Source organism: Pteronotus mesoamericanus, unplaced genomic scaffold, assembly GCF_021234165.1.
Source record: "Pteronotus mesoamericanus isolate MK-2021 breed Mesoamerican mustached bat unplaced genomic scaffold, CSHL_Meso_final contig_32, whole genome shotgun sequence".
NCBI lineage: Eukaryota > Metazoa > Chordata > Mammalia > Chiroptera > Mormoopidae > Pteronotus > Pteronotus mesoamericanus.
The window spans coordinates 9,270,105-9,342,193 of NW_026555134.1; the positions used below are offsets into that span (position 1 = coordinate 9,270,105).

At 36.2% G+C, this 72,089-nt stretch overlaps 1 protein-coding gene across 1 annotated transcript; it reads right to left on the reverse strand.

Annotated features, from left to right (window-relative positions):
• Positions 1-15,200: 15,200 nt before the first annotated feature.
• On the reverse strand, positions 15,201-41,169 carry MAP9 (microtubule associated protein 9). Its single transcript, XM_054575941.1, has 14 exons — positions 41,085-41,169; positions 40,123-40,281; positions 39,313-39,397; positions 38,063-38,383; positions 32,079-32,308; positions 28,223-28,316; positions 26,121-26,359; positions 24,491-24,561; positions 23,257-23,425; positions 22,457-22,546; positions 20,732-20,893; positions 20,459-20,604; positions 20,147-20,279; positions 15,201-15,689 (listed from the first exon to the last, which is right to left on the reverse strand). The coding sequence occupies exons 2-14, from the start codon at positions 40,195-40,197 to the stop codon at positions 15,567-15,569; spliced, it is 1,938 nt and encodes a 645-aa protein (XP_054431916.1). The 5' UTR covers positions 40,198-40,281; positions 41,085-41,169; the 3' UTR covers positions 15,201-15,566.
• Between the last annotated feature and the right edge of the window lie 30,920 nt (positions 41,170-72,089).

Below are 72,089 nucleotides of genomic sequence, written 5' to 3' on the forward strand. Positions count from 1 at the left end.
GAAGATCAGTAGGAATTGTATTTTAGTTATGAATCTTTTTTGTTGTTGTTGTTATAGCCAAAGGAACAAACTTTGCTTTCTAGAATGACAATATTCACATGACTGAATAATGTCTTCTGTCCACTAACTTAACTTCTGTACACTTATAACTGGAGTAGGATCTAGGAAGAAGCATTCATGTGCATAGGTGGATCTGTCATGGTAAATATAGATGTAGCCTTAAAAAAATGAGAAAAAATGTGAGAGAAGTGAAATTTCATGCAAAAGCCAATGAGTGTTGCTAGATGTTTGCTTTAAAATACACGGTCTATCTGGTAATGTGTTGCCTTTTACTTAAAATAATCACTTTTTACAAGGTGAGGGAGGTTGCTCCTGAAGTCTAGTCTGGAACAATAGGAGATGATCTTATCAGCACACTATGATATAGATAACAGCATACTAGAGAGGCACCCGGGGTATAAAACTTCTAATAACTCCAGAGAAACTGAAGCTTTACATAAAGGGCCTCCTGGAGAGTCATACGCCCCATGCCCAATAGCTCGATATTTACTGTGGAGGCAATGGGGATGGCCAAAGGAACTTAATCCAGAGTGGCATGGCCAGGTTCTTGTTTAAGATCAGGCCCTTCAGTGGCTCTGAGGGGTGTGGAGCCTACCACCACAGTCCTAGCGCAGGGGCTTCAGTTAGGGGACTATTGCAGTAATCCAACCAAGGAGGCTGAGAGTCCAGATAGAGACTGAATGAGGAAGGGTGAAAAGCTAGAGACCAATTCAAAAACTGTTCATGGGGTCAAACAGTACATGGTGATTTGATTAAACATGGAATACGAGAAAAGTAAAAATCAAAAGGAACTCCCAGGTTCGCAGCACGGTGACTGGGCAGATGAAATGAGATGATCTGGGTTAGAGCACAGAAGAAACATGGGATTCAGCAGGAAGATGCCAACGAAACAGCTTTTTGTGAAAACAAAAAACAAAAAACAAACCCCAAAACTTTAATGAGATATGAAGCATCAATTCAAAACTGAAAGCCATAATTTCTATAATTTGAAAATGGTTTGCCTGTAAGTTAAAAGTCCATGTTTCAATGACAGAGTACAAATTAGTTCTATTGTCCTTGAGTTGTTTAGAGAAACATAAGACAAAGGAGCCCAATAAGCCACGCACCCAAACTCAAAGTAGTTTTTATTTTAAAGATTTTATTTATTTTTAGAGAGGGGAAGGGAGAGAGAAAAAGAGGGAGAAAAATATCGATGTGCCAGAGATACGTTGATCAGTTTTCTCTCATACACTTTCCAAATGGGGACCTGGCCTGCAACCCAGGCTTGTGCGCTGACTGGGAATCCAGCTGGTGACCTTTGGGTTCACGGCCGGCACTCAGTCCACTGAGCCACACCAGCAAGAGCCAAAGTAGTTCTTAAATTAAATAATAATATAAGCAAACAAACTGTTTTGTATTGCTTTGTTTTTCACTGAGGATTTTGCTGAGTACAAGGGATGTAACTGAGTAAAATCTCATGCCAATACAATTCCATGCTCTCCTTTTCAATAAATGTCAGATCTTAAAACTAGTTTTGTGTATAACAGATGTTATAACTTTAGGCTTTTTATAGGTTGAAAGAATCCTTCTATTACTAAATGATTGTTAGCATATCAAGAAAGCCAGTGGGCAGCGGTAAATCTAATTCGTGTCTCATCACTTTTCAGTGTTCCCAGTACTGGCTGGTGGCCTCAAGCCCTCAGGAGTTCTGGTAGCGTGAGAACAAAGTGGGAGGAGGGAGCAAACCCAAGAAGGCAACAGGGGAAATAATCTAAATGTTGCCTCTAGTAATCGATAACTCTAACATAATGTAACATTTTTCCTGATCTCATTTAACTGTAAAGAGCTTGAAACATCTCATGTCTTCTACCTGATAGGACCAGAAGGGCACAGATGATCACTGTCTAAAGCATTTCACACAGTAGCTTCCCTGTTCCCACACAGTTTGCACATTCTTCTACTATGTGTTCATATATTTTATAAGGAATACAACACTGAATATTAAGAGTTGCTTCAGGGAAAGGTCATTCATTCTCTCTGCTTCTGATTTTATGAGTGTTAATAATATCATGAAGCCCCCAGGGCCCATTTCCTGTGCTCTTCAGAATAAATGAATGTTCCGTTGTTATACTATTGAGGGTATGCTTGGATAACTTTGATTTTTTTCTCCATTTATTTTAATTCAAGCCTGCAAAGTCATACCAACCAATAATGTTTAAATAAACATCCTTATTTTCCTTATAAATAAGTACAGTGCACTTCCAATTTGGTTGTTTAAATCAAGTGTAGCATTTTATCAATTCTTGGAAGTTAATTTTTGTGACTTTTAATATTTTCTCCAAAAATTTTTCGTAGCCAACTTTAATTTTTTTTTTTTTTTACTTTCATGTATTTTAATAGAGAATAGTGCAGAGTGTTTTTACAGACAGGATCCCTGACAGCAGACTCCGAATCTCTGTCTTAGAAGGAATTCTGCCCTCAAACACAACTTCCAGCAAAAAGATTTCAGTTAATTATATCCCTAATGTAGAGAAGGTGGTGTTCTCTTTACTCCTTGAGCTTACAATTACTAATTGTCACAAAAATCCCCAAATAAAATATAGATTTGATTTTTTTACTTGCCCATTAGTTTTATTTGGCTCAGCAAGGAAGGAAGGAAAGGAGGGAGGGAGGGAGGGAGGGAGGGAGGGAAGGAGGAAAAACGGAAGAGGGAGGAAGTCATGAGTCCAAGACAAAACATGGGCTGTTTTTCTGAATTGTCATGTCTGCCCATCCCATTTACCTATCTCAGAGCTCAACAAGGTTTCGTCTGTTCTGCCTTGTCTCATGAATTAACAAGACTTCTTTAGTCAAATTAACCAAATGCTTAGCAAGATACTTTCTTCTCCATCTACCAGGCTTTTGGTTTTTATTACCTGTAATTTCCACTATAAAACATTAAACTACCCAATGAACCACGGAGCATCCTATCAAGTATTTGTATCTTTACTTTGAGACATATGTGCACCTGAAAGAAATGTCACCTGCAAGGGAATCAAGAAGTACCCAGGAAATGATGTGTTGTAAGGTGACTCATGTTGATTTCCTTCCAAGGGGTCCAGTTATATAATTGCTGAAAACAGTGCTTTGCAAGATGGTCTGATCCGTGGTGGATCTTAATATTTTTTAATAACTCCTCTAAGGCACTTTTTAAAAGAGCTGTAGGTGGCCAAGCACCTTATGAGTATGTGTAAGCTTATTGAGGACTTAGACGACGGCGGATAGAGTGCGCTCTAACAGTGCAAGTCTCCTCCTCTTCGGGAGCGGGGCAAAGGGAGAGTCAAATAAAGTCTACAGAACCTCTCTCATAACAGTCCCTGGCATCTTTCTCATACGGTTTGCTTTGTTTGGGAGAAACTGCACTGAGTGGTGACTACTCACCAGGTTCCTTCTTGAGTCTTACAAACTATTACTAATAGAAAACATCCTAGCAATTTCTCACCCCACTAGCTACACGAGGAATAAAGTGGACGTGCTGCAAAGCTCTGCTGCACCACTAATTATTTTTTATAAAACTCTTCTGTTGATAAATGGTTGTTTTTTCTGGTTATTTGACCCTCAAGTGGAACTTTGCATCTACAAATAATTAAATAAACTACATTAATTTACTTAGTACTTGACCATGTGATGCATCTGTGCCTTGCTTACTACTGAAATCTGCCAGCGTGCTTAACTTCATATTAGAGAATGGGTCCTGCCCTGGATTAAAACCACGTCTCCGATCCTCAGGCAAGAAATATATACCAAATTCATTTTAAAAATACATGCACTATAACGCTGAATTGGATTTGTAATAATTTTTCACATAGCTTTATGAGCCAGCTAACAGATGGGAATAGTATTTCAAAACTTTATTCAGTTTCACATATTAATACAGTAGCAAACAAATATGTAAAATGTACTATGCTTTGTGAAGCAGCGACTTCAAAATTGTTTTTAAAAATTTGAATCCTGAACAATATTAATGTTAACATGTCCTTTTTGAAATTTTACTTGTAGCTCTGTGCCAATTTAATCCTCTCAAGTAGAGTGGGAGAGAAATGCCCAGCCTGGCCCTGCCTGCCATCTGCTGTCTCAGAGAACCCTTCCAGCCACACAATTCTCTGGTTCCCTTAATGTCTTTCTCCACTGTCTTCGTTTGAAATACAGCTCAGCATTTAACTCCAGCACTTTGGATCACAATGGTTTCATCCTGTGTGACTCTAGAACACTTGTGCCCAATCATGAAGCTCTATGCAAAATTTACAATGTTGTTTTCATTGAGTTAACAATTAATGGTAAAGTTTACAAAATCATTTAGGAGCTAAGATTGACACAGAGTGCACCTATATTAGATTATGCGCTTTTATTTTTGCTGCTTAATGTACTTCCGTGCAATTAAAACAATTCTACTTTTACCTACATCTTACAAAGTGAAATGGAATGTGATAATGCAATGTTGCACTTTTAAAATTACTCTTTAGTGTAGTCATTATGGCTTTGCTTTGGTCAAAAACACATTTTAGTGAAGCTTGATTTTCATCTGTTCCTATGGAATTATATATTAACAGTTGTTCACAAATAGAGAAGCAGGAAAAGTAACTGAGTGGCACATTAAGTATGGATGAAAAAAGTAAGTACTAAATTTTAGACTTTTGTTAAGTAAATATAAAAGAAGAATCTGTAGGAGAGATGGACCACATACATTCATACATAGTCTGCATTAGTTTTATCCTGCATAAAGTCCGTATAAACTAAGTCACTCTTCCCCTATCTAGAACAGAAAAAGATAAATGTGATGTTGAGCTTTCTCACTTGAAGTTTAAGGAACTCACTTTTTTTTAATAAAAGAAACATGTTGAAACCTATTCAAGTTTAATTTTATAAGTAACAATTGCTATAACAATAGCAATCATTACATTTTCATTTGAAAAGACATTTGTTTATTTCCTGGTGAAGTGTTACTTTCCAGGAGAGGTCCTGTAATTTGACCTAGAAGTGATTTTAATGAACATTTTAATGTAATAGAATTAGATCAAAATAATTTCCTTTCTAAGGAGCTTAATAATATATATCATTTGCTTTTTAAATGGCACTGACAAATGGTGTGATGACTTGTGCTACATATAAGTCCTACCAGACAATGTCAGGTTTTAAAATATCACTTTTTCTCCACATTTCCATTTTTTTTCTGTGTTATAGCTGTGTCCTCTGAGCCAATACACATGATTTTTTTTTAGCGGAAATATTTCTTTCCTTAATTATTTAAAACTGTAACATTACCATTCACTCTCTGATTAAAATAAATTTGGGCCTACAAGAAATTGGATCTACTGTCAGAGAAAAACAAGATTCTCTGATAAAGTTCATTTTCTATGGATTTGAACAGGTATTGCTTGAGAAAAAAGTAGCCATAGGATATATTAAAGCGTATTTATAATCACCTGATTTCAAAATTCATAATGTTAGAACCTTTTCTTGTGGATGAAATTAAAATTGTGTGCAGAATATAAATTTAGTGACACAAATGAAAACGTACACTTCAGGGCCCATTGATAATAGCTACATGAATTCTAGAAGGCAGAAAATAATGCATAAGTGGTTTATAAATGTAGCCAAAAAAGTGGACAGATGTGGTAGCGGACTTGGCTGTCTTGTTAGGAAAACTTGCCTGAAAATCAGTTTAATTTATCAAACTGTAAGCTGTCCATAGAAAAGAATTCCTTCTATTTTCCTATAAACCCCCTTAAATTCCTAACTCCCTCATAAATTACTAACACCTTACAGTGTCTATCCAAAGCTTGTGCTAAATAAATAGGTGATGAAAAACTATGGAATAAAAACTTAATGAAAGGAAAGCTTTGGGTAGAAATAATATATAGTAGGCAGCACATTAAGAATGTTTCACAAGATAAAGCTACTAGAAAGTAACAGTATAAAATAAATCAACCCAGAAAATTCCAAGAAAGCTGGTTAAGGGAGGGCAAAAATATATATATGAAGAAAAAAAGAACACAAACGAACAGAAAATTTTGACAAGATCAAATGGGAAAAATTTGGGAATCCAGGACTCTTATTCCAACTGCTATTTTCTTTTTATGTGGTGGTCATCTAAGTTTTAGTCTCAGAATCCTCATTTCTGAAAGCATAGTGCTGGATCAGACAATATCCAAGGCACATACTACTTAACAAAATGAGATTGTTGTTCACCTGGGCATTGGAATGGATGCCCAGGGAAATAAAGTGAGATTGATCAGTTAGATATTTTGGACAGAGAATGTGTTTAAAACTTTCACATGGAAGCATTCAGTCTCTACCTGTTGCTTCAAATAATGAAAAATACATAAATTTTGGAGACAAAATTAGGAAAAAAATCCAGGCTCTGATATAATCTTAGAAATTTTGCAAATTAATAACTCCTCCAGATTTTCAATTTTTTTTGTGAAAAATAAAAATATTATCTGTATCATATAGCTCTTTTTAGCATTCAATATTTATAAAATATATAGAAAGTATATGTTAAAAGGTCTGTCCGGAAAAAGTCCGGCCATTGTTACTATAATGAGAAAGGTTTGCATGACATCTATGTAACCTGGCAGCCGAGGAGAGGAGACTGGAATGCGCATGTGTGAACAATGACCACGTCATTGTACAAGTCGGTGGGGGCGTCTTCCTTGCTCCATCATGTCTGGTGCAGAGTTTTTTGGTGAAACATCAAATCACCTGGCTGACTCAGCTCCCCTACAGCCCAGATTTGGTGCTCTGAGACTTCTGGACTTTCCCAAGCCTAAAATCATCTTTGAAAGGGAAGAGATTTCCGACCATTGATTAGATTCAGGAAAATAGGACAGGGCAGCTGATGGCAATTCCATCAAAGGATTTTGCTGAGTGTTTTGAACAGTGAAACAGACACTGGGATAACTGTGTGAGGTCCCAAGGTACCTACTTTGAAGGGAACTGAGGCCTCATTGTCTGGTGTACAGTGTTACTTGTATCTTGTATCTGCTTCAGTAAATGTCTCTATTTTTCATATTACACGACTGAATACCTTCCAGACAGACCTCGGTATGTATGTGCCTAAAATGGTGCATACTAGATTTATTGGAAATATCATTTCATAAGTTATAGAACTATCTGTAACATTATGCTATATCCTTGAAATTAATATATTAAATATCAACTTTATAAAAAATAAAAATATAGAATTAGATCCTACCAATGGATTCTTAATGGTAATATAAACACTGAAAATAGGCTCCACAAACAGATGCCAGGCAAATTAAGGAGTCATGGAGTTCTATGGCTGTAAGAAACCATGGAATTATTATTTTACAGATGAGGAAACTGAGATCCAAAGAAATTATCTTTTCCCAAGTTCCCAGGCAGGTAATGACATAGTTCGACCAAAACCCCAGAGGTACCTATGCAAGGGAACATAGTATAATCTTTATCTTCCATTCACAAAGAGTAAAAAAAGTTTTCCCTGTTAAAGAAAGTTTTTATCAAACTACAAAAGGGGAATTTATACATAATTAAAAAATTTTCCCACTCCTTCAACACACGACAAGTTATCAGAAAACAGTTAAAGAGTAAATGTCAAATGTATGGAAAATCTTTCATTAGTGTGAAATTTATAGTACATGAAACATTTTTCTCAAACTAAAGTATATTAATCACAAAAAATTACTGATTTTTGAAAATTTTTGATTTTCTGATCATTACTAATATAAATCAGATAAACATCTGGACAATTAATATCCACATTCTCACAGCCTTCAATGTACATTAACACCCAAAATAAAATGTACTAGAGTGAAAAAATAATATTGAACAATAAAATAATTAAAATTCTGATTTCTAAGACAAAATGAAACAAAAAGAAAAGCAATCAGCATGAAACCGTGACAAAAATTACTGCACTAAAATTGTTGCATTGATGAATACTCAGACTATTTATTTGTATACTGTTCTTACCCATGAGAGATTTCTCCTGTCTCAATAGTTCACACATAGGTAATGCCACTAGATGTCACTGCAAGTCAAATGATTTTGGTAAACATCCGCAATGAACTGATTAAAAAAAAAATTTAAAAGGACATTTCCTAGACACTTACAGGATGTATTGTGAAATTGGCTCCAAGTTATAAAAGTGTCATTCCGAATTTTTGCCTAAAATGTTTCATATTTTTCTAAATTATATTTTATTTCTTAAAGCTGTTAAGAAGTCTTTATTTTATTCTGCAGGAGTCATTTTGGGGATTAGGTTTACAGGACTCCTGTGTGCATGCCAGTAAAAGGGGGAGATGAGGCTCTGTGAGACACAGATGAATCTCAGACTTGATTTACAAAAATGTTAATACAAAAACTAGCTGAGTAGGGTGTTAGGGAACACACACTTTTTGAATACCAAACTATAGGTTTCTGTTAAATATGACATATAAATTGAACTATTACAGTTAATATGAAATACATTATAGAAATATTTAGAAATATTCTACTTGATCATACTGCATTTGAATATGAATCAGATCATACTATTGGGTGTCTTCCTAAACGTTCATCGACTACAAAGCTATGGAGGTCAGATGCTATGTGGTTCTCAAATGCTTCACGCAGTGTTTCCGTGAGATTTCTTCTGGTGGGCCTGGAGATCCATTTATGATCCTGTTATAATCCACTGCTTTCACAGGAAGAAAAACCTGGATCTTAGTCAGAAAATAGAAGCAGAACTCTAATTTGCTGACCTATAGAATGTGTAGTTTGAAAGCCTTTTCTTTCTCATGGGATATGGAAGAACCTAAATGGATGGTCGGCTGAATGTCTAGATAAGTCTGTCCATTCATTTGCCAACCCACCCATCCCATGTTTATGGCCAAACCCTTGAGTGGAAATGCTTTTGAAGTGGCAAACCAGAACTGCTCATTTTCTGCCTCTCATGAGAGAGCACTCGTCAGCTTCTCTGATCCCTGTGTCTGCAGTCTTAATATCAGTTTGTAACTGTTCAGAAAACAGTAAGAGAAAATTGGCTTAACTGCACCCAGAGACCTTTATAAAATATGAAATCAAGCTTCCAAATTGTAAAATCAATATTATTTTAAGAGGAAATAATATCTGAAAGCCATGTCAACTAATTGTCTCTTTTGAATGTGATTTAGAGTAATTCATCTATAAATATAAAGAACAGAGAAAGCAACTGTGTAGAAAACTGTAAGAATGGTGAGGGTAATGGCATTCTAAAGCATGTATTCTAAGTAAAAGTTAAACATGGGATCAGAAGTAAAAGACCACACACGTTCAGTCCATTGATCGGTCCATTGAAAGCTAAGTGAATGAGATAACTGAGTGACTATTCCCTCCCTAATGAGATGCAAGGTGTCTGGGGTAAACCATAACATCTGTTTTACAGAACACAGCAACACGGCACAAAGTGGCACTGAGCCGGGGCGCAGGGGGCATACTGACACCTGGTCTGGGGCCAACTGGCTCCAGCTTTTTATCAAGTTACTAATGGAATCAGACTGACTCTATAGGAATCAAATTAGGCAAAGGTTTTGTAGTGACATCTTCTCAAGCAATGCAAACAACTCTCACTCATTAAGCTAGTAATGAATTTTCCTCTTGGAATGGGTAGCAGCGTGTTAGGTTGACAAGCAAAGACCGGGTGGTCCTTTTCCAGCAGTGAGCCGAACCCAAACGCTCTGCCACACACAGGCAAAAGCGTGACTAGCTCACACGCTGAGATCTCATGAATCTGGTCCTTAATATCATCAAGACACCCACGTATAGGGACCTCCATGCAGGGTGACTTTTCCTTAATACCAAATATTTCTAGGTCATAGAAATGTATTCTGGGAGCCCATGAGAAATTAGAAATATTTAAAAATACATTTTAAAGTTTCCAAAGATAAAAAGAGATACATAACTTACTACTTTATTCTTTGACACGCATCATGAACCTCTGTATCTATTTAATGTAGAATGTGAACATTTCCAGCCACCAGAGACCCGTGCTACAGCAGTGCCCCACAAGGATGCTTAGATACCCCAAAGCTCCTTCAACTTCACCATGAAGACAGGACAGCCAGCGAAGCTGATGTATGGAGCTGTACAGAACTCTTTTTTTGGGATTTCTAAATATTTTTACTAAGCACTTACACTGATACCTTATAGACATTTCAGTATTCAAACTTAGACCTTACTCCATTATTATATTTCTATGATTTTTAATTTTCTTCTATATTTTATCTCTATTTTCATTGTTGACACTATTACAGACGTCCCCATTTCCCCACCCAGCCCTCACCCCCTGCCCTCTGGCCATCACCACACTGTTGTCTGCATCTGTGAGTCATGCATATGTGTTCTTTGGCTACTCCCTTCACCTTCTTTCATCCAGTTTCCCCCTCCCCCTGAGAGCTGTCAGTCTGTTCCATGTGTCCTTGCCTATGTTTCATGTGTGTGTGTGTGTGTTAGATTCCACATCTAAATGAGATCATATGGTATTTGTCTTTCTCTGAATGGTTTATTTCACTTAGCATGATAATCTCCAGGTTCATCCATGCTGTTGCAAAAGTTAAAATTTCCTTTTTTCTTTCATGACTGTGTAATAGTCCCTTGTGTAAATGTACCACAGCTTTTGTATCCACTCATCTGCTAATGGGCAATTGGGTTGTTTCCAGATCTTAGCGATTGTAAATAATGCTGCTCTGAAAATAGGGGTGTATATAGTCTTTTGAATTGGTGTTTCAGGTTTCTTAGGATATTCCCAGAAGTGGGGTCACTGAGTCAAAAGGCAGTTCCATTTTTAATTTTTTGAGGAAACTCCATACTGTTTTCCACAGTGGCGGCACCAGTCTGCATTCCCACCGGCAGTGCACAAAGGCTTCCTTTTCTCCAAATTCCCACCAGCACTTGTTTTTTGTGGATTTATTGATGATAGATTCTAGGAGGTATAAGGTGATATCTTATTCTGGTTTTAATTTACATCTCTTTGATGATTAGTGGTGTTGAGCACTTTTTTATATGTCTATTGCCCATCTCTATGTCCTCTTTGGAGAAGTGTCTAGTCAGGTCCTTTGCCTATTTTTAGCAAAAAAGTTTTATACCCAAATATTCGGTCATTTCTAATAAACGGTACATCCACATATCATTATTTCATCTTTAGTCTGCAAATAAAATTCACTCATACCATACATTTCCTAACATTGTGAAATTATGTTTTGGCACAGTCAATAAATAATATCACTCAATAAGATAAATCTTGAATGCTTCATTTTAATTAAGCATCACATGAAAATACACTAGTAGAAAGCAGACATTAAATATATTTCCTCAAATAATTCTTAAACATCCAAGTTCAACACCAAAAATTTGGTTTATCCAAGTTAACATTATACAATTACTTGTAAAATATATGCTTCAAAATAATCAAATTACATAAAAATTTAAAGTAAAAGAATCCACAGGTTTCCAGTTAAGCATTTACATAGCATTATTTTGTCAGCCAATGTACTTAGGAGGCAGAGAAATTGATAATATTTTTGCTTTGAGTAAAATGGAAGCTTATGGGTTTAAATATGTTTTAATATATCATTATAGAAATCAGCCAAGATTAAATCAGGAAAATGTTTCCTGTACTAGTTTACTCTTAGAAATTTTGATTAACATGCATTTTTTCCCATTTTGTGAAATTCTTTTTCTCTATTGTATCTTAGCCCATGACTCAGGACCTAGGAAACTTTAGTATTTTCCCACACATTAAGTGGTAGGGTTGGTGCCCAGACAGGTCTGATCTGGTGGATGGTTATGGAGAAGGCAATGGAAAAAATTAGGGAACATCCAAGAGGATAAAAATCAACCAATGAGCACAGTTACAAAAACAAATGTAAAAGTTTTATCAGATAATCAGAATTGTAGAATGGCTGGCAGGGCACAGTTAGGAAACCTGATATTTGAGTTCTAATTCCAGGTTTCTTAGAGCTGTTGTATGAGTTCAGGCAAGTCCACGCTGTTGGGAATTAGTTTCGTTAATTTAGAAAAAGAGTTTGGCCAGGTTTATTTAATTATTAAAATACATTTTGGATGATGAGTTATATCATTCTAAGGTTCATATAATTGTAGACACCTAACTATTATCAGGTACTGCTTTGGCCACAGTGAAGAAACATCAGCTTCAATGCTATTTAAACCAGTAAGTGCACTAACATTTTCAAAGTGTGATGCATTACAAAGCAATGGAATACTGTTATCTTTGAACGGTTGTTTTCTTTCATTTAAAAATCTTTAACCTCCTGATCTAAAATAATACATTGTTTATTTATGTAACACTATTATTTTCTTGGTTATTATGGAACTTAAAGTCTGCGTAAAGATTTTTAGTACTATATTTAAATTCCTAGAGAAATGTTTTCAAAATATTCATTAAATTTCTACTTACTTTGGATTGACCACATTCCTCAAATGATAATACAATTTGTAAAACTAGAAGTTACCTAAGACCTTAATTTGAACTAAAATTCCCCTATAAATTAATAAACACTTAATAAGAAAATATCTACATCAGTGATTTTCAACCTTTTTCATCTCATGGCACAGATAAACTAATTACTAAAATTCTGTGGCACACCAAAAAATATATATTTTTTGCCCACCTAACAAAAAAAATCAGTATAATTTTGATCCATTTTCACTGGATGGCTATTGTTGTGTTGGTTGTCATCATTTTTTTATTTGACAATCTAAAGGAAAAGAAGTCAGTTCCCTTGACTAAATAATCAGGTATTAATATGTTTTAAAATTCTTGCGGCACACCGGTTGAAAATTGCTGATGTACATTGATATTTGACATTTTTAAAGGAAATATAGGGCGACTATACCTCTTACACAGGTAAGTATATTAAAGAGATTATTACCAGGCTTGATTCTCCCCTTGGGGTTTCAAATGGTAAAGATAGTACTGTACTTTCACCCAGATCCCAAAGGCAGCTTTACTTCCACTACACGAAAACAGTTTTCATTCAGTTAGATAATTGAATCACCACTGGTTGCGTAAACAGAAAATAATATATATACACATTTGTTTTTGTTTGTTTGTTTTTTTAATCAAAGTGAGACAAAAATCCCCTTATGAAGGAAATGACTTGTTTGGTCTTTGCAAACATCTCAATTTTCCTTTTCATTCTACCTCAAGAGCAGTGCTAAGAAATTTGTATTTAGATTTCTTTTTAGGAGGCCTCTAATACAAATCATCTCCATATTCTCTTCTGAATGCTAGGGCCTAGATTGACCGGCAAAGCAGAGATTTCTTCTTGTATGCTGAAAATGTGTAATGTCAAATAACCACTATCAACCACATCTATGTTAACCTACACAAAGTGGGGAAATTGTAGGGCTCAAGGTAGTAAATATTTAAAAACAATGAACATATTGTCATTCTGTTCCAAATGCTTTACATTAATTAATTTCATTCAATTCTGACAACAACTAACAGGTGACAATGGCAACCCACTAAATATGATAATGTAGATGAAAATGATCAGGAAGTTTAAGTAGATATGTAATGCGAAACCTATGACACACATTTATGATCTTACAGTCTAGTAAACATAGCTATACTTTTTTCTGTTTTTCCTTTTACTTCCTTAGAATTTGCAAATATCATTTTAGCTACAAACAGCTAATTCAATCCAATAAGCACTTAACAATCTATTCTTGTAGGCACTGAATTTAGTACTATGCCAGGGGATCCCATGGATGAATAAGAGAGGCCCTAAATCCCATGCTGACAACACAGGTTGCTGGCAATAATGTCAATTTCATGAAGTATTCTCTAGTTCGGGCAGTATAAAAAGGCTTCTAGTTGTATTTATAAAATGTCCTTTATTTATCTATAGCACTGATGTCACCCTACAAAGGGATTCATGACATTTTTCTAATCTTCCACATGCATTGCAGCAAGGTTAGCTCTCAGAGTGTGAGCCTCCTGAGTGACTGTCTCAAAACCTACAGTCCATAACATGCTGGGTTTTCTAACATTCTAATACTAGATACAAGGCATTGACTAACTCCTTAATAGTGTGAATCCTTTTTCCATTTTAGAGCTCTAATGAGGTCTACCATCTCTACTAACAAACAGCTATTTCGTAAGGAAAAGATAATCCCCAGATAATAATACCTGGTTGTAGGATCTGAGAGGTAAAATGTCTGTTTAAGATTGATATAATACAGAGGCCCTGACAGACAATTCTCTGAGGCCACATGAGAGCATGAAATAAGCCTGTGGTTTCTAGGGGGAGGCCAACATAATCAGTTCTACCTAATCCCAGCTCAGTCACGTGCTAAATGTGTGGCAAGTTATTTGATTTCTCTGAGTCTCAGTATTTTTATCTGCAAAATGAGGCTAATAATACCTACGCTGAATAGTTGTTGTAAAGATGAGAAATAATATTGGTAAAGGCCCAGCAGAGAGGATACAACAGGTGCTTAATAAATAGAAACTGCTTATTCTCATCCACCATTGCATTGCACATTGGCTAAAGTAGCACTTCAACTTTGAGAGCATTCACTTGGTCTGTGATAAACTAGCTGACCACTTCAAGTATGAGTCCAATTAACACAAGGATAAGTTAAAAAAAATGTATAGATGTTTTCTACAAATTTCTTCCCATACAGCTGTCTTCCAAATACAAGCTATAAGACTCTGGATTAGTTGAGAGAACAAAAATTGCCTTTATCACCTTTGTGGGGTTAATCTAGAAAATAATAATAGTGATAATGAACTTGAACTCTTGTGGAATTTCCATAACTAATGTGTAAGTATATCACTACCATGGAATGTATATCTTTTTGGTATCACTGAAATAATAAAGTGCCCATGATTGTCATGTAAGCCTAGAACAGATAAAGATCATTCATATTAAAACACAAGGCAGAATTCTTAAATAAAATGCCGCAATGGTTAGCATCCTTCTCCCTCAACTGACCAAAATGTTAGCATGCACAGTGCAAATGCAACGGCTTTTAGCTAGAGATCAATTTTAGAATACTAATAATACATGCCTACTCCCCAGCAACTGTTCATTTAAAAGCCTGAATCTAGATGCACAATCATATATACATTTAATTATTTCTATAATTATTGTACTTAGGTACAGGAAACCTAAACTTAGGTTTCCTTTTTATTATTGGGAATAAACATAACACACACAGCATAGAAAGTGATCGCTGATCCTCTGACTGTAAGAACCACCAGGACATGATAAAGGTTTATGTATTTTCAAGGTAAGAGCAATCTGATGATTTGCCTTCACTTCAGGCAGTTGATCTGCAGTTCAAAATATGCTTTCAGTGCTTTCGCTGACTAAGCTCCGAAGTATCTTTTCCATGATCAGCAGAAGTGACTGGCATTTAATTAAAATAGACTATTCAAACTATAAATAACAGAATAAATAGTTTTGAACCTTGGCTAACATTGTTGAATTAATAACTAAATAATTTAAGAAGCAAAATTATCAAAACACTTTTGAGAACACAGTTCTGCTTGGAGGGTTCCATGGAGGAAGTGCCTCATTTTCAAGAAAGGAATGACGTTTTTTTCCTTTTCGTTCAATTCTTTCCTGCCTTTCTTTCTTTTCCTAAAGAGAAGACAGAAAACTATAAATTTGTATACATGTTAAACAGAACAAAACAATCCATTATAAGACATTTAAATGTCATTTCCTACTTTAATTGGTTATAAATGACTAGCAGCTAGGGAATACTACTACTTTATAGGTAAATTACCAATAGGTATTAATGTACCACCTGATTTTTTAAACATTAAAAGTGATATTTAGAAGAATTATGTAAAACAGGGAAAAGACCTATAATTCCATAATTCCAAGACAATAGTTATTATCAGTTAAAGATTGTTTTCTGAGAACAGGTTCAGAAAGAGTGCAAAGGTTGAACAAGCCATGGCAGCAGGGATACTTGAGACCTTTTACAAATGTTTGGAAATTGGGCCTCATGTTCTTTTGCTTATTACTGAGGTTGAGCACATTTTTATTTCTTTAGCCCTTTTGTGAAATCTTTGCTCAACCATTTGGCTCATCTAACTGTATGGGTATCAGAGCTTTTAATTTGTAGCCAATTACATATTTCCATATATTAAATGTTAGCTTTGCAGCAAACATTTTATCTACATTATTTTTAGTCCTTGATTTTTATATAAAAAAATAAGATCTCTCAGCCATAGACAACAATTTAAAGAGTAATATAAGCAAAACCTGTGTAGCCACTGTGCCTTAGGAAGTACAACATGACCAACACTTTTTCCCACTCCCCCATCACACCTTCCTTCCTCTCCACCCCAGTGAGGTCCCATTATTCCGAACTTGAGGCCTATCATCACATCTCTTAATACTTTTATTACACATGTATTCATCCCTGAACAACACAATTTTGTTTTGAAGGTTTTACAATTTATCATAAAGGCTATTGTGCAATATTTTCTATTGCAACTTTTTAAAATCATATTTCTAAGATTCATCTACATGGAGCCGTAGATTTAGTCCCTTGATGTACAGAATTCCAGTATTTCAACATGTCACAATTTATGAATCAATTTTTTTTTGTTGAATTCATGTTTTTTTTCCCCCCACATAGACAATGCTGCTATGTTCCTTGGACTTATAAGCCAAGATTTTCTCTCCATTTATATGTACAGGAGTGAAATTGCTCATTTGTAGGGTAAGAATATGTTCAACTCTGCTGGAAAGTTTATTCTCTGAAGTAGTTGTAGGAATTTACCCTCCAACCAGCACCTATGCTCACTTTTTTATTTCAATATATGAATTATTTTAAATTCAATATGTTTTCTTGTTATTATAGTACTTTGAGATTTTAAAAAGCATCTCATTGCTCTGTGATTTAAAAGATACTACATTTTATTTTCTTTTGGTTTTATTGTTTGGTATTTTTTATATTTAAAACCTTAATTGTTTTGGATTTTCTATTGCTATAATTCTGCCAAGTGATTTCTGTCCAAATGTCACACAAATAATCCCAAATGTTATTTCCTTGTATCCATTAATTGGTGTTACTTTATTATACTTATAGGAGCATATCCTTACTCAGAATAGGTTCTGAGGTGTCTTGTGGTACTCTACTGCTTCGACTTGTTTTTATTCACTTGTATTTATTAAACAGTATTTATTCACTGAACTGTTAAGCACTGAGATCCTACTCGGGGTCCTTCCATATGCTGGGTACCACGCATAAAGTGAGTGTAAAATCCAAACACATAGATAGGATCCCCCTCCCTCAGGCAACTTGCAAAACAGAAAATTAATACACAAATAACAGGCCATCCAAATTATGTGAATTTTTATAAAATATATAAACAAACTGTTGTGCTTGCAAAAGAAGAAAAGGGCATACTTTCAACAACAAGATGATTCAGGAAAAGTCATTTCAAAGTGAGACACGATGGGTACGAGAAGCCGCTCATGATAAGCATGGAGGAGAGCACTTCACGCAGAGAACAGCAGGTGAGGGGCTCTGTCGGGGAAGAAAGCTGGGTACGGGTGTAAACCAGAGACCTAGTGTGAATAAAAATGGGTAGAAAATGGGAGAGGGCTACCCGATGAGACTAAAAGGAAGATGAAGATTATGAGGCCTTGAAGACCATGGTAACAGGTAAGACAGAGAGAGAGAGAGAGAGAGAGAGAGAGAGAGAGAGAGGTCAACAAGTGGCACTGGGAAGAAAGGCAGAGAAGTGAGGGAAAACGAGGGGACAAGCCAGCCTGGGAGGAGACAGTGGCAGGAAGGGAACATCAGCTGTGCAGACCGCTGAGGGGTCTAGGAAAGGAGGCATGAAAGAATGCAGTCGACTGGCTGGGTGGTCTGGCAGAACTGCCACTTTCCAAGCGCAGCTTCGGTACAGTACTGAGAAAGGGACCAGGGGAGTACTGGTGTGTTGAGGTGGAAAGGATATGGAGAACTACGGAGGTGTGAACAAAACGTTTTAGAAATTTAACTATAAAAAGAGCAGTGAAATGTGGAACCACATTGGAGAGAAGTGAAGGATTATGAGAGTTTCAACACTGAATATCCTGTAATGTGATGGGAATGATCTAGGAGACAGATATGTTCGTTCAAAGGAGAGTGGAGTAGTTTATATTTTATCGCTTGAGAAGAACAGTCCTGCCTTATATTACTTCAGAAATATTGTCTTCCATGTTCTCACTTTTTTATTTTATCAGAAGAATTTTAGAACCATTGTTTCCCTACTCATAATCCTTTCAGAGAAATGACTATTTGAACATGAAAATGAAATCTAAACATTCATCTAGGGATACCTGGAAGATTAATAGCATTTGGTCAGTTTATCCTACAGCTCAGAGAGAGAATTTTTCCAAGTCTCTAATAAAGCTGTAGGAAGTATGATGGTTTCTCATATTGGTAATTTCTTCAAAGAATAGCAGTATCAGGGCATTTTGGACAGCCCTGCTGCTGCAGACTGGATGGCTCAGGAAGGGTGGCAGTTTGGTAAATTATTAGGCATTTATGATTCTTTTATCTATATATATATGGAATGTATAAATGTCACAAGGTGAGTATGATAATGCAAGGTTTCTATTACCATACAATTGTTCACATAAAACAGGAGTAAAGAGAGGTGAGGAAACTGGGAATCATATAATTAAGGCAGTATCACAAATCAGTAAAAGGTGGAGTTCTTTTTAAAAATAAAAGATGCATTTAGGAAAAACAAAGTTGGCATCATATTTCCCACCATAAATCAAGATAATTTCCAAGTAGATAAAATGTTAAAATGTTGAGATATTATAATTATAGTTATTATAATTAAAATAGGAAACCTTTGTTTAATCTCAAGTTATAGACAAGGTCTTTTCAACTATGCCTGAAAATTAAAACCCAAAAGAAAAGACTGATACATTTGACATCAGAAAATAAAATAAAATTCTTCATGGCTTAAAATACTATATGTAAAGTTGAAAGACCAACAAAACAATGGTAAAAATATAAGTCATATAAAAATGGTACACTAGTTCTCCTAGTGCATAAAAAAGTTTCTTGAAATCAATAAGAAAAAAATAGAAAAAGGTGGAAAGCCTATGACTTTACAGTTTGTAGAAAAATATAGAAATGATCTTTATAAAAACAAAAATGCTCAAGCTCAATCCTACCAGAGAAATAAAGCTACAAAATACCCTGGGTGATATCTCTAAACTAGCTGGTTAACATGACTTCAAAAAAGTTTGGCAAGAAACCCCAATGGAAAGAAACCCTATTGAATCCTAACCCCTGTGGAGAAATTTTTGCACTTTTTGAAACAAGTGATGCATTAACTACCCATACGAATGTGTCAGCTACTCATGTAAATACCTATTCATATGAATGTATTACTTATTCAAAGATTAATAAAAATGCCTATTTATATTGATATTTTAAGATAGAAAACATTATTTGTTTAACATCAGTGAAAAGTAACTATAAACATAAGTACCTTGAAACAAACAAAAATATTAAATATATATGTATATGTATATATAAAGTCCATTTAGATATTTCCCTCCAAAATGTTTGCTTTCTTTTATTAAAAAACACCTAAATAAGACCTTCTCTTTGAGGTCATCAGAAAGATCAAAAGAAAATTAAAAAAATGGAATAATGTTCTTCCATTAAGTTCAGTGTTCGTGTGCATCACAACCAGGTTCCACCTAAAATATCTGGCAAACCTTTAGTGGTATATTTGTCAGCTCTCGATAATTTTAGACATAAGAGTCACTGCAAAGGAAGAAAGGGCATGACTGGTTAAGTGACTAACTGTGGGGATGTGGGTAAAGAAGAATGTTATGACTGAAGTTTTAAGCCTGAGGGCTTTAGGGAATAGTGGAAGCATTAACAGAAATGAGTTAATCAAAGAAATATGATATATGTAGGAGGAAAGAATGAATTCAACAGGTCAGCTTCCAGATAGAAATGGTCAGTAGGCAGGAACAAAAAGAACTAAAATTAGGAATAGAAAAGTCATACAAAAAAAGTACATTTAAAAGATACACATGCATTGACAAAAAAAACCTACCAGCCATTTTTCATATTCATCAATAGCTTGTTTATCTTTATCTTTTTTCTCAGATTTTTTCCGTTCTTCTTTTCTTTTCTCACTTATCTTCTCTTTTCTCTTTTCTTTGAAAAAAGCTTCCTTTCTTTCACTCCTATGTAGGATAGTATAAAATACTGGAGAGTTAAAGGAAAACATATAATAAAGATTTCCTAATATATCTTTGCAATAATGAGATTGAGATGCATTAGTAAATTTCAAGTGGATACATTTTAGAAATCCTGGGGTGTTATCAATTTAAAATCTATCAAAATACTTATTATTTTGGATTACCATTTTTCCACAGCAGTTAGGTTGTCTTTCCTTTTCTCAGCAACACTTTCCTCCTCCTTCTGCTTCTTTGCTCGTTCATATTCCTTCTCCTTTTTATTTTTCTCTTTAAGATATTCCATCTTTTTTTCCTTCCATCTTTCAAAAGCCTGAAAAAGTTCAGAATGATTTTCTGATTTATTGTGAATAGTGTAAAATCAGTAAAAGACTCAATCACTAATTTATAGTTCATATATTTAAAAATAATTAAGAAAGCTATTCAAAGTTGTCGAATACTTGTTGTGCTTCTTCTTTCCTTGCGGCATTTTCTTCTTCAGTTTTCTTCTTGTTTTTCTCCTCAAGCCTTTTTTTTGCAGCTATCTTCTTAGCTTCCTTTTCCTTCATAGCCTTCCAGGCCTCAAATGATGCTAAGGCTTCTTCTCTCTTAGCAGCTCTTTTCTATTTTGGAGAAATAGTACACAGATATATATGTATGTAAAAATAGACAAATATAGATAAAACATGTATACATTTATCTTCAATTCCCTTGATGTACGTCATATGTAGAAATTATGTTTGAAAGCAGATAATTTATTTAGAATAGTTTATAAAAATTTATATATTAAAAATGTATTCTAAGTTGTTCATTGCCTTTGAAAATGTCCTTTATGAAAATGTATCTTATTCGCTATTGATCCTCTACTATTCATAGGAAAGAAGTCGAATGTTTTCTGGAAGTGTACTACACAAATGTTATCAAAATAAACTGTAGCAGGCTCAGTGGTACTGGAAAATGTTCATAGTAAAATATTTAAGTAAAAGAAGAACATCAGCAAAATACTAGGCTTATGAAGTGTGAGTAAGGGAATACATAAACATATTCCAAATGCTGAACATGTGCAGTAGAACAGAAAATACGTAGTCCAGTGTATAGCAAGTTTGGTGTTACTTTACTCACTTCAGTTGAATCCCATCATATCCTGTGCTTGCCTTAATATTGGTTACACTAAATGATATAAAGCCTTATTACAGAGATAACATAATTCAGAAGTAGAAGGACTACCTACCTCGCTGAGTTGTAAAGATCAAATGAGATATGCCTGGCACTGACCACAGCAGGAAGATGCTGCAAACATGGCAAAGGGTGTGTGGGCCAGCCCCCTGCAGAGCTGCTCCGCAGAGTACTGTGCCTTTGGGAACTATGTTTCTTTCCAAAGTCATTTTAGTACTAGACAGCATCATGAAGTGTTTCCCTCCCCCCAGGGCTTTTATTTCATATGAGGGTGTATAACCTTTTGGTGTCTTCAGGCCACACTGGAAGAAGAAGAGTTGTCTTGGGCCACACATTAAATATACCAATATTAATGAAAACTGATGAGCAAAGAGAAAAGGTTTTAATAAATTTATAATTTTGTGTTGGGCCACATTCATAGCCATCTTGGGCACATGCAGCCCATAGTGGCTTGGATGCCCCCCGGTAGAAGATGAGAAACACCTGAGCATGTTGTAGGCTATTAAACGGAAGTTAGAGGAAGAGGTTGAAGCACTGGAAAGAAAGAAGAGCTCAGTTCTAGTCAATGGGAAAAATATGAGTCAAGAGCTCAGGTATGGGTTGGTCTTAAAGATACATATAAAGTCCAAGGTAAAAAAGAGGAAAACTGAATGTTAATGCTGATGACCCTTTATATTCTTGGCTAGGGTGTATGAATGAAATCAATTTTTAAGAGTGAAGTAGGTAGGTGGCCACAGGCAATAAGTTTATAATCAGTAGTGCCAAAGCTATTCCACACAAATAAAAAATAAAAACCTCTGAGTCTATGTTTTTATGTAAAGCAGTTACAACATATTTATATCTAACTAAAATGTATAAAGTTCCAGAGAATAAAAGTCACAAATCAGTTCTTTTATATACAAGTTATTTTGCCATTCAAAAAAATACTTAATTTTGGAATATTATTAAATATTCAGAGATATTTTACTAACTTAAATATCCAGAATATTTTCACCTCTATTTCAGAATACCTGTTCATTTTGGATCCTTAAGTTTTCACTTTCAATCCTTTTAATTCTGTGCTTTTCATGTATATATGCATTTTTCTTTTCTAACCACTCCTGTAAGAACAAGAATAAAGCTATGATATTGAAAGTTTCTCAAATGAATTAGAATTTTATCTATTTCTGAAATATTTGTTTAAAATTTAAAAAAGTGAAATAAAAAATTTATAAATTCTAAATTTTTTTCTGGTAATATTGCAATATATAATGATGAGCATAAATTAATAAAATTTTTATTTTTTATTAGTATTAACAACAGGCTTCAAAGATTGAATATAATGGCTACATATCTTAACCCTTAACTCTGAAATTCACATATACTATTTTTTAAAGTATATTATTCTGTACAATAGAAAAAACATAAATGTGAAAATACTAGGAAAGTCTTTTCTGTGTAAGTCTCAGGAATACAAATACAAACTCTCAGGAATAAACACAAAACTCTTCTTGTTCATAATAATCTAAACTTTAAGAGAAAAAGTATAAAAAAATACGTTTTTGCTTTTGCTTTCTTTTTATAAATTAGCATATCATATTTCTTTCTTTAAAAACTACAATGATTGGTTAAGCAAAGTTTGGAAGGGAATAATTTAGTAAAAAAAAGAAAAAAAGCTTTGGATGGAAAAAGTTCAGGTATTTATAAAAGAAAAATCTTTCCCAATAAACTAACTATTCAATTGTCATTACTGACAGATGCATTTTACTCCTTGGTAAACTGGTAAGCTCGTGTAAGTAATAAGGCCTTTTAATTTTTTTTCCCTTTTTACCTGATAAACAGCTGCCCTGATGTCATCTGCTTTCTCAGGTTCTATATTCTGTTTCTGGGAGGGCTTTTGGTCCAAGATTTTCAAAGTGCCTAAATACTGAGAAGAGGTAGTTTTTGATGGAGTTCTCCTTATAGAACTAGAGTTCTTTAAAAACTCAGAGGTCATTAATCTGAAAAGATGCAAATAAATCAAGGTAAAATATTACAATTGCACATGCTATAAAAAGATTCGTTAGACTACTATATTTAAAAACTACATTCTAACTTAATAAAGTATAATCACTTTGAATATGATGTAGACTCTTATTATACAACGAGACCCATTCAACATAATTTAAATTTTTTAACTTCCAGTAATATAGCTTCAAAGTGGTTGCCCTTTTAGGTATTGTAATTAGAACATTTTAAAGAAACATGGACTATATCTCAAGTTACATGGAAAAAAACTATTAATAAAGTAGGTTTTAATAGTTTCTTCTGTTGGTTACATAAACCATTCTAAATAATAAAGTTAGAATACTATCTCCTCTATTTCAGGGGTTGGTGGGAAAATATGACCCACCATCTGTTCTGGTGAATAAAGTTTCCTGCATCACAGCTGTATCCATTCATTTCCACATTGTCTGTGGCTGCTTCCCTGCTGTGACAGCAAAACTGTGTAGTTAGAACTGAGACTGGATACAAGGCCTAGCAATGAGCTAACTGGCAACTTACAGATACTGCTTGCTGACCCCTGTTCTAGCTGATTAATGGTCATTTGATTAATGAATTCCAAAGGTTTTGATTAGCATTTATGAGTCAGTATTCATTATCATCATCATCATCATCATCAGTGTTACTGAAGCTACATAGGTTCTTATCGGTTTAATAAAACTTAGTCCATAGAACCTTGAGGCTTTGAGAATAATTTTTCATGTGTAAGTAAAAGACACTTAACAGAGAAGCATAATGCTGCACTGGAGCTTTATTACCACTTTATATCTACTGTCTCAGGAAAAACAGGAGAAAGAAATGATCCCAGAAGCAAAGTAGAGCATGCAGAATCCTAATCAATTCCTTTTATAAAAGAATATAACCAACTGAGAGGTTTTATCATAAACTGCTCCATTTGTCTCATGAGATGGAAATAAGAGAAAATCAAGTAACACCACATGCAATTTACCTTACAGAAGTTCAATTAAAACTAGCTTTGTGGAATGTAACCCATAAGTAAGTGATGATGACAGCTTTATTACCTGCCTGAGGCACTGGATGCTCTATTATTTGTTGACTTTTTATTCTTCGTATTTCTATCTTCAATTGTTTTCTATTAAATAGAGAAAGCCATAGATGGATTAGTCACCATAACTATCACAGACAGGCTTAGAGATCAAGCTGCCAGTGGTGAATCAATGTTTTTTTAAACTTCTACTGGGTGTCAAATACAGACTGGAAAGAAAAAGAGTACATTTTAGAAAGAGTTGACTGACAATAAAAAGATGAGCAAATGTGACTCCGAAAGAGTCCAGTGACAGACTGACTGGAGTGGAGGTGAGGGCCTCCCTGCGGCCCTGACGTCTGAGCTACGGAATATGATGAGAAAGGAGCCACAGGAAGGTCTATGGAAAGGAAGACAGGGTAGGTGCTAAGAGTCTGAGGGAAGAAAAGCTTGGTAATTTGGAGATATTGAAAAAGGTGCATCCTGCTGAAGTACGGTGAACAGCTGGGAGGCTGGAGGAATATGTAGTCAGACAAGAATCCCTTGAAATATTTAGGAAGCAGTAAGTAGTTCACATTTATTCTCCTGATGGGAATCTAACCAAGAGACTTTAGCCAGGAAATGATTTGATTTCAACTTAAAGGCCAATCAGTAGTGAGTAAAAATAAAGCCAAGGACGGATTCAGTCAAAAGAAATATGTTATGATCATACTAGATATAAATAAATTGCCTGTTCTCACTTAGAATTACCAATTCAACATTTCTAAGATCCTGTCTATAAATTCCAGAATACCTTTCCTCCTTTTAAGGAATAACCTTTACTACTCTATACAAACAGATAGGTGCTAATATTAAAGATGTAAACAGATCCTTAATTTGACATTAATTGTTTTTTCCCAAGGAAAGTGGTTAAGGACAATATATCTGAAACAAGTCTTAATGAACCTTCTCTATGCATTTTAATAAAAAAGTTAGTATTCTGTATTGTAATAAATTCCTGTTGAACAAGTTTTCAGCTAGCAGTGTTAACTTCCTCAATAGCAAATACTCATAGCCACAGCTAACTGCAGCTATAAGAGATAAAGACTAATTCCAAGAGAAATGAGGACGAAAAATGCCATACCATATATATTTTTTTTAAAGTATAGTACTCTGGTGCATTACAACGTAGGGACAAGTAGTCCTATACACTAATTTTGATCATTAAGGTAATAATAAAAATGTTTCCGATAATGACCCTGTCCATCCATTTTAACAAGCATGAATGTTTCTTCTTAAAGATTTTCATTAAAATTTGTAAAACACTTAAAAATGATATCCGAAGAAATAACTTTCACTAATTAAAACCTTGGAAATTATTCCAGATGGCTGTGTTTTTAAATGCAGACCTATAGAAACTTATCCACTTATGGTTATGTATTTCTGCGATATTCAAAAGTATAGTATAATCATATACTTCTTATAATTTTTAATGAAATTATATTCACTGTACCCATTCCTGAATTTAAAATTCTATTGAATTAAATAAGAACTACTTGACAATGCCACTATTAAAAGATGAGTTTTCCATAGATAATTCAGAACTACCAAGCATGAAAGACAAAATATTTAAAAGTTGTATTTTGAGTTTTAAGCTGTAGTATAAAGCTATAATTTTATATACATACCTTTGCAGACTCAGTTGCATTGGCAGATGTTAAGGTGCGTTGAGATAGCCGTAGATCGTCTGTTAAGTCATCACTCATAATCAGTTCAGCTTTCTCTGTTTTTCCCTCAAGGTCACCCGTAGTTACTTGCCCTTCCTTGGATTCCTCAAGTGAAGTGGTAACACAGTCTATCAGAAGTGAATTGTCTTCATTTTCGGCTGATTTCAAGGACTGGTTTTCAGTGAATTCTTCATTCTGATCTATTTTGAGACAGAGTAACAGCACTGAAACTCCACTGTAAATTAGTAAGGTGGATTAGAGATTCACTTGCTTTCCACTAGATGTCATTAACCCCTTTTTCTTGCAAGATAAAATATGAAGAAAACTATCATATTCAACTTGAATAAACTTTTTTTCCAAAGTGATCTACAAAAGAAAAAATGGTTACTCAATCTATTAAAAGATCTGACATACCTAATACTTAGAAAAAAATAGCACATTCGAAAATAGAATGGAATAACTACCCGAAACTAAAGACACACCAAAAGCACTTATTGATGCATAAACCAGGTCAGGGGGCAATACTTATACGCTGCAAAAGCCTGTCTGTTAGGTGGCACAAGAGGCTGTGTAAGTAGGAGGCACACATCTCTATGCTGCTACAGTTACGAGCAGTGCAGATGTAAAGTTGCGTAGGTGCAGGGAGAACCAAGAATTCATGTAGCTCTAGTAGAGTCTAGAGAATAAAACTACCCTCTAAAGTGTTTTATTCCCACGAAGATGAAATACTGCCCTTGACAGGGAAGGGGCACGAGAGGCAGGGCTGCTCTATCCTCTCAGCGCTGCAAGGGGCAGGCTCAAGTTCTGGCATGAGGGAATTCAGTTTTGCTTTTACAGAATTGCTTCTGTTATTCTAATTCCACCACATTTTGGAATTCTCAACAGAAAGAAATCAGTGTTTTCTGGGTTGATCAGCAATTTTCATTTCTACTGGGATCGACCTCTGGCCAAACCTGTATCTCATTGTTAAAGTCTTAATGCCACTGCTTTCATTACAGCCATTTTTGGGACCTGTTCTGAGGTGTGCTCAATTTAAAATCACTTAATAATTACAGTTATACATTCACATTTGGAGAGCAATTATGATTCAAAGTATCATTAATAGATTCTTTACATAAAGCCAGGCGATGTGCTCCATGAAAAGAATAAGGACTTGGAGCCAGAGTCAAAGCTCTATTGCTGGCCTTGGGTATGTTTCCCAATATCTTTGTACTTCAGTTTTTCTCATCAATAAATGACAAAAATTATAGTACACAGTAAGCACTTAATAAATATTGATTACACATTCCAGTCCTGGAAACATCTATGCCTTTAGCTCTCTTAGCTCTCATTAAGCTACATGTCATAGAACTAAGGAAAGGAATAGTGTTAACAACTCACAGTCAAACTTACTACGTGTTTACTAGGTACTGGTCTACGTACTTTACTCATATTATTAACCCACTGAATTATTACAACCATCCTATGAGGTAAGTTACTCTTATTATCCCCATTTTAAAAATCAATATTCAAAGGGAGGATGGTTAGCTACTTTGTTCATGTAGTTGTGCCTGGATCCCAGTCCAGCGTGACCTCATTCTAAAAGTCCACCTAACCGTCACACTGCACTGGAGGTTGCTGCCAGAATATACAACAGTTAGTACTTAGTGATCACTACTCTGTACCAAGAACTGGGCCAGTGGCTAAAAGGCACAGTATCACTTCATTTTCACAGTCACTTTGAGTTTGGTCTCATTATAAGTTGAGAAATTTGAGGCCCTGAGAAATTAAGTTCTGCATCTCAAATCACATGGTTAGGAAATAGCATAGTTGGTATTAAAACTCAGGCAATCGTAAACGTGTTGTTCCTATAACTATGTAAAGTAGAGATTGGCAAAAATAGGTTTCCAGTTATGAGCATGCAAGACAGTTTGTCTTGCATTATTAATTATTATATCATTTATTTGTATTATGGCTGTAAAACTAGTTTTGCCCACTCCTGTATTATTTCTTTTACAAATAGAATTGGTAAAATTCTAAGCAATAAAGTTTACAAATAAGATCAAATAACTTGATATAACCACCTTTTAGAGATGTTTTCTCTCCAGATCCTGGTGAAAAGGAATCTCCGAGGCTTTCTTTAAGGGACGATGATGATAAACTTGTTAACCATGGATCCTGCTTAAAATAAAAAAAAAAAAGTATTATGTAAGAACAGTTCTCAAGGTTTGTGGGGGACAATATCATTGTTAAGACTCTTTCCTAACTCTGAAATCGGCATTTTTAGGAGTTTGCTGCTGAAACACCAAAAGCTTGTTGAGCTAATGGAGGCTAATACACTTTCCTTTCAAACCCTAGGTCTTGATCATTAAAAGGGGTCACTGCAGAGCTATTCTAGTTCTTTAACTGACACCTGTCCATTTGTTTTTAGCAATTTATAAAATTTCCACTGCTCTAAAATGGAACCTCATTAGTATTTAAGATAAAGATTTGCTCTCTCTGTAATTCTCCTTTCTAAGACAGTATAAAGAAGGCAGTAGGTAAAAATCCATAGTTTCAAATAAATATTATTAGATGTCCAAATGAAAGCAATTATTAAATCAAGTACATAGCTACTTACAAATATTTGAGATTGAAAAGGTATAGATTTCATGTACTTCAGTTTTCCTCAAAATTCTAAAAATGACAACTAAAATTAAATAATTATATTTGTGTGCCTAAACATCCTTGTACTGAGTAGTATTCCAACCCAAAGGTGATGATATAATAATGTAAGAAGTTTGATCTTGCTGCAAAGAAAATTATATGTCAAAAACAACAGAAACCGTCTGGGAAGATGGCAGAAGGGCTGAAACACTGGAGTTTAACTTGAGAAACAAAGTGTTGCCTGAGGAGATGCAAACAGAAGCTGTTTGGCTGGGGGCATTCTCCCACCTGTGCAGTCCCGCAGAAGAAGGCTGCGCCTTCTGGGACTGGCCTGCAAAGCAGGGGCGGCTCTCTAAGACAAAGTTTAGAACTGGAAGATCAGCCAGTATGTTTGGTTCATACACAGAAGGCATGAATCCCAACATCTGCATACAAAATTCACTACAATTCTTGGCTCATCTCTATACAGCATGGCTCATCTATAACCTAGAAGGTCCTGGAAAATAAGAGCAGCTAGAACTTCAAAGAACTAAGCAGATATTTCAGTTCATATTCATTAATAGCATGATGGATGAGGAAATATATGAAACTATACTATTATAAGGTTTCTACATTAAATGTGAAATGATACAGTGTCAGCTCTAAGTAGATTGTGATAATTTATAGATGCATCTTGTAACCCATAGAGCAACTACTAAAAACATAATGCAAATGGGAATCAAAATGGAAAACTAAAAACATGTGATTAAGTTTAAAAAGGCAGTAAAAGAGTTATAGGGAGCAATAACGGCAGTGTCAATTAAAAAGACATAAAAATAAATAGAAAACAAACAGCAACAAACTGGGCAACAAATTGGCTCTATATGTACTTATATTAAAAGTAAATGGACTAAAAACACCCATAAATGGTCTAATGGACTCATAAATGGACCACCATTAAAAAGTAGATTATCAGGCTTGATAAAAATGTGACATCAAACTATTATTACAAAAGAGTCACTGAAAGGAAAGACACAAATCACTTGAAAGAAAAATGATTAAGAAAAAGACTCACCATGCAAACATTAGTCATATAATAGCTGACATTATCAGACAAAACAAACTGCAAGATTAGGAGAATCACCAGAGGTAAAAACACTTCATAATGCTAATTAGGGTCAAGACATAAGTGTATCATACGTCTAATAACAGTCATAAAATACTGGCAGAACTAATTGGGAGTACAGAGAAATTTGCAAGCATAACTGGGGATTTTTAACATGCTTAGCTTGGTAAATTAGACAAAAATTCAGTGCAGATGGAGAAGACATCAATGATACTACTAGCCACCTTGACAAAATTAAAGAACATCATATCTAACACCTGCAGAACACATTTTTTTTTTTAAAGAACAAATGGAACTTTCATAAGATACATATAGGCTGGACCATAAAAATATCTCAACAATTTTTTAAAATGTGAAATCTTATAGGATATATTTTCTCATCACAGTAAAATTAAATTATAAATTAATACAAAAGATTTGATTGGACCTAGAAAATCCAAATATTTGGAAATAAAATCATTCAGCACAAAATGACCAATTGGTCAGAAATCACAGGGGAAATTAGAAAATATATTTAAAGAAATGATAAAATAAAAGACAAACAAAACAAAAACACACCCATGGGCACTGTTAATGCTATGCATAGAGAGAAATTTATAGCTTTCAGTAGTTTTATTAGAAAGGATAAAAGGCTGGAAACAGTGGACATATTTTGCAACTTAACAGTAAGCAAATAAAACCCAAAAAAAGATAAAGAGTGGAAATCAGTGAAATTGGAAACAAACTATACAGAAAAATAACAAAAACCAAAGTTGGTTTTTGAAAAGTTTAATAAAACAGCAATGCCTTTCAAGATTTAACAAGAAAGACAAATCACAAATTCTATGAGAGAAATAAAATGTCATGATAATCCACAAATGTTTAATGGAAGCTTAGCCAGGCACCATACAGTTCCTCTTCCTTGATCTGCTGAAGCATATTTTAGAATAGGACTGTCCTTCCCACACCTACGCCCTCTTAGATGCGAGGCAGAAGTGGGCTAACGAGAATGAAGTGTAAAGACGGTCGAAGTGTTCTTCCCTAACACAGTAAACTCCCTGATGAAATCCTGAAAGATCACGTTTACTTCCATTTTGGAATATCCCAGAAGTATGGGATGATGCCATCATCATTCAGTAAGTAAAATCAAATGAGTAAAATGACACTGGCTATCACGTCCTCAGCCCGTGTGGATGAAAAAGGCGCCACATACCAAACCTGACAAGCTCAGGGGAGGCCTGCGTGCTGGGCGGTATAAACTCAGAGACCAAAAGTCACCACACAGGATGGCCTGAACGTAAAAAATCCTAACTAAAAGCAGGTCCTGGCAGGTAGACACGTCCTAGGCCTGTGGCCTCCCTGACAAAGGTCAATCTTTATCTTAGGTGAGCTGGCCTGTTGTCCTTTTGCATCTAAGGTAACAGACCTCTGAAATGTCAGAGCAGTGTCCTCTTCCAGATCCTCAGGGCACTCCCCGTCACCAGGGCAAGAGGCCTCAGAACTCCTCAGTGTTATTCCCTTGTTCCCATCTCCACGTGCCGTAAATGTTAATTATTAACTATCCTGTACCCACCAATGTAAAAGAAGAGACTTCTCTGCTTTTCTTTCTCCCTAATCTATCGCCAATGAATTTCATGTAACCCTCCTACGTTGCCTCCTTTGATTCTAATGTATACAATAAGCTTCAAAGCTGCCATTCTCCAGATCATTGTTTCAATTTTTTGAGATTTTGCTTCCCAGCAGCTGTCATAGTTTGGCTCAAATAAACTCATAAAAATTCTCCACAGGTTTGGATGCTTCTTACATGGACATCATGAATCATATAATTCAAAGGTATGTAAATAAAAATATAAATTCTTACAATTAAAGATATACAATATTGCATAGAATCAAAAGGGTAACTTTTTTTTCACATTTTACTTTCTCTGAAATTAAGTAAGTGCATATTATAATTACTGATGGCTTAATTGGCAGAGTTCTCTCTTGGCCATACAAAATATAATGCCATATCTTTGCTGTATGTCACAACTGATGGAGTTTCAGACTCAATGGAATATAGTATATTTAAGGAAAAAAATTATTTCCTTTTCAACTGCTGAAGAAAACAGTAACATGTATGTGCATGCACAAAAATATTCTCTTTCTCTCATGATTAGAAGCAAAGAACAGAATTCAAGAACATGGTTCGGTAGTTGAGCAGCAATACTAACCTCAGGATCAAGGTTTCCGGAGATTGTTTTTTTCTCAGCTTCTAGTTGTCTGTCATTTGACCCCGGGAGGGACAAAGGTGCAGAATGTGCCTCTAATTCTTCAGGGAGGGCAGTTTCTTTCTCTTCTCCTTGTCCATCTTTTTCCTCCCTGAGGCTCTGCTTTTTCAACATGCTCCTTGGCCGAGGTAAAGGTGTGATGCGTTCTTCTGCTTCATGGCTGTTGCTGTTTTCTGTGGGAAAAAAAAAAAAAAAGAAAAGTTTTAAGGTGGGTGAACAAAAAACTGACCATGGCTTCAACCGCACCCCAAGGTGCCACCACACTTCCCTCCTGTGCGCATGCACTTTGACTCTCTGTCCTGGAGAGCCCAGAGGAAGCTCTCAGCCCTTCTCTACACAGAGCTCCAGTAAGCATGGATAAACAACTGTTTGTCATCAAAATTTTAAAAAATAGTTGCCATCCTGGAAGTAACTAGTTTAGTTTTGTGAGAAGTTAACTTCTCAACTTCATGAATTCTTATAGCATTCAAAAAATTGTAAAGAAAACGAAACCGTGCCGAATAAAATGTGGGGGCCCATCTAGCAAACCTTTGTTGAGTCTCTGCTGCCGGGCCCTGTACACACTACTCACATTCCTGGACCTCATAATCGAGGCTGTGACAATGGTCCTGTCCAAGGACTTTACAGGTTGGGAAGGGAGATGATTCTAAAGAAATAAATTACAAGACAAAGGTGAGTGCCATTACAAGCGTGGAGATGATGTCATTACAGGGAGAGAGGGCTGCCTCTCACTGGAGGAGGGAATGAAGAACTAGATGACTGAGTTGTTCTTTGATTTCATGAAACTTCTCTAGCAGTTATTAAAGTAGCTCAGTTATTGTTTCAATTACTTTTAAGTTTAAAACAATTTAATGCTGCCCTCAGCATGGTTCCAGCCCTCAGAACATGGTAAGAAAGTTTTTACATAAAATGTTGCCTAAATTTTACCTGGTACACTTTCTCCATTGTTCTACCAATGCATTCTTCCAACAAAATTTGAAAACTGGTCTAATTAACACCTCCCTCCTTTCTGCCTACAAATGGGCTTATGAATGGTGCTAGAAAATTCCACAACCATACCAGATGGTACCAATGTAAATGTTAACACTACCTATTTTAGCTATGTCCTAAATGTTCAATCCGAATTCCAAGAGTCATCCTAGATTCCTCCCTCGCTTCCCTCATATCCAAGCATCACTATACCCTATTGATTTGACTTCCTAAATCTCTCATTTACCTCACTTTCCACATCCCTGCTGTTAGCTCCTCATCCATTCTTTACTAGATTACTGCTTTAGTGATATTCCTGAAATGAATATCAGATCACATCACTCCTCTCCACAAAATTCACTGGCTCTCCATCATCCAGTCCTACACAATACAAGCTTACTTGCCTTTGAACAACACAGAAGCTTTCATGGTCTTATCCCTGGCTACCCACGCTGTCTTGTCTACTGGACACCCATTTTGCAATCTGTGTGCCTCACATGCTGAGCTGGGCTATTTTGAATCTACGTCACAACCCTTCCTACTCCCATACATTTACTCAAGCTGATCCCTCTGATAGAGTGTCTGCTTCCTGCTTCTCCTGACAAATGCTTGCATGTCTTTTGAGGCTGAGTTTAAGCAGAATATTACATAATGCCTGAAAGAAGGTGTTGAGTCCATTTTTATTTTTATTATTGAGTAAGAATACTTAACATGAGATCTACCCTCTTCATAAATGTTTAGGTGCACAGTGGTGGTGTTAACTGAAGGCACAGTGTTGTACAGCAGGTCTCTAGAACTCATTCATCTTGTAGAACTGAAACTTAGTACCTGTGGAATAGCAACTCCCCCTTTCCCGTCTGCCAGCCCCAGGCAGTCACCATTCTACTCTGTGTTTCTGTAAGCTGGGCTACTTTAGACATCTCACAGTCAAATCGTGGCCCTGACTCATTAGCATTGCCACTTACCAAAGTCACCTAATCTCCACTACCTTGGCAGCCCATTGCTAACGATAGTTAAGAATTAATTCCTAAGGTGCTGGTGGGAGTTGAATGAGATAATAAATATGAAGTGCATAGCACAGTGCCTGATACCTGGTAATATTCAATGACCATTAACAATTGTGATAAACATTCCCTCTTTCTCTTTGGGTTTTTCTATCACTTCTGCTTTCTTTGGAGTAGTCTCTCCTTCTCTGCAGCCGTGTGGCTCTGGTGGATTAACAATGATCTCCTCCATACCCCAGTGAGAAGGGCGGGGACACAATGCACACCACCTCCACCCGCACAGCTTACAGAGGCTTCATCTCCCCTGTCCACAGCAACCACTAGGCAGGGGAGTGTTTTCTATTTGGAGGTGGAGGGCATGCCTGCCTTTAAGGTCATGGAGCTTAAAAGATGTGATAGGGAGACTCTTAGTGGGTTTTCCCCCTGACCAGTGAAGGGCCGTCTGAGACCAAGAGACCAAATGACAGGGAAAAAAGCAGGACTGAGGGAGAGATGGAGTAACTGGGGCACTGACAGGGGCAGAAGGAGAGAACGAGAGAGGGTCAGGGAGTCAGGGAGGGAGGGCGGAAGTAGAGAGAATCCAGATGACACAAAAGTACTGAGTCTTTAACCTTAGTCACACCTAAAGCAAGCTCTCCTGGCTTCCATGCTCAGTAAGGTGATAAATGCTCCTTGAGTTGGGTCATTTGCAAGCAAGAGACCTGATTATGAGTATATTATTTGGCACTGTTACTGCTATTGTCACCATCTCCTCTAGGAAGCTTTCCTGATGCCCTCAGGTAAACTTGGGTAGCACTGTCCTGTGTTCTCACTGTACCTTTTGTCCAGTGCCCCAGTAAACTGTAGTCTTTGTTACGGTCTGAATGTTTGTATACCTCCAGATTCTTACAGTGAAATCCTGACCCCACAGGTGATGGTACTAGGAGGCGGGGCCTTGGAGATGTGATTAGGTTATGAGGACAGAGTCTTCATGAATGGGATTAGTGCCCTTAAAGGAGGCTCCACAGAGTGGCTTTGCCCCTTAGCCATGGAAAGATACAATGACACATCTGCAGCTTGGAAGAGCCCCTATCTGATGATACTAGCACTGTGATCTCAGCCGTGGTCTCCAGAACTATAGGAAATAGGTTTCTGCCGTTTATAAGCCATCTAGTTTGTGGTATTTTGTTATAGCAGTCCAAATGGACTAAGACAGTCTTACATGATTGGTACTATTTTTTTTTAATTAAACTTATTAGGGTGACATTGGTTGATAAAATTATATAGGTGTCAAATGTACAATTTTATGTCATCTGTATAATGCATTGTGTGTTTACTACCTAAAGTCAAACCTCCTTCCATCACCATGTAATGTATTCTTAGTCTCCATCACAGTGCTTATGACATAGTGTATGCACCATAATTATGTGTGAATGAATAAAATGATCTACTTATGAGCAAATGTTAAATAATAAAATGAATCATAAAAACATTTATAGAGTGTTTAATTTATGCCGAGATTGTTTTAAGCACTTCAAATATATGAATTCATTTAATTGCCTCAAACCCCTAATGGTGGTTCAACTATTATCCCCATTTTATAGATAAATAAAATGAGCAACAAAGACGTCCTGTGCCCATGGTTATAAACTCCATATTGTGCGATTCAAGCAGGAGCACCTGACTCTAAAGTTCATGACTTTAGTCATGCTAATGTTAAAACAAAAACAACACACCCTACAAAAATTATTTTTTACAATCACTACCCATGTGACAGTTGCTCACCAGAACAAGCAAGAACAAAGAAAACTTTCAGGTTCTAACATTTCAATAAAGCATTATTGCTACTCAGCAATCTCACCACATGAAAAATATCCAATTCCAAACTGTATGAGAAAAAGTCTAAAAATTAAGAAAAGGATAAACCTAAGCTCATGAACCACACTCCTTCTTTCATAAGTGAATCATTCATCTTTTTCATTTACATATTCAAACACAATAAATGCCAGACACTATCTTAGAAACATTAGCCTCAATTTTTTGCTTTAGTATGAAGAACGTGGGAATAATGACTTTAATATATTTTACACCAAAATACTGCTTCCAGGATTGTCAAATTTTCAGAAAAAGATATGTCTATACATTTTCAAAATACAGTGTTTTATAATCAAATGTGAAATATTACCTATGTTGGTAATTATTTTTATATTACATATCCTGAATAGCAAATGGCTAATGATTATTTAAAAATATACTGCACATTGTGTCCAGCACTTAGAATCCAGGTTCCATCTTGTGGTTAAAATACAATATTTATATATTCATTTTAACTTATCAAAGGGTAAAAAAAGAAAAAGTATTAAATAGGTATTAAAAAGGATTATTGCTGATTATCTGTCATACAGTTACATACTTCTACCTGTATAAGACCAATTTTTACGTCCTCTATGTTCACATTTCTTATTAGTCTAATAAGAAGCTTTTAAGAGTTATGACAAGTAGGATAAATATAATGCACAAAAATAGATTTCTAAACTCAAATAAGACTAGAAAACACTGCCTATTCTATCCTTCTTGAAGAGTCACTGTGTATCTTTATTAACAGCTCCCAGAAGTTCCCTCATAAAGAAATCAGTTTTCATTTTCTAGAACTCTTTGTTTTCCCCGTAATGCCAATGAACAACCAACAGAATGGACTTTGGGAAATGGTGAACTACTGGATTATTTACCAACTTCAATTATGTTCCCTTCTCTCCATTTTTTTTTTTTATTGTATTCAGTACACTGGGAAGGTATCTTGTAGCAAGTGAACTCTGTTTCATATGCCTTGTGCTCACAGTTTTGTAGCATTTTATAGTTTATGACACATACATTAATTAATTCTCAAAACAATTTTATGGGATGGGAGGAGCAAGTTTCATCCTTCTCATGTAAGCACTGGGCTAAGTTCACAAATATCTAATATACAGGTTTGGTTTTGTTTTTGTTTTTTCCATGTTCTGGATGCTGCCTTAATATCCTTACCTCTGCTAATAGCCTCTCCTCATTTGGAAGTTAATGGGATTGTGGGAAAAAATAAGGAGTGGCTTTCTAACACACAGGCAAAATAAAGTTTAGTCCGATGCTACCAGTGAGATCGACTGTATAAAGTATGTAATATTTACCAGTATTTAATGTTGATATAAAGGAAAGAGGTTTTTATGGACGGTAACATTGAGTACTACTTTTCCTGTAAAACAAAAGGAAGAAGACCACAGACACAAAGCCCTTCCCTTTCCACCCCTGCGTTTCTGGCTGTGGCCCAGGGCACTCGCTTGCTTGGATCCCTCCTCACTCCACCTTTGCCCCGGTGTGCTAGAGCTCGGGAGAACTGTGGAGAAACTGCAGTAATCCCAGATCACACCAGAAATTTACTCAGAAAAGAGTGTTAGTGGATTTTTCCTAGGGAATAGAGAAACTGAATGGAGATTCTTCATTCTAAAGGGAAGTCTAGAGGCTTCAACAACAACGGAATAAACAAAACTCCCTTCAAATACATAAATGTCAAACAAAATTCTGGCAAATGGTAGCACGGAAATGATGTTTTAAGGACTGGTCCCAGGACTGTTATAACTTTAATCTCTGTAGTATAAAATGGGTTAGCAGGATCCCATTGCAGTTCCATCCCTGAAAACAGAATCGAAGCTCATAGACTGAGGCAAGGCTGGACCTAGGAACTTGAGGAGGCACAGCTGCAGGCAAATGAAGGTACTCAGGCCTTCTGCCAGCCACCGGTAGAGCTGCTACCCTAAACATGCCACTGGACATCAGAATCATGGGTTTTCTCTTTGGGCTATTATTTCATGTTTGTAAAACTGAAAAGTCTGATTTTTTTTTTCCTTAAATACTAACTAGCAACCATGTGAAGGTATTTTGTGCCTGGTTATTGTAAAATAAATTCTTAAGAAATGCAGTTATAGGGATCTAATAATTTACCTGAAGATGTGTTTCTGATTGAAAGAATTCTGGGTTTAGGTTTCATTTTGATTTTCTCTTCTTCAATGTGCTGATCTTCATTTTGAGATTCAGACGCGGGATTTACAGCCCTCTGCCCACAACCATCAGCTGCCGTTTCCTCATCATTTCTGATGGAGAATGAGGGCCCATCTTTCATCGCATCACTGTTTGGTTTCTTGGTTTTCAAAAAAGACAGTTTCAGAGAATTCTTTTGTTCATCATCTGACATGTGGAAATCATTTATTGTTTTCTTAACTGAATTTTCATCTATGGAGATGTCAGAAAAATCACCTAAGGAAACTGAAAATGGAAGGAAAAAATGTCTTCATTGGTGCATCTTAAAGTTTGGATGGTTACACTAATCAAAAGATTATCTTTAAGACTAGAAGTGAAAAATTTAGGTGGCTTTTATTGGCATTTATGAAATAGAAATTTCATTAATCTATTCAGAACATACTTTTCAAGTGTGAATAGTGTACCAAGCACTGTGCTTGCCCTGAGAAGTCATCCAAAGTTTCCTCAAAATAACAATTGGCCATGCAGTATTTAAATTTTGGATTGCAAAACTTTTATATATAAACAACCACATTCGATCTTACTATGAGAAGAATAATACCGAATGTTAACCATACAGCAATGATTAAATGATTGTCCTGATTATTTTTAAGAGACATTAAGAATTATTCACTGAATCTTAAGATATAAAACACTGAATTTCAAGTTTAGAATTCTGTTTGTTTACACCTAAATGTTAATGTTTGCATGTAATCAAAAGAAACCAGATTAAATCATACCAGTACTAATACAGAGTTTTAAAAACTGAGTCCCTGTTAGAACCTCCAAAACACAATTTATAAAAAGCATTATAAAAGCGGTTCTGATGTGCACCGAAGTTTAGTTCTATGGGCCCTAGTTATTAACTCACTTAGGGTCTCTTAGGGGTCATCTTAAGGATGAATTTGGTTCACCACTGACAGACATCCTTTACTACAAACCTACTGCCAGCCAATTTATATTTGCATATTCACATTCATAAACAACCAAGGACAATCATACAACTTCTTGAAAATTAGGAGTGACTTTTACATGATAAAAAGTTGGGAATCTAAAACTATTTCATTCATAGATATTATTTTAGCATAAGTGATTTTTTTTTTGGAGGTATGGCCTAAATATAACTAAGAAAACAAAAAGAACAACAGTGGTTTAGTTTCCATATTCTCACATACCAATCTCATCGCTGTCAAACTCATCTGAATATTCAGAACTCCTTTGTCTGGCTGAGCGAGCTGTAATTGCTTTTATTAGTTCATCCTGAAATAAAATAGTTAAAATCAATTTACACACAAAAATGGAGTTCTCATATTTCGAATTATTTAAGCAAATAGTGCTGGGTTAATAATTGCTTTCAAACTCAGGTTTTATTCATCTAATGATATTCACTGAAAGCCAACCTTACGCCAAGCACCCAAATCCTCAGACTCAATTGAAAACATAACAAATAAGATTCCTGTCCTCGTGGAGCTTACAGTTATATTGGAGGAGACAGACAATACCAAATAAGATAACTGTGGAGACCCAGGCAGGATTTATTATAAACTGGCATTTCGGAAGAAACTGATACTATTAAACACCTTTTGTTTCTGGAGATTGCAGTAAAGGATGTAATTATTAATACTGCAAACTTAGAGGCAGAGTTCAAAACTGTAGTGACTGGACAGAGAAAATATAAGTGCTGTTATGTTACAACAGGGAAAAACCATAAAACGTTTATATGAAAATTCCAACTTAAAGTTGCTATTCATCTTTTAAAAGCTGGTTTAACTTTTAAATTAGTAAGAACTGCTCATTAAGGCCAGTCTGGCAGTCTTACACACATGGAAGAGTTTGTAATACGAGAGCCCAAACACAATCATCAGGAAAACTTTAAAAGGAAGGTAAACCTTACTCTAGCTTTATATAGAACCCTTCCTAAAATCAATTCAAATCCCATGTTCCTAATCCAGTGTTCACCTGAAAAGTCACTTGAAATACTTTACCTGAAAAGTAGTTCTTTTGGTGACTTTTGGACTCTTTGTATATGCCAAAGTTGTGCTGAAAACTTCACCAGACATAGTGTTTGGGATTTTTTTTTCTTTACTGGTTACCTTTATAAAATGGCGAATAAATGACAGGAATAACTAAAACTCTGATGGTGGCTGAAATATAAAAAAACAAATTAGACTTCTTTGCATGCTTGAGAATTTCTAATACTACACTTTATGTCGCCCATCCCCCCACCCACAGAGCCAAACAAAATAAGCACGATGTGAACATTGAGCTACAGGAGCTGCATCTACACTTAAAAATATAAAGTTTTTGTAAGAATATATAAAATTCTCATAACAAGCTTGTTTTACAAAAATATTCAAATTGAAATTACCTTAAAAGAGTTTTGCAACAGTACTTTAAGGATGAGGAAAAAAAAAAAAGACTGCAATAGGCTAAAATGTTGCCAATTAAACTACAAACTATTTCTAACTTCTCTTGCATTAAAAAATGATGACATTGCTAACAAAAACGGTCATACTTACGTAAAAGGCTACCAAGAGGATTATGAGTATAACTAAGAGTGCTATCATCACCAAAAAAAAAAAAAAAAAAGCTTGCGTACAGATCATAATACTAAACTGCCAATAGCGATTTTTTCCAAGCCACTTTTCCCTCTGTAAAGTGTTATAAAGATAAACCCCCCGCGAAGGGATGCATTGATGTCACTATACAATTGGGCCCGTGAGCGTTTCGCAAAGTGGAGGCCCGGGCCTGGGCACTCAGCCGCCCGCCGCAGCGCGAGCCCGGGGACAGCTCCGGGCCCGGCCAGGTGGCGCCCAGGTCCCGACCCGCTCCACACCGCGCCGCCCGCCGAGCTCTGGGTACTCTCCACGCCCCACGCTCGAGAGCCGTGTCCGCCCCGTCCCTCCGCAATTCCCCCATCCGCACGACGTCCCCGTTCTTTACCCACCCCTGCCACTCATGCGGAGGGCACCCCGCGACCTGAAGACAGACGGTTGGTCAGGCAGGACCTCTTCTCTAGGCCTGGGCTTGGAGACTCTTGGAGACAGGGTACTGGACTGAGCAAGGGGGCGGGACTAAAAAAGGAGGTGGTTGGCGGTTGCTAGGAAACGGCGTCTCCGGGAGGAAGTGACTTTCTTACCGTCAGGTCTCTCGGGTACCCAACACCAACTTACGGCTAACACGTCGCTGGGGCAACGGTCCAGAGAAGGGAAATGACGTCAGATCTCTGGGTCTTGGGAGGAGGGGTGCACCTGGGCCGCCTGTGCTTCAACTGTTGCCTAGGAGACAGGACTGGTCCAGCTCCCCCTCACACAAGAGCCTTGAGCTTGCCAGTGGGAGCGAAGGACTTCATCCGCACAGGATATATGAACCAAAGCACATTCATGGTTTGGACATGAGCTCTGTGACTCGGACTGGCAGAATAGTGTATGGACAAATAGGACAGAACAGCATAATGTGAGAGCGACGTTTGCAGACTCAAGAGCCTAACTGCACGTTTGAATCTTGGCGCCCCTTCTATCCCTGTGATGTCGTGAAAGTTAACGTTTCTATGCCCCAGTTTCCTCTTCTGAAAAGAAGGAGATAATAATAATGGCCACCTTAACGCGTTGCGGGATGTACTAAACGAACTAATGCAGCTGGAATATACTTGCAAGAGTGCCTGGGATTAAATTCAGTCAATATCAGATATGTTTTTTATGCTACTCAGCCACAAAGAACCTGGACAGAAAGTATGCCTTGTTGACATGGCTGAAAATCCATTTTCAAGTGTTCCTTAAATATAAAGCTCCCCTTTTTTAATATGCAAGGTATAGGCTGGTTAGAATCAAATCAGTTAACAAAAAGATTTGATAGGCTGGAGGACTGTGTGCTGCTAAGTAACTAAAATCACCATCAATTAATTAGCATAAGTAATCCTTACACGAAAGACAAAAACAATTCTTTAAATAATATTTTAAAATTACATGAATTTCTACTATCATAATTTTAAAAAGCTTAATATTAAATTGTCTAAATAAATTCACTATTAATTGAAAAGTTCCAGTATTTTCCATCTGTAACATTTATTGATTTTAACACTCAACAATTATTTATAAACAAATCCAACTGAGATAAAGATTTAACAAATCAAAGTATTGAAAAACTAAATGTGTATAACAAGAAATGTGAAATTTAATAAAAATTCTGTTTTTAAACAATATATGCAATGCAACTTTTTGAAAAGTGTGTTCAGTTTATGCTAACTTGTTTGAAAAACTCAGTTTGATCAACCTTTGCTTAATTTTGATGCTTTTAAACATTTGAGTCTCTGCATATAAGAGTTTCCATTCACCAGTTACTGTTAGCTTTCTGAGCCATGCAAGTTATTAATCAATAAATATGATCCCATCATAGCACCTGTGCTCCCAGTAAAAAAGCAGTATTTGCATTTTTCTTAACATGAAGTATTAATTTGCTCATTTTGAAATAATTAGATTCATTCAAAAACCTCTGCTCTGTTCAATTTTAAATCCATATGCTTAATCTGATTTTCATTTAGATAATATTTAAGAGAATAATTTTTTTAAATAAAAAGAGCCTTTAAGGAAAGATTCTATCTTTTCTACGGAAGCTACTAGATTTTTATTTTCCACTTCAAAATAATTAATAAATATCAAGCTATGTCATACAAGGCTACAGTAAACAAAGATGGTTAAACTGGTTAATTTTGCCACAAGACTTAAAGCACAATGTCTTTCCATTATTCTCTTATTGTAAGCAACAAAAATTATCTGTTAATAACAGTATATAATATCTGAATTTACAGTATTTTATTTAATGCATAATTTGCAATAAATATACAATTCTTGATGAACTCATGAAAAAATAAATAGCATTTTAAACTGAAAAATAATTATAAAACATTGTAAAAGAAGCTCAGAGATATTCACTTTTAAAAAACTCTAAACACAACACCACAAAATTTCAGTAGCCTATGTAACATTTTCTCTATCTCATTTTTCATTTTTCTAATATATATTAAATCTCAAAAGTATTTTCCTAGCAAACTTTTGTTTTTAGTTTAATACCGTTTTCATTTCTGAACCTTCTCCTCATTCATTCACTCATCATTCAGTAAGTATACCCATATCGATTTTATGGATCATATCTCAGGAGTTCAAAGTTTCAACCAGACCAGGTCCCTGCCTATGGTTCTTAGAGAGTAGAGCTACCTGGAGGGCTGAGGAAACACATAGTGACTATACTTTTTGACAATTTCTCTGTAGGAGTAAAAAGAGAAGCTCTCAAGAGAGAGCACAGAAGTCTTCCTAGAGGCTTTAAAAAGTTTTCACAAAGTGAGTTTGAGTTGATTAATGAGTACAGGACATAAGGAAGGATCTGAAGTGTATTTTAAGCAGAGGAAATGGTCTATGAATATGGAACCCACTCCAATGTGGGTGTAAGTGGCTCAGCAGAGAGATACTGATGGTGCTCAGACTGTGCTACCTGTTAGGCAAGGAGGGGAGTGAAAAAGATTTATTTCCAGAAAAAGAAGCAACTGAGACAGTGACTCTTCTTTGTGAGTCCCCTGCTCACACCTCAGGAGGCAAATAGTGTATGCCTGGGAACTGGTTACACAAGTTATTGACAAAGGATCCTTACTCACTGCCCTGGTTAAAACAACAAAACACCTGCCTAGCATTTTGAGAAGTGTACTACACAGACAAATCCGCATGGGTGCCCATTAATAACCACTCTACTTATTTTAAACATTGACTGCTCAGGTCAGGAGAGAATGCAAGTGCAGGTACTAATCACAGTGTTGACTTGTGGGATCACTACAGTGGGAGACTTACAGAAGGGAAATATCTGTATCCTGAGGAAAGACTATATGACCAATTCTTTATCAGCATCTTATAAGTAAGGGAAACTGGCTATAGTCAGTCAAATACACCAGTAAGTATTCATATAGAATACATGAATTTTTATATAATAAGAGATAAATGCTTTTTCATTCAAACTCAGAACTTGTCACTCTGAACAAATTATTTTTGTTATCAGGGTAATGGCCTTAATTAAATGTTCCTTGAATATATTGTTCTAGACAAAGATAAATGTTCTGGGTAGATACTACCTCTACTTCCTGTATATTGCTAAGTGTCCTGTGCCTAGTAGAATTCCATGTACTTTACTCATATCATTTAATTCAGTTTTTCCAAAGCTCTGTGAAATTGCTGTTTTGTATACCTACCTTTTACAGGTGAAAGGAAGAGGTAAGGTAACATTTTGAGATGCAGGTAGTTTTGAAAATATATTATTTTGGCCTGTGATACGTCCCATACAAGACTGGTTTGTTTAATATAGACTTTTTTATGCTATTGTAGTTTTAAGAAATCTTCACTTTAATAATGTCTCATATGTATGAAACCACACCCTTCATACCTGAGGAGTTAATCTAGTATTCTCTTTCTTTGCTGCTCTAGTAGCAGAACATGTTTTTACATGTCATTTCTCCCATGTGTGCCTCCCCCTTTCATTCACCTGTTTGAAATTGCTCAGTGCCTTCTTGCTTTGTGCACCTTCCCTTTAAGACAAATCTAGTTTCAGGATAGAAAAGAAAGATTACTAATTTACACATTTTTACACAAAAGCTTTATGAGTTTTTGTGGAATTAAGAGCTTAAATTGAAGAAAGGCATCACTTAGTGGGAAATTTCCTTGTGAAAGATAATTTCTTTCAGGATTTTCAAGAAGGGCCAGAGCCCAATGGTAGTGATGTGAATAAAACAAAATTTTCAACAGTGTGCACAAAAGCTAATTTTGGTTTTGCATTCTATTCTTTTTAGAATGCCATTATTCTTTTTCCTTCCGCTCCCTCCTCCCCCCTCCCTCCCTCCCTTCCTTCCTTCCTTCCCTCTTTCCTTCCTTCCTATCCTTTGAGAAGTCTTCCAGGAGAGGAGACATCACCTGGCATGCATTAGTAACAATATTCCAGCAGATGGCAGCAAAGGACTTAGTACCTGGAACTGTAGAGCAGGACATACCATTAGTATTTTTGGGATATTTTACTTCGCTTAGAGTGATTAAAAAATACATTATGAAATAAACTACTTTTAAAATAATTTCATAAAGCTTTTTGAATTATCATATTTTTATACTAGAAAGTTTGAAGTGCAGTAATGTGACAATTAATGTTTTTATATTTTTAAAAGACTGTGTAAACTGCTTACCTGACATTCCTTACTCCCAAACTCAGCCATAATCATTGTTAATAGGATACCTTTCCATACTATGTTTCCTATGCACATAAAAATGCTCACATTTCATGTATTCTTCTATCACCTGTTTTTTTTTCACTTGGATATTCTTTCACATTAATCATCAGCTGGATTGTGCAGAACTCTATGGTTAAACAATTATGTATTTTAAAAATCATTATTCAGATCCCTTTTTTTGTTTCCAATTTTGATGAGAAGGCTTGAATAAATGTTGTGGCATTTTGGATAAATCCTAGGGGTGGAATCATTGAGTACATGCACTGTAACCATCATTATAGTTATTGTCAAAACGTCTTCCAGAAAAGTTTTTACAATATAACATTCCAATGCACATCATAAGAAAACTTTTCACCTGAATTTATTCATTATTTATCCCCACTTACTGCACCCTTATAAGATGCAATTTTGTTTCCTAAATTTTTCTTTTTCTTTTAATTTGTGCAAGCCTATTTATTGTCTCCTTTAAATATAATTTAATATATTGGTACAAATAAAAAACAAAATGTAAGTAAAAACAGAAACATAAAATATTTTCTTAGTTTTTAACAGGAAACAATGGTTAAAGGAAGGAGGAATTTAAATATAACTGAAAAATGTTCTATGGGTAAAAATAAAACTTCAAATTTCCCTAATTATGTAACTATTATTTCTAGCATTAGGAAGAAACTATGTAATATAGTCCTCTTAAGGAAATCCATTAGGTTACAAGAACTAAAAATAACATAAATTAAAGTTCATGTTTAAAGCACGCTATGATTAATGCCAAGGCATTACTAAATATTTTATGTAACTTCAAAGGCACTGCATTTGCCCAATCATGGGTTCAGTTTTCGGCCACATATATATTCATTATAGTTAGTTAGAATAAACTTTGATAAAGGCTTTGTTATGCTAGTTTCTTAACCTTAAAATAAACTTTTGTAATTCCTGAGTAAACATATAAGGTGATGCTTTTATTTCTTGGCCTGGATTCAAATGTCAACTTTTTGTTTTCTGACAGCATGTTCATGCAACCCATAGCCAACTAATTTTTCCTATTATGGAGAACGAATAAAGAACGTACCCTGTAAAATCTGATACAAACTATTTTTCCTGCATTATATATTATAATGTGTCTTTTTCTTCTATAATTAAAGCCTATAAAATTTTCCTTTTATTTTTTGCTGATATTTATTTTTATTTTTAAGCAAAAGTTTCCTTTTTAAAGGAAAGGAAATATGTTAAAGATATTTTCCCTATTAAGTGAATCTGTTCTGCTTCTGTTTTTGTCATGTTTGTTTTGTTTTAAACTTTGGAGTGATGTTTATCTGAGGTTACTGGATATAAATAAGTGATGTATGTATGTTAAGTTAAAGATAGTACAGACTTCATTTTTTTTTTGAGAGGGCTTATATTACAAGTTTGAGTTCACGTTTTCAAAAATGAAATTTTACTGTTTTAGATGAAGTGAGACAATGAAGTAATGAGACAGGATTTTGCATCTGGCCTATGAACATCAGTTTTGGAGTTTGTATACAAGTGTGTTTTAGACTATTTTCTTTTAGACAAAGCCATTCAAGAACATTATGTCTCACTTAGAGAGCTCTGTTCTCACAGGAGTGTCCAACCTGCCACCCGCGGGCCGCTTGCAGCTCAGGATGGCTATGAATGAGGCCCAACACAAAACTGTAAATTTACTTAAAAGATTATGAAAGGTTTTTGTGATTACATGTTGAAATGGATTTAATATGTGGCCCAAGACAACCCTTCTTCCAGTGTGGCGCAAAGGTGCCAAAAGGTTGGACCCTCCTTGTGGAAACTTTGCTACCCTTGTGCAAATGCGGTTACGATCCTAGAATGCCATAGAAATAATCGTGTGATTCTTGACATGTTAATCCCTTTGACAATATTATGGGGAGATGCCTGTTTGAATTCTTCCAGTATATGTAGAGTACATCAGCACATAAGCATGTATTCCATTGTTGGACACATTTCATTATCACAATTTTATTCTTTATACTTAATCAAATACACTTCCCCATTTTCTATACATTGACCTAGTTCTCTTCTGTTGAATTTCAGAGAATAAATCTAATGCTTGTTTCACATGACATAACTTCCATTTTAGAAAGATTCAGTGCACTCCTGAAAATTGGTCATTTTCCTTACTGCTATTTCTCATAGTTTAAGAAAACCTATCACCATCATGTTTTTTCTTTTCTGGACAATGTAATTTGATTTTGTCCTTTAACAGTTGTGTCCAAAGATTGACAGAATAACCTGGAAGTGGTTTAACCTATGCAAAGGAATAATCCCTTTTTAAACCCTGAATGCTGCTAACATAGTCTGAGCTTAGGTTAATATCTTCCTAAGAGATGGGTCCTTTGGTTCATGTTGCAAACTAGTAATCAACCAAATGCTATGATTTTTCCAGGTGCCATATGATTCAAAAACTTCTTTGAAGCTAACTGTAGAATTTGATATTTTAATGTGTTAAATACATCACCAGGTTTGGGGCATCTTTCTTCAATCTTTCAATCTACAGAAAACTTCTTGAGTTCTATTTTGCCACCCAGCCTACTATTTTTCAATTCCGTATTACCCTTAAATTTAACAAGTATATGCATGTGGTATGTGTTAATGCAAGGTGTTACTAAAAAGTATCATTAGACTCTGAGTGGTGTGTGTCAGTTGGTTGGGCATTCTCCTGCGGAGCAAAGGGTTGCCATTTCAATTCTCGGTCAGGGCACATGCCTGGGTTGCGGGGTCAGTCCCTGGTTGCGGTACGTATGAAAGACAACCAATAGATGTTTCTCTTTCACATAGATGTTTGTCTTCCTCTCTTTCTCCCTCTTTTACCCTCTCTCTAAAAATAAATAAATAACTTCTTTTTTTTTAAGTATCATTAAAAATATTTAATTTATGAATATTCATCGTTGCCTTTCTAACCAGGTTCAATGAAAGGTGATTTTGCTATTTCCCTGATGTAGTGAATACAGACTGCTCTTATAGGATTGAGAGTGTGAGGAAAAAAGATAAGAATCTCCTAGGTTCTTATGAAACCTGAAAGCTAGTTTTCCTAAAACCATAATACTCAATTTGTCCAGTATTACTGGAATACAAATCTACCCAGTATGAAAACTTTATTCTGGAATGGACTAAACACTCTAAATAACTGATCTTGTAGGCATCTATATAATTAATAGTAATAAAAATGTAAAGAAAAGTTAAAGAAATACAGAACTCTGTGACTACACATCTGCTTCTGAGCCTGCTTCACACTCTATTCAGGCAAATCTGTGCTTTATTATTACACACATACTTCCTTTTGGAAATATCTTTTAAATAGAAATGTCACTTCTTCTAATCTTCCCACATATCATCATCCAAAACCCTTCTGTACAATTACATCCTCCACAAAACCTTTCTTAATTCATCAAATATAATGTGATCAATTTTCCTGTGTATCAATTGTTATTCCTCCCGATCCTGATTTTAAATTAGAGAGATTCCATCATTTTACTTTGAGTAATTAAATAAACAAGAAAATTAAAAATAAAAACAATTCAAGAACACAAAGTATATACAATATAAACATATTCTTTGTGGTGATTTTTATTTTTAGTCCCTTAACTCCCACCATCGTTACACTGAGTATTGTAATATTTACTCTGATAGTTAAAGTCTTAACACACTGTAGGAATGCATTGTACAACACAAATAAAAAACAAAAATTGTGCAAATCACCTCATTATTAACAAAATGTCAAATTTCTGTTTTTAAAATAAGTCAGTGATTTTAAAATTAAAATGCTCTGGTTCTGATTGTTCAAATAGGGAAATAGATGATTTATTTCATCAATGGCACACCTTGTTTTACCGTGCTTTGTTTTATTGAACTTAGCAGATACTGTGTTTTGTTTTGTTTTTTACAAATTGATGGTTTGTGGTAACACTGCATCAAACAAGTCTTTGGGTTCTGTTTTTCCAACAGCATTTGCTCACTTTGTGTCTCCATGTCATATTTTGTCACAATATTTCAAACTTTTTCATTATTAAACTTGTTATAATGATCTTCGGTTAGTCACCATTGATATTACTATTGTAATTGTTTTGGGAACCATGAACTATGCCCATGTAAGGTGGTGAACTTAACTGATAAGTGTTGTATGTGTTCTAACTGCTCTACCAAGCAGCCATTTCCTCATCTCTCTCCTTCTTTTTAGGCCTCCCTGTTTCCTGAAACACAACAATACTGAAATTATGCCAATTAATAATTCTATAGCATTCTAGAGAAAGGAACAATTACATGTCTCTCATTATAAATCAAAAGCTAGAAATGATTAAACTTAGAGAAGAAGGCACATCAAAAGCCAAGATAGGCTGAAAGCTAGGCCTCTTGTACCAGGTAGCCGACTTATAAATGTAAAGAAAAAGTTCTTGAAGAAATTAGAAGTGCTACTTCAGTGACCACATGAATGATAAAGAGAAACAGCCTTACTCTTGATAGGAAGAAAGTGTTAGTGATATGGATGAAGACCAAACAAGCCACCACTTTCCCTTAAGCCGAAGCCTAAACCAGGGCCAGGTCCTTACTCTCTTCAATTCTACGAAGACTGAGAGGTGAGGAAGTTGCAGGAGAAAAGTTTGAAGTTAGCAGAGGTTGGTTCATAAGGTTTAAGGAAAGAAGTAATCTCTATAGCATAAAAGGCTCAAGGTGAAGCAGCATGTGCTGATGTAGTATTCTAGAAAACTTTAGTAAGTTTTCCATAAGACTATCTAAGATAATTAATGAAGGTGCTACACATAACAAAGGTGTTTAATGTATACAAAAACAGCCTTATAACAGAAGAAGGTGCTGCCTAAGAATTTCTTATCTAGAGAGAAGCCAGCGCCTTACTTGAAAGCTTCAAAGGACAGGCTGACTCCCTTGTTAGGGATAACTGCCGCTGGGGACTTAAAGTTGAAACCAACTCTCTTTGACCATTCTGAAAATCCTAGGACCTTGAAGAATCATGCTGAATCTACTCTGCCTGTGCTTTATAAGTAGAAAACAAAAACAAAACCCAAAACCCTGGGTGCCAGCACATCTGTTCACAACATGGTCTACTGAATATTTTAAGCCCACCATTGAGGGGGAAAAAGGTCCTTTTTAAAATAAAACATGACTGCTCATTGAAAATGTACCTGGTTACCCAACAGCTCTGATGAAGATGTACAACAAGATTAATGTTGTTTGCATGCCTGTTAACATAGCATCTACTCTCAAGTCTTATTTAAGAAATACATTTCATAAGGCTATAGCTGCCGTAGATAATGGCTCCTCTGACATATTGGGCAAAGTGAATTGAAAATTTTCTGGAAAATATTCACCATTCTAGATGTCACTAAGAACATTCCTAATTCATAGGAAAAGGTCAAAATATCAACATTAAAGCAGTTCAGAAGAAGTTGAATCCAACCCTCATGAGTGACTTTGAAGGGTTCCAGGAGTCAGCGGGGGAAATAATTTTAGAAGTTGTGGAAATAGCAAGGGGACTGGAATTAGAAGTGAAATTATTGCAATATTATGATAAAATTTTAATATATGAAAAGTTGTTTCTTCTGGATGAGCAAAAAAAAGTAGTTTCTTGAGACAGAATCTACTCCTGGTGAAGGTGCTATTAAGGTTATTGGAATGACAACAGAAGATTTAGACTATTACATAAACTTAGTTGGTAAAGCAGTGACAGGGTTTAAGAGGACAGACTGCAACTCTGAGAGAATTTCTCTGCGTAAAAGCTATCAAACAACATCACATGCTAGAGAGAAATCATTTGTGGAGAAAAGCGTCAATTGGTGCAGCAAATTTCATTGTTATCTTATTTCATTAATAAAACATTTTTAAATTAAAATGTCATTTTTAGATATAATACTGTTGCATGCCTAATAGACTACAGAATAGTGTAGATATAACTTCTATATGCACTGGGAAACCAAAAAACTTGGTGACTCCCTTTATTGCTATATTCACTTTACTGTGATGGTCTGAAACCAAACCCACAACATGTCAGAGATAAACATTTTGTTCATGAAGTTGTGCCATTCTGCTTCTGGGGAAACTGACCTGAAACACTCTCTTAACTGGAGTTGGCTAATCCATACTTAGTGCCCTGTGTTATTATGACTCAGCTAGTTTCTCTGACCTTTGGCTCCTATTTTTAAATTGATTTAGAAAGAGAGAAGAAGGGAAAAAGAGAGAGAGTAAGAGAGACATTGACTTGTTGTTCCACTTTATTCATGCATTCATTGGTTGCTTCTTCTATGTGCCCTGACTGAGAATCAAATCCATAACCTTAACCTAGCAGAACGATGCCCTAGCCAACTGAGCTATTGGCCAGGGCTTAACTCCTATTCTTGCTGCTAATGACATGTGCCACCGAGGCTCAATTTTTCACTTCCATGGAGACAGCCATGACCTGAATAGTCAAGTTAGCCAGCATGATCATCCTTGGGAGAATTTAGATACCAAAAACCTTGTAGCAAGTTTACTAGATGCGCTTTGCCATGAAATAGATTCTATTAAAAGCAAAACAACAACAAAAACAAAACTTGACTATTTTATTAAATGTTGAGTATCTTATGAACTCAAGAATCCTATATAGTGCTACCCAAGAAGAAATTTTTATATCAAAGTAATCATAATAGATATAAACTAAAAGACAAGATAAAAAGCAGTGGCATAAGAAGCATAAAATAAAAGTTTTGGGAAATCTCTTATTATTTCATAAGAGAAAAATACAATAAGGAGACTTTAGAAATAGGCAAATTTTCTAATAATAACATTTCATTCATTAATGCATATTTTTACATTTCAGTTTAGGCAAGCAGTTCTTTATAGTGTACAGTTTATGAGTACGTAAGAGTTAGAGATTTTATTTGATTGCATGCTATTGGATAAATCTCCTTAAAACATTTGTGGTTTTGATGTGAGATTTTTGCAGCTATGAAGCTGGATTTCTTTGCAGGTTCTGCAGTTTGTTCAAAATTTTTTTTTTACATAAGGAACACCAAATTAGCTCGTTATACTTAGAGTCATTCAAGCATGTCCAATTTGCATTCCCATAATTTGAATCCCACGCATTCAATTTAATTTTCTTTCCACTGCTTTCTCTGGCTCCCTTCAAAAGATTAAGAATGACATGCATATTTTTGGATGTTTCCTAGCTATATGTCCCATAAAATTCAACCAATTCAGAAGATTTTGTCTTTTATTTTAAACCATTCCCCCCCCTACCCCGGAGGATGGGGTGAGTCTGAAGATATGAGCATGTCTAAGGATTTTGCATCTATTCCAAATTTCTATGCTTCTAGGAGTAACTATTACAGTGTCCATTCCTTTATTATAAGGTTACACTGAGCCCTTTAGCATGGATATTAGAGTGCGTTTAAGAGATGTTGGTGTTTTTATTCTTTTATTTGGGCAGTGATATGGTCCCTGGATAGTCATTCATATACTTCTGTGGGCAACCCTTCATATTGTCAGGGAAAGCCACTTTATTTTAGTTAACTGCTTAGACATTGACTCTTCTCTATAACAATTCTGGTAATTTTCAGCCTGAAACAAAAGAGCTTCTGTTCTTTGAAGTATTCTTACTTTAAAAAAACTTAAACTTTTTAGCCCTGGCTGGTGTGGCTCAGTGGATTGAACACTGGCCTGTGAACCAAAGGGTCGCTTGTTTGATTCCCAGTCTAGGGCATATGCACGGGTTATGGGCCAGGTCCCCAGTAGGAGGCATTGAGAGGCAACTGCACACTGTTTCTCTTCCTCTCTTTAAAAACAAACAAACAAAAAGCCTTAAACTTTTTAATCAAAATAATGTATAATATAAAAATGAAATGGTACTGAAGAGCTTCTAACAAAATAAAATACTCCATCATTCTCCCAAACCACCAGTCCTTGCCCTCAGTACTTCCAACGTCAACAATGGTTAACCGAGGGTTTATTTGCAATCATTTCCCTTAAAAATTGTTTCTAAGACTACAACTCAACTACTATAATTTTGATTTAGAGCTTTAAAACATTTCCTATTTTCTCATATAATAGAGACAATTTAGGGGACTCACCCCCTGCCACCAATATGTAGTTATATTAATTTTGGATTATTCGACTGGTTTTCTTTAAATTAAAACAAGAAATAAACAATAACAACAAACCAAATCAACATCTCTCTTCCCATCTCTCTTTCTTTTTTGTAGAAACATCCATGTTATATAATCTAAAGCCAAAAGAGAAGACATAAAATTAGCTTGTTTACTATGGCAGCAAAAGGTCACCAGTAAGATTTAGGTCATTTCTGCTAAGATTTATAATACTGTAACCCTTAGCAGCATATTGTTATAGGCAGCACTCCAGATACTTGCTTTACTTCCTATCTCAAGATTTTTGCAGAAATTGAATAATATTAACAATAGCAACAACAATTACCATTACAATAAAGTGTTTAGTAAGTGCCAGGCTTTTTCTAAATTCCTTCTATGTGCTTTAAAATTCTTACCACATGCCTATGAGGTATTATTATACCCCTTTTCATAGATGAGGAATCAAAAACACAAAGAGATTGTGTCATTTATCTGTTCGAGTTACTATTACTGGAAACTTAACCATTCCAACACTTAGTGATAGAAAGTGACCATTGATTAGACTCATGGCTTCTGATTTAGAAATTTGAACAGTGCTCAGCAAAGAACGCTTGTCTCTCTCTGCTCCAAGAGACTTCTGCTGGACTGAGTCACTCAATTTTTCTTCTGCTTTTGACTTGCAGTTTTTTTCCATTGTGCTTAGAAAAGATACTTGCTGTGATTTTAAACTTCTTAAATTTATTAAGACTTGTTTTTGACCTAACATGTAGTCTATCCTGGAGAATATCCCCAGTGCTCTTGAGATGAAAGTATATTCTGATATAGAATGTTTGGCATATGTGTTTTAAGTCTGTTTGTCCTATAGGCTTCTTCAAAATGTCATGTAGTTGGAATCATATGGTATGCAGTCTTTTTAGATTGGTTTATTTCACTTAGTAATAGGCAGTTAAGACCTCTATATCTTCTCTTGGCTTGATAGCTCATTTCTTTTCAGCACAAAACAATATTCCATTGTCTTATGTGCCATGATTTCTTTATCCATTCACCAGTGAAGGACATCATGGTTGTTTCCAAGTTTTGGCAATTATGAATAAAACTGCTGTTAACATTCGTGGATTGGCTTCATACAGGATAAGACCCTCACCAGTTAACCGGGCCAGAGCTTCTGTGGGCCTTTCAAACTTCACAGGAGTCTAAACTGCTATCTTTATTCTTTGAGGCCCCCAGATGTTTAGAGTATACCTGGTCCCATCAATCCTCGAAGACAGGTGAGACAGAATGACGTCTCATGGGCAACTTCCAAAAATGTTTGAACATTTGACATGCGGGCCATGTCTTCCCCTCCTCAGGGAGAAGCTGAAACATTTTTTTTTTCCAATTGCCCATTCACTCTGCATTGAGCCAGGGAGACCAGCTTGAGTGAATGCCCACATACTGGTTCAAACCGCAACCTTCCTTCTCTGCAGTTTCTAGGGGCCTAGCGTGTGTCAGGCTCCATCAGTGCCCCTAGACAGGCGAGAAACAAGCCAGTTCCTCCGGCAGCACCTGCAAACATTGAGAATTGGATATGCATCCACTCTATTCCCCTTCAGGGGTAAGCTGAGAGCTGGAGGTTTCCTCCTGATCACAAGGTTCTATGTCAGAGGTGGGGATTATAAAGAGAAGATGTCTCTAATTTTCCTACTGGCATTGATGTGGATGGTTTTGCGTCTGCCTGTGGTGCAAGAGCCTCTCAATTTCATGGGTTTATCACAAGAGAAATTGATCTGTGTATTGCTGTTGAATTGATAAGTCCATGGAGGAAGGATTGTATAGGGCTTCTATTCTGTCATCTTGCTAATGTTACTTCCAAGAACTCCTTAAAAGGAAGTGTACAAGGTAAATATTGTTAGTCCTTGTATGTAAAAAAGTTTCACAATTCAATAAAATCAGCCTATACTATGAGTTTTAAATAAGAAACATTTATGTATTTGAAGGAATTGTAGTTATGTCTTCTGTTATCTGATTTTGCTATTGAGAAATGTAGTTTCTTTTTTTCTGAAAGATTTTTGGGAATGGTGACTTTATTCTTGACACTCTGAAATTTATAATGATATGCATTGGAGTATGTATAATTTTATTTTTGTCTTGAAATTTGGTTTGCTTTCAATCAAGATTCGTGCCCTTCAATTTTGGGAAACTATCTTTAATTATGCTTTTAGTAATTTCTTTCTTTCATCTTCCATTCTTTCTTTCTAGAATGTTCCTTATTTAGAAATTAGACATCATGGATTGATCTGTCAGCTTTTTTTCCTACCGCTCCCCTGCTAACAGTTTCCTGTGACTTATTTTTCTGTTTTATATTTAAGAGTTTCTAAAATCTCTCTTTCTGCCAAACTTTATGTTTATTTCTGCTTATTTCCACTACCCTTATCTTTTTTTAGTGATATATCTTTCAATTTCTCTGCGAAACCATTAGTTAACATTTCATGTATTCGTTTCAGGGTCTACAGTTATTTTCTCTATTTAAAAAAATGTATTTTATTTTATTAAATAAATTTTAAAACATTTCTCTATTCATTTTTAAAATTTCTTCAGATTGGGAGATTATTCAGATATTTAGAATTAGTGATGTGCTTCATTCAGAAGTGAAACAATGCAAAGCTGATCGGAAGCAATTTGAGCACATGTGGGATTTGCTGCCTTGCAGAGTTTACCTGTAATGTTTTAGACCGTGTGCCAGCAATTTAATTTGGGAGACCCACAACTGACAGTAAAATGCTCCAATCATTTACCTGGGAGGATAACTGTTAATATTTTTGTATTTGTGTATACGCTCATGCATGTGTGGGTGTGCAGTAAGTATGTATCCCAGAGACACATAATACCAGCAAAGGTCTGCCAAGTTTTATAGTTATTTATGCTTTTATTTCAAATGAATGTGCATTGATTTTAATGATTTTAACAACAAAAAGTTTTATTTGTAACACAGCCCAGTTCCCATCGCTTCAATACAGCATACAAATAGAAAAGAGTCACACTGCAAGTCTCACCTGGTCCAAGGTAGAGCCTCATGCCTCCCCAAAAAGCAAGCCCATCTCCCCCAGAGACCCGTGCCCAGAGCCAAACTGAACCTGTGCAAACAGGCGAGCCCAGGATGGAGTCAGCCCCAGGCCTCAGCAGGATGCATCCCCTCCCACAGCCCTTCAAGCTTCCTCACTGCAACCTTCTCCCCTTCCACCCTTATCCTGGCCAACTCCTAGCTTCTAAGACACCAGGGATCTTTCTATGTGCAGTAACTAACAGGGTGTTAAGTGTTCATAAAATAAGGCAATATCCTGCAAAATCTAGTGTCCCACAGAAATGTTCAAATGCCTCCCCTCTACATAATCCTAATCAGCAATGACAGCTCTTCCCTTCTTTCGCTTCACCATAGATGCAGGTGCTTTTGATTATTAATTATTTTTGTATGAGGAACAATGTAACTATATAATTTTTGCAATTAAACTTTATTTACAAGTGTTAATAAGATTTGTTTAATTTTTAACTTATAGTTTTCTTAAGCAAATTTGGCTCTACTTTTTCATTTTTGAGCTAGAAGGGACAAAACAAGGTGAGACTATTTTCTCAATATTTCCATTGAAGAATTTGATCCCATGAATGATATGGTAATATAACTTTTTATCACATATGGACACTTGTCAAGATGTTAACAGTAAAACTAACAAGCATATTTTGTTTATAAACCAAAAAGTTAGTGGATGATGTTAATCACTATCTATACCCATTGAGAGTTTTTTCCTAAATAATCCTCAAAGTGTAAACAATTGATAACTGGTGAGCACTAGTAAAAATTAAGTTGCTGTTCAAAATTTTGCATAATGAAAACCATAATATGTATTCCTGTGTTTGTTTACAACCATGATCTTCTTGATTGTGTCTAATCATAAGACATAATCCCCCAATTATAACATTAACATAAGGCCCATTGGAACCAATGTGCCATCTTCATCATTGTCTTTGATTGTTTACTGAGCATCCATGTAATATATAGTATTGGCTTAAGTTTGAGCAGTCCTGGTTCTGGTCACTGGAGAGCTTTTGAACTACATTAAGGAAATGTAGTTCATAGGGTCATAAAAGTACACAGAACACGATGGAAGATGGGGGTGCTACTTTTGTTTGTTAGGCTTTGCCATACTCTTGCTCATCACAGAAATGTTCATACAATGTTTTTGATCCGTGGGAAGTTAGGACTTTAGTAGATGTAGAAGAAAAACTTTAAGCCATTTCAGATGTGAGAAGCATAGTTTGGATGAAATTTTGGAGCCACAGAAGAGAAAAATTCATGCAGCAGATAACAAAAATATTAACCTGACTCAAATGACACATGTTTACAGATCATTAGTAGAGTAAAAGAAGGCTTTGCCATAGTTGGTAGGATAGCCTGGGAGATTAACCTACAAAATGCCCTGAGAGAAGGAACTAAAACAGAATAACAAAGCACAGAGAGGAATAATTGGCATGGAGGTAGAAAGATGAGTTCTCTAAGCCAGCATCTAAAAAATGAGAATAAAAGACCCACTCATTAAAAACATACACACTAAAAATCCACTGTAATTGGAGAAAGGAGGAAACCATATGCAAAATAAGAAGCATATCAGAACATCTAATATTTTCAGAGGATGCTTTTCAGGGAAAACATCAGAAAATAGTTTGAAGTTCAAAGTGGTTGAAGGCAGAGATGAGATTGTGTAACATGCATTGAACGGTTTGGCATAAATTTGTGTGTTTCCATTGGCATGTTTATAAAAAGGATTCTACTGAGAGGTAGCACTGGCAGAATCGCTAAGCAGTCAGACAATGGAACCAGGCTGCCTGGGTTGGAATTCCGCTTCCCAGATCTCCTGTACTGGACACGGGGCAAAGTATTTTACCTTTGTGTATGTCAGCCTTGTGCCTGATACACCAAGGGTTTTCAGGATTAAATGAGTACATGCATGCAAAGCACCAGAACAGCACCTACTTCATAGCCTAAACAGTCATTGCTATTATAACTATTATCATTGATCTTCCTTATTCCAATGCATGTAAGACATTTTTAATTTATTTCTCCATATCTATTTTCCTTGACTTGGCTTTATTTATTCACTCAACAAATCAGGGATATGACTAAATGCCTAGCTCTGGGACTATGTAACATGTCTAAGTCAGTGCCTATGGAGAGCTTATATTTAGTTAGTAAAAAAGACCTACTAGTGGGGTACAATTTTGATTTTAAATTCTGTGGTTTTCAATGGCTTTCACTTCCACCCCAACCCTATCAGTCAGGCCTAGTTAATGGTTTTTATGAGTACTGCCTTCAGTGTGGATTTGTTTCTTCACACATAAAGAATGAAAGTAACAAAGTCAATGACCAACTTTGAATTTGAAAGTCTTGGCATTGATCAGCAAGATAAAAGTCTGAAGGATCCAGAGGGTAGGTTTTAATCAGTAAACTACTGAGTGGAAAAGAACATAGGACAAAATCAGACATTTTTTTCTCCCCACATTAAGAGAAAGGACATTTTTGTTTGTTTGTTTGTTAAAGATATTGGGGGTAGAACAAAGCTTGGTGAAGAGAAAGGAGAAAAAGAATTTATAGATTAATGAGAAATAATGCCTACTGTCCTCTTCTTTGGCTACGTCCTATATCTTGAAGGGACATGAGAAAACAGACATTTTTTAGGGGATCCCAGAGCATAAAGGGTTTGTGACTTCTCACTGGACATGGTCTAAGGGCACTGCATCCTTTAAGATGACAGAGCGAGTATGGGTTAGCAAGTAAGGTAAGGAGAGAGTAAGGAAAAAAGGAGTCTTCTTCAGGCTTTGGGAGAGTTTTCGAAAGTTTTTTGTGCTCCCAAGAAGGGCCCGGAAGTGAGCGAGAATGTGCCAGAGTTGGTCAGTTGAAAACAAAGGCCTGTGAATGTTAGGTGCCCGGCAGCGGCGCGAGAGGCCAGGGGCGAGAACAGGCGGACCGCCGTGGAACCCGGTGGGAACAGCAGAGGCCCCAGAGCTGAGGCGCCCCTGTGCCCTGCCGCCCCGTCCCACCCTGGTATCTGTGGCACTAACTGAGCCCCTCCAGAAACTGGATGTTACCCAGAGAGGAGAGAAGGGGAGGCGAAGAAAAGGAATCCTGCATTGACAACTGAGTTTAAGAAAAGACTGCTTTTCAATCCAGAATTGACAGTTTTCTACATTTGCAAGGTTAAATAATTTTGATTTTGTTGTGCTCCTGAGAGAAAATGGAAAACAACAAACGGTGCCGCTTTCAGTTACAGAAAACTATCAGCGCCGTTTTTTACACCCAGTTTTTGCCTGTCACTCTCACCCTGGCTGCACTTAGGACGCTTGCCCAGCCGTGGCGGGAGTGCGATTGGGCCTCGGCGTCCGGGAAACGGGCCGCTCAGGGAAAGGGCGACCTGAGCCAGAGCGGTCAGCGAGGGTGAGAAGGGGACGGACTGCAAGCCGCAGCCAGCGAATCTCAGAGGCGGCGCCGGGCGGGAATGGCAGCTGCGTTTGAGTCCAGGCCCGTGCGCAAGGCGCGGGCCTGTGTTAGGCGGCAGACGCGGGGGAGTCCGCTCTGGCCGAGGGAAAACGCCTTGGGAGGAGTGGGAAACGTTGTTTGGACCTAGATTTTGGGCCGCATCACAATTGAGAAAAAATATTAAGGAACAACTGATAGATTTTTCTGCCTGAAATATAGCTTTCTTTGACAACCCTTGCAGATAATGACCTCCCTCTTACCCAGAAATCAGCATTTTTCAGTGAGGTGACCAAACCCCCACTTTTTCTCTTTTGTTCTGGAACCTGGTTCAGCCACTAACTGGCTATGCAACACTGGACACATCCCATCTAAGCATACGTGCATTTCCTACTACTGGTATATGTGCTTTAAATAAGGTTTGCTACCTCTGAGAAACTGGACTGAATATTGTAGAACATGCAGTTTTCTGGGTTCAGAAGAGGACACACACACGATGCAGGGGCTGGGGTAACGGAGGTTATGTGAATAAGAGGTTGGAGGACTTGCTGTGTGATTCCGACTTGTAATTATAAATAACACTTCACCGTTCCCCTCTTCTGCGTTACAAATAAGGATCGTGTTTGGCAGGTTTGCGTTTCCCAGGAATTTGCTATTTTGAAGTTGTTTCCACCCCCCCACCCCCTGGGGCTCATGTCCACTTCTGCGTGTCTTCTGGTTAATGTGTTTTCAGACAAGAGGTTCTAACTGTATAGGATTTTCACTCATTTTAGGATTCCCTGGCAACTGTGTTTCTAGAAGCCCGTTTAAAAAGCCAGCAACAACGGAATTCTACCTTTTGCTCTTCAGTCTCCATACGCGTAGAACCCTTTATATTTTAGTTATTGGAAAAAGGAATTTAAGAGAGCAGCGTATTTAAGAAGAGACTTGGAAACTCCTTCTGAACTCAGAGACCTCGTTGGTTGTCCTCATCATTTTGCTATTAGCTCGCTGCTGCTGCTGCGGCATTGAGGGCCGAGGTGAGCGCAGCGTGGGAGCTGTTCAGTAAGTGACACACGCTCCTTCTCTTTCCTTTCCTTTAATGAGGATGCATAGCTGATGGATAGTGAATTGTTTTTTTTTTGTTGTTGTTGTTAAGAAATTCTATTGACTCTACTTTCAGAATCTGGCCATGTTTCGCCTTTCCCGCGGCCGCCCGAGCCGCCGCCCCGTCTCACCCGGACTCCGGCAGCAGCATCCCGGGCGACGCGCCCCCTTCGCCCTCCTCCGGCCTGCGGGCCTCTCCGTTCCCTGACGCTGCCAAGTGTCCGGCTTCCTTAGATTCCTTGCACTGGCCATGATCTCTTTCTGAAATACCTTTCCTACAGATACCCTCATGGCTTACTTCCTGCATGCCTTTAATCCACTATCATCTTCTCAGCAAAGTTTGCCCTGAGATCTTATCTCAGATTGCAAATCATTTCCCCTCACCCACAGCTCATTCCTTTTATGGGGTCTGAATTTTTGTTATAAGAGTTTCATCTTCAAACGTACTATGTAATTTATTTAATTTTCAGATTTTTTGTTCTCTCTCTCCCCTCCAACAAAGAAATCTATTTCTTTTTTATTTCCTCCAAATTTTTCCCAAGGACCTAGAACACTACCAATAACATCATAACCTCTGAGTAGGTGTACAGAAGGAATGGAAGATAAATATCTTTTGTATTGAAAAAATATGAAGAATCGATTTCAGTTTTTGAACATTCAAACTGACTCCTTTCTCCCAGGTCTCTCTATTCCCTTACCCTGTTTTATTTATCTTTATGTATTTTTTGCAGTAGCATATTATATATTTAGTATTTTTTTCTGCCTCCATTAACAGACTACACAAGAAGAGGAGCACTGTCTAATTCAGTGTTTTATCAGAGCTTAGAACAATTCTGGTTTAGGGTCGACACTCAATAGAAAGTTGTTAAATGATTGAATCAGGAACTGAGGAGCCTCTGGCCTTATGGGATAGCCTGAAACAGACACTTGCAATATCATGATTCAGATTGTCTGAATATAGCCTTTTTCTTTTCTTTTCTTACTTTATTTTTAAAGTTTTTTTCTCTGGATATCTGAGTATAGCAACCAAAACAAAACAAAAAATAAATTCTCAAAATATTTTATGAGACTCAAGCTAACTTCAAGCTTATACATATTGCAAAGAATGACATCCAATTAAACTGGCATGGTCTATGTCAAAACTGCAGAGCTCACTCATATTTGAACACATTTGAGATAAAAACAGGGATATATTATTTTTAAAGCAAGATTTTTTCCTAAGGTTATTGTTTTTTTAATGAGTATAGATATCCTGAAAATTACAACCAAATCTATTCAAAGCCTTTAAAAAAATTAATTGTAGATATTTTTAAAAACATCAAAATACTAGAGAAACTTTTAAAAATACATTTCTCATAAAAATATTTATTCATCATATTTTTTGTTAGACACTAAATTGATAACTTAGCTGATGATACCAAATTTTAGTTTTGTAGATACTTATCATCTTTTGCTGTTATTTCTGATGAATCTACAAATGAAGGAAATTGTTCTCAGCTATTTATTTAATATTAATAGAATAATTTTCTTTAAAGTATTGGGGTCAAATTTTTCAAGTCACATGAACTAAATTAAAAAATACATAGAATAGGCCTGTTGTGCTCTGGAAATGTTGCCCCTCACATTAATATTTATAGTGAATTGAACTACAATTATTTTTAGAATATCAGGGGAAAGATCATCTGCTTGAAACTTTAAGAATGACAACTGTCAGCAGAATTGGACATAGTTAACATATAAATTAAGGACTTTTCCAGGCACTGAACCTGAGATACCATGAAAACTCTAATTAATTGCTCGTTGTGCTCTACTTCAAACAAATACAGCAGAACATTAAGCAAGATCAGTCATTGTAGGAAAGACAAAAGCTCTTCCCGATTTGCTGTGGTTCTGACAGATAAGTCTCTTGAAATAATTTTTAATAAAATAATTAAATCCAAAGGTTGAATTAAAATTATTTTATAAATAAAAATACTAATGAGAAACTTGTAAACTTCTTTAAAAAAAATTCACCTTTCTGTGAGAAAAGTGTCTCAGATGAGTTTTTGTAATCTCATCAATTTCTTTTTTTTTTTGTAATCAAATTTTCAGAAAATCACTTTGGAAAATTTTAGAGTAAAATCTCCCAATTTATTCTAAAATATGTGACTGTGTTTAACATCAAATATTTCTATTTTTACCAACATTTATTTGTAAATGTTTTTCTGCATTTTTGCCTGTAAAAGTATGACTCCAACAAGTTTGATGGTGAAAATTTGCTCTGTCTTCAAATTTACTTAGAATTGACATGTAATAAGCAACTGATTTAAATTCAGGACTCAGCTGTTTCCTGATGGGAGTAAAAGTAAAACATTTCTTTAACATTAAAATGTTTCCCTTTTATAATTTATAATTGTTCTGTTTAAATTTTTTAAAGTTTAAACATTAAAGGAGAGCAAGAATTTTTTATTATGCTAAAATACAAAAAAGTTAAAATGACATATGAAAGTATTACTTACGAAGTCAAATTTCTCTTGCTTCACTTGCTACTAAAAGTAACTGTATCATATTAACAGCAGAATCCCAAATCTAGAAGTGTTCTCGGCCACTATGTACTTGGTGTGCAGAAAGTTCAGTATTCCTGAAATCACCCATTCCTCGCTGCTTGTTCTCCCTGCAGTTCCTGGGGAAGGGGATAGTTCACACATCACGTACAAATGTGCGGGTCTGTCTGAAGCTTTTGGTTGCCTCTGCTGGGGAGTTCATAGCTTTGTCATCCTTCCTGGGCTGACCCCCTACCTCCTCCCACTGGCTGCTCACCCTCCGGGGACTTTTTTCCCCCCTGTGTTTTAGAGAAGTGTCTTCTTTCCTTCCACGAACCCCTAGGTACATTTCCCAAAGCAGAGCTGTGGGACTCGGCTCTTTCCTTTATAATGGAGACCTGAGAGGCAGGAAATGGGGCAAGAGACCCTGAGGTTAGGCAAGGCCCCGAGGGAGCATGCTGGATAGGGTGCTGAGGAGGCTAGGCAGGTGTCTAACTGTACCTGAAATAAGTTCCATTCTCCCCTCCCCCTCTTGTCCATGCTTGCCTCTCAGACCGACCACTTCCTACAGTAATTTTCCCCTTCCTCCCTCCCTCCTCCCTTCCTTATAATATAATTAAGCTATGTGCCAGGCATTGTGTGAAACCCTTCATGGACCCTATTACCACGAGTCACCCCCAATTTAAACATAGCTGCACCCAGTTACAATAGTGTTCATGCTTTTTTCCGGAAGGGTTGTGTCATCCAGGGTTCTTAAACTCACTCTAAGTTTTAGAAAGTGGAAGCCTCTCATTTTCGCAACAAATACCAGCAATTCTCATTCTTTGTCCTTTTAAAATTCCAACAGGACATGAAAACAAGAAAACAAATCTTTGACGTCAAAAGATGTGTCTCAACAAATGTATCAATGTGCCTGAAACACCCACACCCTTTTCTTGCCGTTTTCAGCGAGTCTGTGCATTGTCTCAGACGGCCTCTAGGGAGCAGTATGGACCAGTGCTGCTCCTCTCAGAGGCGTTAAAATACTTGGAACCTCAGGATGGTTTTTGTGCGTCTGTTATCTCCATCTTGGTAATGAACTGTTTCTAGGAAAAAGATCAGTAAAAGAGAAAGCAAATTTTGTCATTTTATCACTCCCTCTTTTTCCTCTACTTCTGGTGTGTGATAAGTGGAAAAATGACCATCAGGACACAGTCCTCCTTAGTTTGAGTAGTACCATTTAGAGCTGATGGCAGGCAGTATTGGATACAGAAAAAGTGCCTTTGTTGGGAGATCTGTTTCCTTTTGTTAAGTCTCATTGGGGAAGCAAGAGGAGAAAAGATGGGGACCCCTGATCCTGGTGAAGATGTTACATACCTCCCATGATGTTTTCTAGTACAAGTGTGAAAAGAGATGAAATTGATTAATTCTTTTGTATTAAAAACATATTGAAATTTGACTGTTTGGAGTCAAAATAGTGAAAGGGCTAAAGGTTCCATAGATAACAGCAGAAGAAACGATGTTCTTAAGTAAATCATATTATTTAAAAAACATCAATTACTAAAACCTTGAGAAAGCTTTGCAAAATTACTTTAGGAACTAAAGCTCAAATCAGTGAAACAATTTTCTTATTTTATCTCAAGGGAGTATTACTAGTTTGTGTACCCACTAAGCGTCTCATCCTTTAGTCATTGTTAATCTCATCCTGCCTCACTGTAAGACCTAGGCAGTACTTGTAGTTTCCTTCCCCTTCCTTCCCTCCTTCCTTCCTTTCTTCCTCTCTCCCTCCCTCCCCTCCCCTCTCCCTCCCTCCCCTCCCCTCTCTCCCTCCCTCCCTCTCTTCCTTCGCTCCTTCCTTCTTCTCTTCCTTCCTTTCCTTTTTTCTTTCTTTTTTTATTATTGTTCAAGTACAGTTGTCTCTATTTTTCCCACTACCACTTTCCCCCTCCCCACCCACTCCCACCTCCCACCCTCAATCCTTCCCCTCTTTGACTTTGTCCATGGGTCCTTTATACATGCCCTTCGCCTTCTTTCCCCTATTATCTACCTCTCCCTCCCCTCTGGTTACTGTCCGTTTATTCTTTATTTCAGTGTTGCTGGTTGTATCTTGCTTGCTTGTTGGTTTTCTTGATTAGGTTCCACTTATAGGTGATATCATGTGGTATTTGTCTTTCACTGCCTGGCTGATTTCACTCAGCCTAGTGCTCGCCAGTTCCATCCATACTCTCATGAAGCATTGGAGCTCGTTTCTTTCTGCTGTGTAGTATTCCATTATGTAAATGTACCACAGTTTTTTGATCCACTCATTTACTGATGGGCTTTACTTTGTAAACTGTGCTGCTATGAACATTGGGGTGCATGGACTCTTTTGAATTGGTGTTTCAGGATTCTTAGGGTATATTCTCAGCAGTGGAATTGCCAGGTCAAAAGGCAGTTCCATCTTTAGTTTCTTGAGGAAGTACTTGTAGTTCCAAATGAGGGTATGTTAATCAATGCAACTAAATACAGGTTTACCATGAAGCTAATAAAGCTTAAGATCCAGGGTCCCTCCCTCACCCAAGCCCCTGGGAAAGCTGGGAGTTGCCAGGAATTTTAAAGTATTTTAGGTGAGAAGGGTAATCCAGTCTTTAACTAGGAAGCATTATTTTTCTTATGTATGTAGGAAATCCTAATAATTGCCAAAAGAGATCTCCGAAGAAAGGGACCCAAATTTCTGTCTTTTATAATTCACTGGAATTTTAAATCTCATTCTAAATAAATTCACATTTGTGAATGTTGTATGTGTAATTTGTATGCCTTTTCATGAAGATTGCCTCTCAAATTGAATAAGCTGAGGTTGACAAAACCTGGATTTATCCCTGAATCTAAAAGTAGATGCAAACATATGTAAAAGCTCAAACTCACTGCAGGCGTTTTCCTGCTTCTGTCATAGTACAGGATCGATGAGCGGCTCGGTGGAGCAGTCCTTCTCCATACAGTCATGCAGGGACTCAGGATAATGGCATTTTGCCGCCCTCAGTATGGCTTTTAAGGTAGCGGTGAGGTCATCAACTTTCTAGGTGGCTGGAAGGGAAAGAAACGCACACAGGTGAGGATTCTATGGGCCGGCCCTTCCCTTTTGTTCACATTCCAGGAGGTCATTCCTAGGACATAACTAAATTTAAGTGAGGAAGGGAAATGTTATCCACATGGATGCTCAGGAAGGAGAGAAGATGGATTTTGGATGTCTCTGCAACAAGCAGATGTATTTAATGCTTTTTATGGTTCAAGTACACAGTTTTTATAGATGTACCATTTTTATATTTTGCTGCAACATGAAAAAAAACTGCTAAAAATATGGAAAAAGACTTAATAGCTCATCTGGCACTATATTTACCTAGCAATTGCACAAAGAACACATATAAACTTATCCTCTCTTACAATCTAATGTGGCTGCTGATTAAAATTCCTAAATAAGACTTATATATTCTAGAATTTAGAATTTAGAGAAATTGTTCACAATGTGGCATTGGAAAACAGGGAGGAAGATTAGGGGTTTCCTACCTTCTTTCAATAATTGAGGTCAGGTGAATACTCAGAACAATAGCAGCACTGTGGTTACTTAATAATCCACCTATACTATTGAACCACGGAAAGTGCTCTCTGAAATGGAAATTAATTGTATGATGCTTTTAATATGTTTGCTAAATGAATGTGCAAGTATCGTAAGGATGGATGGTGTATATGAGGAAGTCATCTCAAATGGCATGAGACTTGGAACACAAAAATCCTCTGTTAGCAAAGAAAAAAATTTTCAAAGTGAAAGCTGAATTTCCTAAAATGAGAATTTTTTTTCTAAAATTGCTTTTCTGGTTTTTATTTTTTTTATTGTTAAATCATGTTTATTCTATTACAGTTGTCTCAATTTCCCCCCCTTTGCCCTCCTCCACCCATCCCACCCCACCCCCACTCCCACAGTCAATTCCCACTCTGTTTTCCATGTCCATCATTCATTCATACATGTTCTTTGCCTAGTTCCTTCCCCTTCTTTCCACTATTACAGTCCTCCTTCCCCATCCCCTCTAGTCACTTTCAGTCTGCTCCATGTTTTCATGCCTGTGGTTGATTTGGTTCATTAGTTTATTTTGTTGAATAGACTCCACTTATAGGAGAGATCATACGGTATTTGTCTTTCACCAACTGGCTCATTTCGCTTAGCATAATATTCTCCAATTCCATGCATGTTGTCGTAAGAGATAGGAATTCCTTCTTTCTTTCTTTCTATTTTTTAAAAATAAGATTGATTCTATTTATTTATTTTTAATGTCAAAATCCATTATAAAATCTTTAAAAAAATTAAACCCATTATAAAGTCTCAGCAATTAAAACAAATTGACACCAGCACAGAAATAATCAAGTAGATCAATCAAAATAAAATGAGCATTCTAGAAACAAACATGTATATCTGTCTAACAATGTAATATATGATTAAATTGACATTTAAAATCAATGGGGGAAAATAAGGCTTATTCAACAAATAAGGTACATGAACCACTATTACTTGAAATAAAACAAATATAGAGCCTTATTTCACACATTATACAAAACATATTCAGGTGAGTTGAAAAATATATGTAAAATCTAAGGAGTTTTAGAAAAAAATACAAAATAATATTTTTCTTACCCTGAAGTAAATAATTCAAACCCAAAAGCTATAAAGTAAAATATTGACAATATGACTATATTAAACATTTAAGACTATAGAGTAATATACATAGAAAAAAAAGTTAAAGGACAAGTAATAGAATAGGAAAGTATTTGCAACACATCTAAAAAAGAGTTAATAGTTTTTTGGGGTTTTTTTAGGGAAAAAATTCTATAAACATTTAATCAAAAAATAGATAAAGAATACCAAAAAGTCATTTAAAGCTTTTTAAAAATAATAAAAATAGGCAAGAAATATACAAAAACAGGTTTAGTCTCAAGAAATAATAAAGTAACAATTAAAATAACACATCTTTGTCACAATCAGGTTAATAAGTATTAAAAATATTGGTAATAGCAAGTATTGGTGACTGTGAAAGGAACTGGGTATTCATAGACTCTTTTTCTTCATCTTCTTAAAGCAGGCCCTTGAGCATATCTTGCAATGCTGACTTAGTGGAGGTGTATTCTTTTAGCCTTCTTTTGTCTGAGGAACTCCTTATTTCACCTTCCATTTGAATTGAGAGCCTTGCTGGGTAAAGCAGTCTTGGTTGCAGGTCTTTGTTTTTCATGACTTGGAATATTTCTTGCCATTCCCTTCTGGCTTGTAGTGTTTCTGTTGAGAAGTCAGCTGCTAGTCATATCGGGATTGATATGACTTATATGTTACTACCTGTTTCTCCCTTGCTGCCTTTAGGATTCTCTGTTTGTCTTTGATATTTGCCATTTTAATGATGATGTGTCTTGGAGTGGGCCTCATTGGGTTCCTCTTGAATGAGACCCTTTGTGCTTCCTGGACTTGTGGGACTTTTTCTCTCCTCCAATTAGGGAAGTTTTCCATCATTCCTTTTTCAAACAGGTTATCTATCCATTGCTCCACTTCTTCTCCTTCTGGTATCCTTCTTATACAGATATTATTATGTTTCAGGTTGTTCTGCATTTCCTGAAATGCCTTTTTTTACTTTTTAAGTATTTTTTCATTTTCTTGTTCTTTCTGGGAGCTTTTTTCTACTTTATCCTCCAGCTTGATGATTCATTCCTCTGCTTCATCTAGCCTGCTTTTGATGCCTTCTACTGTGTTCTTCAATTCAGAAATTATATTCTTTATTTCCTCTTGTCTCTTATTGATAGTTTCTATGTCCTTTTTCATGCTGATATAGTTTGCAATAAGTTCCGTGTAGTTTCCCTGTAGTTTTTTTTAATTTTCTCAGAGCTCATTGGGCTCATTGAGCTTCCTTAAAACCATTGTTTTGAACTCACTATCTGATAGTTTACTTGCCTTACTTTCATTTAGTTCTCTTTGTGAGGATTCCTGCTTTCCCTTTGACTGGGGGGCTGTTTCTTTGTCTTCTCATTATTTGTGAGGCTCTTCCTTTTTGCTTCTGCTTCTTAAATTGGTCTGTCTTGATTTCCTGACTTTGTGGTGTGAACTTCTATTGTAGGAGACTGCTGTTTTTTCTTTCTGGATCTGCCTCTGATGATGTCAGATGTTGACCCTGATTGACCTTAGGCAGTCTGTTTGAGACTATCAGGAATCTACTGTCTGTGGCTGTCTCCTTCAGTTGTTAATCTAGTCACTCTGCACTCAGCAGTCAGGCTTAGACACCACAGGGTGAGGTAGACTCTCTCCTAGGGGCGGGGTTATTGGGTCTTCTGATGCTTTTTTGGGTTTTTTGGGTTGAGTGCTGTCACTCAGGGGAGTGGTCTGCCTGAGCAAGATGGCGGCTGCCATATGGGAGATGAGTCAGCACCAGGATCCCGCCAGCTACTCTCAGTTCTCTCCCCAAAACTTCCTTTCCTAGTCTCTCCCCAGGCGTCTCTAGCCCACTCTACCCCTGCCTTTGCCGGAGACCAGGGTAAGTGGTTGCAAATAACCATTTATGTGTTGGCCCTTTAAAAGACTTGTTGCATTTCCAGCGGCCCATCTCTGGCAGAGAGTAACCCTGTCGCTTTTCACAGCTGATTCTTATCTGTGTACTTTTTGGGTCTTGGTGCTATAGGCTGGAGGTCCCTGCTTATGGATTAGACCCCGCTCTTCTCAGGGGGATCCAATTGGCCATTTCAATATCCTTCTGGTGCTGCCGTCCATGGGCTCCCTGCCCGCCTTTTCAAGTCTCTACCGCACTCCTTACCAGTTAGATTGTGCTAAAGCTGATTTTTTCTGTCTGTCTGAGGTTATAAGGCTCCTCTCTTGCTATTGTTCAGTTGTTTGTTCTAGGCAATTTCTCCACAATTTAGTTGTAATTCCAGATTGGTCCTGGGAGAAGGTCAGTGTGACTTCCATTCACTCCTCCACTGTCTTGATCCCTAAAATGAGAATTATAATGCTCAATGCATCAACTTTTTTGAGAATGAAACTAAGTGAAGGTGACCTTTGCTAATTATAAAGCCCTATAGAAATATAAGAAACTCTTATTGATGTTAAACACTATTTTAAAATCTTTATGATCTCTTTCTCACCTAAAGAGCACATGGTAGATGTCTAAAATATATTTATTTGGAAATATTTTTATACCTGGGGCTCTTGTTTTGGCTGCAATAATCCTCTACAAATTATCATTGTCAATGCAAAGTATGATCTGATATGTGTGTGTGTGTATGTGTATGCTTTACACATAACTTTCCAAATAAGTAGCTAATCCTTTAGAGGAGTGCAAATTGATCCTGAAAGTTATATTTACTCTTCAGGTATGAAATACTTCTTGTAATGCATGTCCCTTTTTCTCCTTTAAAAATTCTCATTAGAGTCAGAGATCCAGTTTCATAAATCAGTCTGGTTTCCAATTTCACTCGTGAAAACTTGTTAGTAGATAAAATTAAGTAATGCATAAATGTTTTTATTACCACAACCTGGAAAAATGCTCCAACTATAAAAAATGGGTGAGATATTTATATTTAAATAATAAACAATAAATCGTCAAATGCCCAAAGCAACAAATGAGAGAAGTAGTGTGACAATTGTAAAATTATTACTAAGAATTTTATATACAGGTACATAGAATCTAATAATACACTATAATAAAAGGTTTTGACTATATATTTCAATCACTAGTTATTGGTGTGGTTAAGGTAATAACATGTAGTCAGCATATCTTTCAGGTGATTATAACACCTGATCCTTTTCCTTTTTTGCTAATTTTATCTAAGCCTTCAGATTCTCATCAGTTAAATGAAACCATTAACTAAAGGCATGTTACCTTCTCCAATCACTTTTAAAATGCAAATATTTTTTGTTTTGTTATAAAAATTGATGTATGACTGTACTCTTTGTAGCATGTTTTATATGTATGTGAAAATATTTATATTTAAATAACATATTGTGGCAGATCCAATTCTATCTTTCTTGCCTGACTTCATATTAGTTCTGTGCAGTAAGAGGTGAGTGTGGCCTAGTTCTGCTTTTTGAGAGTTGAAGAGAGGACAGCTTTGGAGAATGGAAAATGCTTATACATCCATATTTACTCTGTGATAAGAGTCGGGCTTACTGGCAGAGAGTCTCTTGCCACCAGTTTTGCTGCTTTGCTCCCTGTCTTTGAATATGGCTTTGATATTTGCCACAGAAGCCAAACGATGATTGTTAGAGAATGAGTCAAAATATGAGCAACGTGATGTCATAGCAGAGCCGAAAATGTGGAGAGACAGGGTTCTGGATGTCTTTGTTGGGTGCTGACCAAAGCCAGCCAGGAGGCGCGTACCTTGGGAAATTTTGTCCAAGGTGATTTCCCCCAAATTTGTGGAAGTCACTAGTCATTGGGTATCTGTAACTTGATACTTGAAACAGATGTGGCCCCAACACACACTACTAGATAATCCTCATACATAC

What these genes read in the sequence shown, in the direction of transcription:
- MAP9 (XM_054575941.1), bottom strand. Translation starts at nt 40,197, where the DNA reads ATGTCTGGTGAAGTTTTCAGCACAACTTTGGCATATACAAAGAGTCCA. An exon ending in AGAGAAAACATCTCTAAAAG is followed by an intron (nt 26,360 to 28,222) that starts GTGGTTATATCA and finishes GTCTCAAAATAG; the next exon opens with ATCAGAATGAAGAATTCACT. An exon ending in TCAGGGCAGCTGTTTATCAG is followed by an intron (nt 22,547 to 23,256) that starts GTAAAAAGGGAA and finishes TTGTTCTTACAG; the next exon opens with GAGTGGTTAGAAAAGAAAAA.